Below are 72,089 nucleotides of genomic sequence, written 5' to 3'. Positions count from 1 at the left end.
GTGGGGTTTCAGGCAGCCATGCAGCGCACTAAACTCTGGCCCACCTAATGGTGACCAGCACTCTCCGGGGTGTGTTAAGGGGCCTTTAGACTGAACCAGGACAGGTTCTTAGTACACCCAAGCTAACCCACACCTCTCTCTCTTTCATCCTCCAGGTGCAGTACATCAGGAGCATGGAGCCTGGTGAACTAGCTGTATGCCTGGTGGCTAACAGAGAGTAAAGACGACGGAGGAGAGAGCGACTGAGGCTCCTGGCTGGGCAGACGGAGGAGCAGAATCCTCTGGAAGAAGGAGCAGTTGGTTCTCCCACACACGCCACCGAAGAGCCACAGCGAGACTTTGCTGGTCAGCACCTAGTGATTCAGCCCTGTCATTCCTGAAGATAACCGAGAACCAGTGTCGCTGAAGACTGCGCGTGTCTAGGGACCTGGGTCAGTCACATCTGCCACTTACTGCAGGATTTGGTGCCACAGGGACATGGAGGGCATCCACTGCTAGTGGCTGTGCAAGTGACCGCGGTGCTCAATTTCCACATCAGTGGCTGCTTTCAGGGCTCCACAGGTGACCTCTGTGGGATCTCACAAATCTCCAGCCACAAGCTTATCCAAGAGGTCATGGATGCTATCTTTGCAAGGGCACACAACGTTGTGCATTTCACTCGGAACCGGGACACAAGGGCCATTGGATTGGCCCTGATCTCAGGATTCCCACAGATGCAGGGTGCGATTGGCTGCACTCACATGGCACTCAGGTCTCCATTGCTACACTCGGTGGACTTCATCAACCACTCAACCACAAGGGCTTCCACTCGCTGAATGTGCAGCTGTAGTGTGGCCACCAGAAACACATCCTGTAGGTGTGCGCACGGTTTCCAGGGAGTGTGCACGACGCCTACATCCCAAGTCGCTCGCAGATCCCTGATGTCTTCCAGGGTCGACAGAAACTGCAGGGTTGGCTCCTCGGAGACAAGGGCCACCCACAGAGGCCATGGCTGATGACACCCATGCAGCAGCCTCAGTCTGCAGCGGAGCGACGCTATAATGAGGTTCATGCTGCAGCTCGCAACTTGGTGGAACAGACCATCGGGATGCTGAAGATGAGGCTCCAGTGCATGGACCGGTCAGGTGGAGCCTGCAATACAGTCCACAGAGGCTGTCACACATCGTCATTGTCTGCTGTGCCCTGGCACTGCAACAGGGAGAGGATCTGGAGGTCTCCTCCGATGAACATACAAACAAAGAGCAGAAGTTGGCCGTTCAGCCCCTCGAGTCTGCTCTGCCATTTAATAAAATCATGGCTGATCTGATAGTAACCTCAAATCTACATCTCACCTACCTCCGATAACCTATCATCCCCTTGCTTACCAAGAATCTATCCAGCTCTGCCTTAAAAATATTCAAAGACTCTGCTTCCACCACCTTTTCAGGGAGAGAGTCCCAAAGACTCACAACCCTCTGAGAGAAAAAAATTTCTCCACACCTGTGTTTTAAATGGGTGACCCCTTATTTTTAAACAGTCATAGAGTCATAGAATTATACAGCGCAGAAACGGCCCTTCAGCCCATCATGTCTGTGTCAGCCATCAAGCACTTACCTATTCTAATCCCATTTTCCAGCACTTGGCCCATAGGCCTAGTTCTAGATTCTTCCACAAGAGGAAACATCCTCTTCACCCTGTCAAGGTCCATCAGGATCTTATATGTTTCAATTGTTGCCCTTACTCTTCTAAACTCCAGTGGATACAAACCTAGTCTGTTCAACCTTTCCTCATAAGACAACCCACCCATTCCAGGTATTAGTCTGGTAAACCTTCTCTGAACTGCTTCCAATTTTTTTTACATCCTTTCTTAAATAAGGTGACCAATACCGTACACAGTACTCCAGATGTGGTCTCACTAGTGCCCCGTACAACTGAAGCATAACCTCCCCGCTTTTGTATTCAATTCCCCTCACAATAAATGATAACATTCTATTCGCTTTCCAAATTACTTTCTGTACTTACATACTAACCTTCTGTGATTCATGCACTGGGACCCCCAGATCCCTCTGCACTTCAGAGCTCTGCAATCTCTCACCCTTTAGATAATAAGTTTATTTTTTATTCTTCCTGCCAAAATGGACAATTTCACATTTTCCCACATTATACTCCATTTGCCCAGATCTTTGCCCACTCACTTAACCTATCTATATCCCTTTGTAGCCTCTTCATGTCCTCTTCACACTTACTTTCCTACTTATCTTTGTGACATAAGCAAATTTGGCAACCATCTCGTCCATCTCTTCATCCAAGTCATTGATATAAATTGTAAACAGTTAAGGTCCCAACACTGATCCCTGTGGCATGCCACCTGTTACGTCTTGCCAACCTGAAAAAGACTGATTTATGGGTATTGTCTATTTCCAGTCAGCCAGACAATCTTCTATATTCTCTCCAATATGTTACCCCCTATACCAAGAGCTTTTAATTTCCACAATAGCCTTTGATGTGGCACTTTATCAAATGCCTTCTGGAAATCTAAGTACAGCACATCCACTGGTTCCCCTTTATCCACAGTACATGTTACTTCCTCAAAGAACTTCAATAAGTTGGTTAAACTCAATTTCTCTTTCACAAAACCATGTTGACTCGGCCAGATGACCTTGAGCTTATCCAAGTGCCCTGCTATAACTCTTTAATAATAACTTCTAACAGTTTCCCTATGACAGATGTTAAGCTAACTGGCCTGTAGTTTCCTGCTTTCTGTCTCCCTCCCTTTTTGAATAATGGAGTTTCATTTGCTATCTTCCAATTTAATGGGACCTTCTCTGAATCTAGGGAGTTTTGGAAAATTAAAACCAATGCATCAACTATCTCTCTAGGTGCTTCTTTTAAGACCCTAGGATGAAGTCCATCAGGACCCAAGCTCTTGTCAGCTCACAGCTCCAACAATTTACTCAGTGTCACTTCTCTGGTGACTGTCATTTTCCTGACTTCATTCCCCACTTCCAATTCCTGGTTTATAGCTGGGTAACATCTGGGATGTTACTTGTATTCTCTATAGTGAATTCTGATGCAAAATATCTGTTCAATTCATCTGCCATTTCCTTGTTTTTCATTATCAATTCTCCAGACTCACTTTCTATAGGACCAATGCTCAATTCATTAACTCTTTTCTTTTTTAAGTATTTATAAAAACTCTTACTATCTGTTTTTATATTTCTGGCTAGCTTTCTCTCGTGCTCTAACTTATCCCTCTTTATTAGTCTTTTAGTCATTCTTTACTGTCCCTTATATTCTGTTCAATCTTCTAGCCTTCCACCTATCTTTGCGCAATTATCTGCTCTTTAAATTTGACACTATCTTTCACCTTTCTCGTTAACCACAGGTGGTGTGTCCTTCTGTGTCCATCCCTTGGACTTTTCTTACTTATTGGAACGTATCTACTCTATGCATTCTGAAATATCCCCTTAAATGTTAGCCACTGCACCTTTATTGAAGTAACCCTTAACCTTATTTGCCAATTCACTTTAGCCAGCTCAGCTTTTATTCTCTCATAGTTGCCCTTATTTAAGTTTAAAAACTTAGTCTCAGACCCACCACCCTCTCCCTCAAACTGAATGTAAAATTCAATCAAATTATGGTTGCTGCTACCTAGGGGTGCCTTCACTATGAGATCATTAATTACTCCCATCTCATTGCTCAATACCAGGTGTAGTATAGCCTGCTCTCTGGTTGGCTCCAGGACATGCTGTTCTAAGAAACTATCTCAAAAAATGTCCAATGTACTCCTCATCTAGTCCATCTTTGCCCATCTGACTTTTCCAGTCTACATGTAAATTAAAATCTCCCATGATTATCGCCGTGCCTTTCTGACAAGTTCCAATTATTTCTTCCTTTATGTTCCATTCTACCATCTGGTTACTGTTAGGGAGCCTGTACACAGCTCCCACAAGTAACTTCTTGACTTTACCCATTTCTCATCTCTACCTAAACTGTTTCCACATCCTAGTTTCCTGAGCTTAGGTCATCCCTCTCTATTGTGCTAATACCATCATTAGCTAACAGTGACACCCCTCCACCTTTTCCTAACTTCCCGACCTTCCTAAATATCCTATACCCTTCAATATTCAGGTCCCAGTCCATGTTCTCCTGCAGCCATGTCTCTACAATGGCTATCAGATTGTCATTATTTATTCCTCTGTGCGCTCTCAACTAATCTGTTTTGTTTCAAATGTTACATGCATTCAGTTACAGAGATTTTAGTTTTATCCTTGTATTCTTTTTATAACCTCTATAGTCATCTGTTGATTTACTGTTAGATTTTTACTCTCTATCCCTTCCTATCACAGCCTGTTTCTCATTTCCTATAATAATACCTTTGTCTTTTGTCTTGTCCCTGCTGGTCTTTGATTTACCACATCTTCCTCAATTGGATCCCTTGCCCCCACTATGTCATTTAAAACCCTCTTTACTTCTCTAGTTATGTGGCTCGCAAGAACACCGGTCCCGGCATGGTTCAGGTGTACACTTTGCCAACGGTACAGATCCCGCTTCCCCAGTACTGGTGTCAGTGCCCCGTGAACTGGAACCCACTTCTCCCACATTAGTCTTTGAACCACGCATTCATCTCCCTAATCTGATTTGTCCTATGCCAATTTGTATGTGGCAGGTAATAATCCAGAGATTATGGTCTTTGAGGTTCTGCTTCTTAATTTTGTGCCTAGGTCCTCATACTGACTATGCAGAACCTCCTTTGTTGCCCTGCCTATGTCATCGGTACCTACCTAGACCACGGTGACTGGGTCCTCCCCCTCCCACAACAAGATCCTTTCCAGCCCCGAGCACCCTGGCACCAGGCAGGCAACACAGCCGTTTGGACTCACGCTCTTTGCTGCCGAGAATGGTGTCAATCCCTCTGACTATACTCCCCCTACTATCACTATATTCCTTTTAGCTCCTCCCCCCACCCTTGAACGGCTTCCTGTACCACGGTGCCATGGTCAGTTTGCTCATCCAACCTGCATACCCACTCTCATCCAAACAAACTGAAGAAACCTCAAATCTGTTGGACAATTGCAGAGGCTCACACTCATGAGGGGACATAAGTTCGAGGTGAGGGGCAGGAGGTTTAGGGGGGATGTGAGGAAAAACTTTTTTACCCAGAGGGTGGTGAGGGTCTGGAATGCGCTGCCTGGGAGGGTGGTGGAGGCGGGTTGCCTCACATCCTTTAAAAAGTACCTGGATGAGCACTTGGCGCATCATAACATTCAAGGCTATGGGCCAAGTGCTGGTAAATGGGGTTAGGTAGGTAGGTCAGGTGTTTCTCATGTGTCGGTGCAGACTCGATGGGCCGAAGGGCCTCTTCTGCACTGTGTGATTTGGTGAATTAGGGATGGTAATAAATACTGGCCTCGCCAGTGACACCAGCATCCTGCGAAAGAATAAAAAGAAACAACAGGCCCCAATTATTGATGTTAAGTTTATCATAAAAATATTGAGAAGGATCAAGACTTCTATCATTCTATGCTGAATTACCACATTTTTTAAAAATATACTTTACTTTAAAACTTTACATTTTACTATTGATTCCATTCTGTGGAGATAGAGTAGGGCCAAGAACCCTAACATCTAGTCAGGTGTTTGACATGCTCCTGATACCTCAGTCACCCTATGGGCCACCATATCATGATCCTTCAAAATAAAGTTCATGATGTAAAAATTTGAGCATAATATATTCCTTCCTATCTTGGCTTCTGGACTTCCTCCTGTTACATACACACTCAGCAAAACGCATAAACACATGTACAAAAACATACGCACACATACACACATGTACACATACACACACCTCAAACATACACATACACGTATAAACACACATACACATAAAAACATGCATACGCACACACAGACACACCGCAAACACACACAAATGCACACACACATTCCTCTGCATCTCACTTTTGTTTGTCTGATAATCCCGCTAGACACCCAATTCCCCTCAAGCTGAAAAGAAATATTATCTTCAATTGAACTTAACTTTTCACCATCGCAGCAAAATGTCTGATGTTTTTGAGACAGTTAGAAAGAGATACGTGCAGTCCATCCTGATGTAAAAACAGCTGAATACAATGTGACACATCCATGTCTACTAGAAATTGCAATATGTTAGGGTTATTTTGGCAAAATAAAGACTAGTGCTTGAGCTAGCCTTTCCAATGTAAATAGTAATGAACAGTGTAATAGGATAAGGACATTATCAAATAGAAATATTTGATGAAACACACAGAAGCATAAACTAACTTACCTAAAATGTCGACTGGTCACACAGAAATAAAGAGGAGTTCGATAAAGAGGAAACGTATTATTGGTTTTAGCAGAATTTCAAGCAGATCTAATAAAAAGAGCTTTCAAATTAAGTATAAAAAATCCAACATGCTCTCTTAATGGCTCTGTGTGTAAATGGACCATACGATGCAGTTAAATCAAAGAAAGTTACAAAGTCCAAGATTCCATTACAGGTTGGCACCAGCTTAGCTTGTAGTATATATTATTATTATATATTATATATTATTATATAGACACCATTGGCTGTTATAAATGGATTCGTTATTTTTGAACTAAGGAAAGGGGAAATTAGTTACCATTGCTCTGCATGAGTGCTATCGAGTAATCATCACAGGGTCAGCCCTGATACCCTACAAAGGCAAATGACCTAGCAATCCTCACTTCCTTGACTCACATGTGAATAAATTGCCTGAATGAGCAATTGGAGGTCAACAGGCCTGTCGAACTGTAGCCTGTTATCAGTCACCACCTTCATGAGGCGATAAAATTGAAGAGAAAAGAATTTAACCCAATATGTGATCTACTGATAACGCAGCCAACTTCATCATAATTAACTAAACTTTTCAAGCTAGCTTGAAAGCAGGGTCGGGTAATTGCAATGTCTTTTTGGGATAAAATCCTAAACTTGTTGTTACCTCAGGGGCAAGCAACCACTGTCACTTTTCAATAATGGCCATCTTGTGTCAAAATACAATGTGCTGCGACAGTTACCGTGGGCTAAAACGGGGCACTCGCTAAACTGAGCAAGCTCGGCTTCCTCACATTTGGGTTGAACAAGTACAGAATGGAATTGTAGGACTGAATAACACAAGGTGAAGCCGGGCCTGTATGGCACCCACGCCAACCTATTATTAGGCACAATGGCATGGGGTCACCTTCCCAATGTCATCATGCCCGAACACGATAATCCGGTAGGTGGCAGACTTAGAAATAAGGAGCCTGTCCATCTTATTCGAATTCAGTTCAATTGCTTGGTTCTTAGCGGCTCTGTGCCTCAGGGAGATTTGAGACCGCGCACTCGTGCGCATGTGCAAAATTCGCACTGGGCCCGCTCGCCCTCCTTCCCCCACCCACACAGGCAGCGCTGCCACTCGGGTTTCACGCCGGGCGGGCCTTAACTGGCCCATCATATCGCCTACCAGCCCCAATCGCAGGCGGCAGTCGGCTTCCCAACAGCCCCCCGTTCGCCCCCACCAAGCCTGCCCGACATGGGTGAAATTCTGCCCAGAGAAACAATCTAAACCCCACTATTGACCCACTTTTACAATACTATTATGAAAATGATTATATTTTCATGACAGTGTACCATCTACAAGAGCTCACCAAGGCTCCCTAGGCAGCACCTTCCAGACACACGACCACCACCATCCACTCACCACCCTGACTTGGAAATATATCGCCGTCCCTTCACTGACGCTGGGTCAAAATCCTGGAACTCCTTTCATAACAGCACTGTGTGTGTACCTACACCACATGGACTGCAGCGGTTCAAGAAGGCAGCTCACCACCACCTTCTCAAGGGTAATTAGGGATGGGCAACAAATGCTGGGCCCAGCCAGTGACACCAACATCCCGTGAATGAATGTAGGGGCAGGTTAAAAGTCATCAATCAGGTCCTTAGTAATTAAAAACAGAAAATGCTGGAAAAACTCAGCAGGTCTGGCAGCATCTGTGGAGACAGAAATAGAGTTGACGCTAACCGGGTCCTTGGTTTGACCTCAGCTGCCCAGGCTGCTGTGGTCGCTGCCAGTATTTGCTGCTGAAAACTGTGTTTCCAGGGGATACATTTGCTGCTTTGAGGTGTCATTTCGCCTCCAGGGAGGGTCCATTTAGGTGAATTTACCTCAGCCTGATCGGCAGTGTAAACATGAGAACAGTGGTCTTTGTGGGAGACCCAACCTCCGGTGAAGAGGAGGAGGAGGAGGTTGAGAGGGGGAGGAAGGCGGCCAGATGGTGAGAATCAGGATGCACTCGTGGTGCATTTGGGTGGCAAATCTGCATCAGACCAAGTAGCTGATGGAGGCATAACGCTGCAGCGATGGAGGCACAGAAGGATTTATACTGCCAATTGAGTATAAAGGCAGAGGGAGAGTTACCTTCAAATGTTAGAGACACAGTGACCGTGGAGATTCAGCCTCTCTAGAGCCACAGTGACCTCTCTCTGTGAGATGCTGGTAGGGGAGATAGCTTCCCACTGTGTTGTCGGTCCCCCAATACCAGTGGCTGCAAAGGTGACTATTGCACTGAATTTCTTTGTCACTGGATCCTTCCAGGCACCAACCTCAGTGGTGTTACACAGCATTCTGCACACTCCTGCACTAAGGTCTTTACAGGTGCAATGCTCCAAAGGGCAGGTCAGAACATCACATTTTCAATGGACCACCACAGTCAACTTGAAGGAGCTAGAGGCTTGGTAGTGATCGCAGGTTTCCCCAGGGTACAGGGGACAATAGACTGCCCTCTGATCACCATAAAGGCTCCAGCAAGCCAGCCCTGTACAGGAAGAGAAATCAGTCTTTAAATGTCCAGTTGGTCTGTGACCACAATCGAAGAATTCACCAAGACTCCTTCGACAGCACCTTCCAAATCCATGACCACTACCATCTAGAAGAACAAGGGCAGCAGATAGATGTGGACACCACCACCTGGAAGTTCCCCTCCAAGTCACTCACCATCCTGACTTGGAAATATATCGGCCGTTCCTTCACTGTCGCTGGGTCAGGATCCTGGAACTCCCTTCCTAACAGCGCTGTGGGTGTACCTACACCACAGGGACTGCAGCGGTTCAAGAAGGCAGCTCACCACCACCTTCTCAAGGGCAATTAGGGCAATAAATGCTGGCCCAGCCAACAAAGTCCACATCCTGTGAATGAATTTTTTTTTAAATTATGCAAGAATGCCCAAAGTACCCGAGCAGCAGCCATGATTCGTATATTCTCTGGAACTCCGAGGTGCCAGGCATGTTTAATGGGCCTGATGCCCTGGATGGTAGGCTTCTGGGTGGCAAGATTTACTATTTGAAGACATGGCTCATGAGACCAGTGAGGGACCCTGGATCGGATACCGAGAGGAGCCACAATGACAGCCATGGAACCACCTGGGCCATCAGGCAATTGGGCTGCTAAAGACGCGTTTCCGATGCCTGGATAGATCAGGAGGGGCATTGCAGTCCGCACCATCCAGAGTGTTGCTGCTGGTCGTTGCGTGCTGTGCTCTCCATGACCTCGCCATTCAGACAGAGGATGCCCTGGGGGAAGAGGAGATGCAAGATAATGGGCTTTCCTCTGATGCTGAGGGTGAAGTGGAGGTGAGGGAACACCCCGATGGTGAGCTGCAAGGCTCTGCACATGAGTCTGTGATTGACTGTAACACAATGGAGGCCTCGATAAGTCAGAGCTTCCAGTAGGTCAGGAATTCTTGCCTCAGAGATGTGTGTATCCCCTGTGTCTCAACACCATTCCATCTAAACTCCAAGCTCACTGTGAAAGTCCTATCAGCACATTCACCATCTCGATTCCTTAGGAATTGTTGCACCTTATCCAACATTTACTACTGACAATTCAGGAATCTTTTCCCAATAAAATTCCTAGAGTTCTTACAGATAAACTGGACCTCTCTATGAGGGATAGTGAATTGAAGGCTTATTAACATCTTGCCTATGGCACATCTAAGATTACATCTACAAAAGGCACCCATGTGAGCCGCTTTGTGACTAGTGTGGAGTTTTCTTAATTCTTTTCCATGTGCTCCGGTACAGTGTTCCCCCCCTCTCACTTGCTGCTGCGCTGGGGAGAGGCTGTTGGTCTGCTTGTCCCCTTGTCCTGGATGATTTTGGTGGGAGCCCTCTGTGTGGCTGAGGCCTTGAGGGCCTCGCTACATTAGAAGGCTCCTGCTGAGTCACATCGCTCCGGCAATTGAGGAGGATGGTGCCAATTGTGGAGGGGCAGAGCAAAGGCTGCCCCATTAGAAGTGCCCTGAGAGGTGGCAGCTGCTGCTCATCCTCTTCCAGGAGGATCGAGAGGTTGCTCCTGACTTCACATGAACTTCCAGGAGCTGACTCAGCGTCCAGGCGCCCGGACCCCTGTTGCCTTGGCTCCGGAACCCCTGAGCTCAGAGGCAAGGTGACGGTGTGCAGGTCAGGGCATTTGGCCATAACTGTGTCAGCAACATGGTGGGTTTGCCCCTCCAGGGCAGTCGCCAGGGTGTCTATGGAGGAAGCTTGGCGTTCTGAAGAGCGGGTGATCACTGTGCACACAGCCTGGACAGACACCTCCACCATCTGGACCAAAGCGTGCAGCCCCTCTGGTGCATCCACCAAATCCCCATGACCTCGCGCTCCACATCCAGCAATTGTCGCTCCCTCATGTCTGGCGGGGTCAGCAGAAGAAAGGTCACCTGCTCAGGACAAACAGGAAAAAAGGGCGTTAACTGGCCTTTCAGAGGCATCATGGGGTCTGCAAGGTCACAATGTTCAGCACTATTAGCCCACATGTGGATAAGGCGATGTGACAACTTGCAACCACACGTGTAGCAAACTCACCGGGTTTCTGCCAGGAAGCTTCTCGGCCCTTGAGCACATAAACCATACACGTCTGATTCACGTAGGAAAGCCAGGCCCCAGTCACCCTCCTCCTGAACCCTCTCCCTCTCAGTATCCCAGATCTGGTTAAAGCCTCTTGCAATCTCACCAGCCCCAGGCCCTCCTCCTTGTTTTGTCTCTGCCAATGGAGCGGCTCCATTCCGTGAAGGACAGCAGCAGAAGCTCCTCCCCCCAGCAGCATGAGGATTACCAGTTCGGGCACTCCACCTCCAGTCCCGGGCATTGTGGACCCCATTCTCCTGAAAGGAGGTGTCACATCGCAATAATAATTACTCTCAGGTAACTTAATCTCAAGACCTGTCCAAGCTCAGAGAAGAATGCATACTCCGCACAATGGTTGGCTGCCAATACGCTGTGTACCTTCGTCAGGTCTAAGGCCTTCCCTCCAACCCAGAACCACAACGACACCTCCACAGATGCATCAGGGCCATGAACAGTGACAGTGGTGACTAATGCTGCCTTGGACCTCAGTGGGACTCACAAGGCTGCAGCATTTCAGAGTCTTCCTGCACCTTCCTTGCACATTAATACACAGAGTGAGGACCTACTCACCCTTGCAGATCTCAAGAGATCATTTAGCCTCTTCCTGCATTGACTCCAATTTTGAGGCACGATCCCCCCCCAAGGCTGCTGACCAATGTGGCCACCTCTGTCCAAGCAGATAGGGTCAAGGGAGATCTCCTCTTCCTGTCAGCTCACCTCAGGACCTCACGCCTGGTGGATACAGCCTAGAGGAGGCTGCGGAGGGAGTCATCATCAAAACATGGGGCAGTTTGGGGCCTTTCCCCTGCTTCTCCCCTTGCTCCCTTGTCTCGGCCACCTATCGAGGTTAACAATCTAGAACTAAGCAGCTGCTCAGTTTTCGGATTTTAACATCATGGACACGATCAGATTTCATGCCAGCTGTGTTCACTGGCAGCAACACTTAACTCAAAGCCTCTACAGAATGTAACCCACTTTTTGGAATAAAGCACTTACCTCAAACAATGCCTGATAATCTTTCAGAAAATAAACACGTCCTTTTGGCTTTGGACTTGACAAAATCACAGGGTCACCTGACACCAGGTGGCCTTTCAAATGAGTGGCTGTGACCTCCTCCCGGGTCACGACCAACGATTATGGCCACCAGGCATCCCGGCCTCCAGCTCGGTTTGGGTGAGCAAACGAGAATCCACCAACACATGGCCTTAAGCTCCACCCCGCAGTCATCCATTGGCTTATCACCATTTTATACAGCGTCCAGTGACGGCCAGGGCAGGAGACAGCAATCCACCCACCCACCAAAACCCAGAGTATTATTCAGCCCGTGACCTTGTGCAGTGGAGTGTGCTATTTTGATGCAGTGGTTGAGTTTTTGTTGAGACGATGCTCTGAAGACTTATTGCTGCCAATAAGATGAAACCCTTTCAAGGACTGGGGGAGGGACTAGGAACTGGAATCCTCTGATAACTAAAATATTTGTCATGTCTTTTGCAGATCTTAATAGGCATGAACCAGAGTAACAAATTTCAAAATTCAGGATGCAATTTTCAATTGGGCCACTTGAGAAAATGCTCATCCACAATTATACAAAATAACGATGTCCACCTTTGCAAAACCCCTAAAGGAAAGCAGCGAGGAAGTATTAATTTTGGTTACAGATGTACCATTTGTACGTTAGAATGTTAATCGCCCAGTTGATTTAGATCAGCACACAAGCTGTGGGTAAAATATACATGAGACAAAGATAGGAAGGAAAGTAAGATGTGAAGAGGACATAAGGAAGCTACAAAAAAATATAGACAGGTTAAGTGAGTGGGCAAAGAGATGGCAAATGGAGTAAAATGTGGGAAAATGTGAGGTTGCCCTTTTTGGCTGGAAAATAAAAATGAAGCATATTATCTAAACAGAGAGAGATTGCAGAGCTCTGAGGTGCAGAGGGATCTGGATGTCCAAGTGCACGAACAGCAAAAGGTTAGCATGCAGGTACTGCAATAATTAGGAAAGCTAATAGAATGTTGTTATCTTTATTGCAGTGGGAATTAAATACAAAAGTGGGAAGGTTATGCTTCAGTTATATAGGGCATTGATGAGACCACATCTGGAGTACCGTGTATAGTTTTGGTCTCCTTGTTCAAGGAAGGATGTCAATGCATCGGAAGCAGTTCAGCTAAGGTTTACTTGGTTAATACCAGGAGTGTTCGGGTTGTCTTGTGAGAAAAGGTTGGACAGGTTAGGCTTGTATCTGGTCAATGATAACCCCCAGGATGTTGGTAGTGGGGGATTCAGTGATGGTAATGCCATTGAATGTCAAGGGGTGATGGTTGGATTCACTCTTTTTGGAGATGGTCATTGCCTGGCACCTGTGTGGCGTGAATGTTACTTGCTACTTGTCAGCCCAAAACCTAGATATTGTCCAGGTCTTGCTGCATTTGGACATGGACTGTTTCAGTATCTGAGGAGTCGCGAATGGTGCTGAACATTGTGCAATCATCAGCGAACATCCCCACTTCTGACCTTATGATGGAAGGAAGGTCATTGATGAAACAGCTGAAGATGGTTGAGCTAAGGACACTACCCTGAGGAACTCCTGCAGTGATGTCCTGGAGCTGAGATGATTGACCTCCAACAACCGCCGGTGTTTAGAAGAGTAAGAGGGGACTTGATTGAAACACATAAGATCCTGAAGGGTCTTGACAGGGTGGATGTGGAGAGGATGTTTCCTCTTGTGGGAGAACCTAGAACTAGGGGTCACAATTTAAAAATAAGGGGTCATCAATTTAAGACAGAGATGAGGAAAAAGATTTTCTCTCAGTGGTTTGTGACTCTTCGGGATTCTTTTCCTCAAAATGTGGTTGAGTTTTTGAATATTTTTAAGGCAGAGGTAGATAGTTTCATGATAAACAATGGTGGTGAAAGGTTAGCGGGGGTAGGCAGGAATGTGAAGCTGAGGTTAAAATCAGATCAGCCCTGATCTTATTGAATGGCGGAGCAGGCTCGAGGGGCTGAGTGGCCTACTCCTGCTCCTATTTCATATGTTCACATGTTTGTATAACACAGGGACTGCACGGTGTAGCTAAAACCAAGAGTTGATCAGATTCTTCCTCCTCAGCAGGAACAAGAGAACAGGAACACACTGCAGGTGTGACACAACTCCGCAAACATAATGTTAATAAACCCACCAAACAGATATGGTGGCCTGGGTTCTACCCTCGGGATGTGCCCGAAGTCGACGTGGCACACTCCTGGCCAAGTTGGCACTGTTAACGCGATCTGACGCTGAGTGGCCAATGCAGGCCTGTCCAGGGTGAAACCTGACCACCAGGTGTGTTTTCCCTGTGTGGGGGTGGGAACGCGTCAGGTGCCGAGTCCAATGGGGGCTGGGCAGGGTGTTCAAAAACCGGAAGAGGCAGCTCCCTGAGGGCTGCCAGGAGTTGCGGAGGGGGAGGCCAAGGGAGCTGTCTGGAAGCTATCCAACAAATATCCTGGTGTAGTCACGGCCTCAGCGCCTGGTGGTCATGGAAGGTGGGAGGGCAAGTCGGATGGGCACTCTGCGCACAGCCCCCCCCCACATTTCTCAGATGAGTGCCTGGGCGTGCTGGTCGAGGAGGTCAGCGCCAGGCGGCATATCCTAATGCCCAGGGACGACAAGAGAAGGCCACCCCACCTGACCAGGAAGGCCTGGACGGAGGTCACCGCCCAGGTCAGTGGGACCGATGTGGTGTGCAGCACATAGCTTCAGTGCCGCAAAAGGTTCAATGATCTGCTGAGGTCAGTGAGGGTGAGGGCAGGGATGGCATGGACCTGCGCAGAGAACTTTAGTCGGTGCCCATTTATCGGAACGTTCAGGGATCTAAGAGGGTGTGCGTTAACTGGCACTGAAACCTGCCCTGCCAAGGCTGGGATATCAGCCTGAATGGCCCCAGTGCATTGCAGGGTGAGATGTGTCACAGCGACACAGCCCGTCTAATGCCCGGGTGGGAGTGCGGGTGGGAACCAGGAAAGGACCTTCAGGGAGAAGGAGCATTAATGAGGATATTTTGCCCTGTCAGAAGAAGAGCAGTCATTAAACAGCGGAGCGCCACACAGCAGGTGGAGGAGCCAACTTTGTACATCCTCGTGAAACACGAGAGTGATGTCCTGGAGCCGGAATGGCGCTGGCCAGCTCGCTCCCCGGGTCATGGTGAGGCAGGGTCTCGGGTGAGGGTCAGAGTGCAGGTGACGGATGGGCGTGCGGTGGGTACTGGAAACATAAGCGGCTCCTCTCATCGCAAACTGAACTGTCGTAGCCAGAGAGCCCAGTGAATCTCCAATGCAGTTTGCAGCATGCAGCAGCTCTCCGCTGTCTCTTCAGCCCACCCAGCATGCACAGTGACCTTGACGATTGAATGTGCTGATCTTTTGCCTTCCTCCCACAGATGCTCCATCCACAGGAGCCGCCGGCGACCCCGAAGACCCCCCCATCGAGCCCCGAGGAAGACATCACACCTGCACCAGCATCGCACCGTCTCTCTGAACCAGGCACCAGCGCAGATGCTCACACGTCACTGGGCATTAGTTATTCAGTTCCACGGGTAATGGGCAGCGGTGAGGGCACATCACACTCACATGAGGAGCTGGCAGAGGCAGAGAAATCCCAGGGAGCACAGCTGGACACCAGGACCATGCTACATCCGAGGCAGATGATGAGCCTCTGGAGTCGTCCATCAGGCGGCAGATGCTGAATGTCTAGAAGGATGCGCAGGGGGAACTGGCGGAGATCCATGAGGGTCTGCGTGCCATGGTCTCTGTCATGGAGGAGTCCATGCGGAGCATGAGTTCTGCGTTGATCCTTAACATTGAGCACACAGCCTCCTCCATAGAGAGAGTGGCAACTCTCATGGAGAGGCAGCTCCAGGAACAGACTCAGGGGTTCCTGGGTTTGCACTCAAACCTGCAAGCCCTCACACGGGCAGTGACCTCCAGACCTCCTGAGTGTGAGAGATGGATGAGGCACCTAGTCTCCCTCTTAGGTGCCCGTCCATCAATGGTGAGCAGGGAGGTGCAAACACACCTCACACTGGCAGACGGGCTGCCTGTCACCTGTATGGGCTTCTCTCAGGGCGCTCTGGATGAAGGCACCAGCTCCTCCACCCCTCTGCCAGTGGTCGCTGCATCTGATGATGCCACGGTGACTGAGGAGTGCCCAGCCGTGGGGCTGGATGCACCCTCCCGGGCAGAGCCTGCTCAGCCTCCAGCAGCCAGAGGATGTCTGCCAAGGTCATCAGGGCCACCAGGACTGGTTGTGCAGGGGGCAGCATGCGATGACTATGAGGGAGACACGCTCTGGAGGATACTGCAATGCTCCCCCTGACCAGTCCAGGCATCTAAGGCACATCTTCAGCAGCCCAATGGTCCTCTCCAGCACCACCCTTGTGGAAAAATGACTCCTGTTGTGTATCTCCCCTTAGCCTCAGTTCCTGGGTGACAGAGTGGGGTCATCAGCCACCTCTAGAAATAGCCCTCATCACCCAGGAGCCATCCATCCACTCGTGCAGGAGCCACTATTGATGTCACTGTGAGTGCCGCAAGATATAAGCATCGTGTGAACTCCCAGGGTAACCGGCAAAAACTTGGAGAATCTGTGTCCTGTGGTCACAGACGATCTGAACATCCACTGAGCGGAGCCTCTTTCTGTTTACAAAAGCTCCCGGCTCACCCGCCAGTGCCTTGATGGCCACATGAGTGGATCTATTACACCCTGGACGCAGGAGAAGCCAGCAATCGCTGCAAAGCCTTGGGCTCTCTCTGTCTCGTCTGCCCAGAAGTGGATGAATGTGTGGATGTGTCTAAGGATAACATCAGTCACTAGCTTGATGCATCTGTGTACAGCTGACTGAGAAATGTCGCACAGATTCCCCACTGAGCCCTGAGGAGAACCGGAGGCAGAGAGGGTCAGGACCACTGTGACCTTCAAAGCCACTGGCAAGGGGTATCCACCCACACAGCTGGAGGCGATTTCCAGACCTATCATGTGACATGTTGCTGCCACTGTGCCCCTGGAGAGGCGGAGCCTCCTGCAGCACTGGACCTCGAACATCTGGAGGTCGTTGGAGCGCTGCCTGAACACGCTAGACGCTGGGTAGTGGCATCTTCAGCCTGCCCTCCCGCCTTGGCCTCCTTGCTGGCCCTGCACCAACTGAGCCTGTGGCTCTCCTCTTTATGGTCCATCCCTGGGACGCTGCCTGTGCCCACCTGACCTCCCGCCCCTCTCTTCCTCTTCAGAATACACTATCCCCATTCGATGGGATGCAGAGGGGCAGTGCTGTGAAAACAGAAGAGCTCTGATCTGCAATACTCAGGGGAACCTTCCAGGGAAGATGAGGGTCTGAGATGCTGAAAGGCAGGCTGGACAGTCAAACAAGAAACTCTGGGACAGCTCTGTACTCACACAGCGAAGGACTGGCAACGACAGAGGAAGTGTTGCTGCTCCGGGGCCTTCGATCCCGCCCGTGGATGAGGAACTGATTGAAACGTGAATTCTGCCCACCTGTTTTGCCCGTGTGACGAGCTAAACATCACACGGGCAACGTCAAATTGTGGTCAACAGACTTTTTAATGACCTTAATTGGCCCTTTAATTGTCGGCGGGCGCTGTTCTGACTGCCCGGCGAGCCGCTGACCTCAATATAGCGCACGCATGCGATGACAGTGGGACACATGCCTGACGCCTTTTCGCACAATTTTACAAGCATTCAGGTCACGTTCCTGCCCAACCTCAGAACACAAGGTTCAGGCCGGTAAGTCTGATTCTTAGAATGCTGTTGGTCTAAACTCCCAGTGGCACAAGATGGTCAGGGGCTTATATAATGAAGCATTGATCATGTAGAAACCAGTTGTGCACCATTTACGTTCAGGCCACATCCCTTTTTTGTAAGGGATCGAAAATATGGATCATAAAGAGGGGAAGCGACCAGGAGGGAGAGACTAGGGGGCATAACCGGGCACAAGGGAATCAGAGTTAGAGATAACGAAGTGACTGAGCAGATCAACAGCTGCTTACAGTAGATATTCTACAGTAGCAAACAGGGAGCCAAGGGCTATTTGTCACAGTTGTAAGCAATGGGGTGGACCTTTGTCAGGAGGGGCACAGAAGAAGTGGGATTGGACAAGGTGATGCAGGTAGTGTGGGATAGAGGGACATGATCAAAAGTAGCCAGGCCCAACTGCGATGATGGGAATAGAAAGACCCTTTTTTATTATTCATTCACAGGATATGGGTGTTGTTGGCTGGGCCAGCATTTATTGCCCATCCCTAGTTGCCCTTGAGAAGGTGGTGGTGAGTTGCCTTCTTGAACTGCTGCAGTCCATGTGCTGTAGGTACACCCACAGTGCTGTTAGGGAGGGAGTTCCAGGATTTTGACCCAGCGACAGTGAAAGAAAGGCGATACAGGGCGGAATCATCCCAGATTTCCACTAAGCGGAGTAGCAGGTGAGTGAAATGACGATTTCACTCTGTATGGCAGATTTTCATGAAGTTACGTCCCAAACCCAATGTATTAGTTATGCATTCCCGGAGAACGCGCCTTTCCCGTGGTGAGCAGGCTCTCATTCACCCACCACGCCATCATCTCACCTCTTCATCACGCCAGGCGCCATATTTAAACTCCAGCCACACGCTCACATCTCAGAGCTTCCAGCCCATGACCACTGCAAAGAAGACATGGCCCTGAAAGGCAAAAAGACTGCAGCCCCCAGGTTCCATGACCATGGCACCACTCACCACCCACACATGCCAGGCATACTTATCATCTGGCCTGGCAGGCATCCTCCTTACACTCTCTCCATCGCTATCCATTCAGGACAAGCTGGCACACAACAGGAGGGAGAGGTCGCAGGCTGGAGGAGGAAAGCCTGAAATCAAGGTCCTCACGGACTTTGAAAACAGAGTCATGCAGCTGGACGGCGAGGATCTGGACCGGTCCTGTGCTGACGGTGAGGTCGTCGCTGCTCTACCAAGTGAGGATCCAGCATTGCAACATCCATCAGATAACCATGCTGTGAGTGATGTGTCCTCTTTCACAGGCCACTGCCGTGCACTAATTATCTCTCCTTGCTTTCACAGGCACATCTGGGGAACAGCCGACAGAGTCCACAACCCAGGACCTCTAATCAAGCCCTGAAGAAACCTTTGAAGAGGAATCTCGAGGCACCCTCCTCAAAGGCCCAAAGTTCCCACCATCCAATGGCGGGAAATGTGGTCCTCCATCAGCAGGCAGAGTGGGCGATCGCAAACGGATAGCATGATATTGTGAAACCAATTTCAGGCCTACTTGCCGTATTGTCCACTCACCAAACACACCTGATGCCAGTGAGCACAGAAAATCCTGGCCATATTCCCAAGTCCATAAGACCATGAGGCATAGGATCAGAAATTAGGCCATTCGGCCCATCAAGTCTGCTCCGCCATTCAATCATGGCTGATAGGTTTTTCAACCCCATTCTCCCGCCTTCTCCCTGTAACCTTTGATCCCCTTACCAATCAAGAACCTATCTATCTCCGTCTTAAATACACTCAATGACCTGGCCTCCACAGCCTTCTGTGGCAATGAATTCCATAGATTCACCACTCTCTGGCTAAAGAAGTTTCTCCTCATCTCTGTTCTAAAAGGTCTTCCCTTTACTCTGAGGCTGTGCCCTCGGGTCCTAGTCTCTCCTACTAATGGAAACATCTTCCCCACGTCCACTCTATCCAGGCCTTTCAGTATTCTGTAAGTTTCAATCACATACCCCCTCATCCTTCTAAACTCCATCGAGTATAGACCCAGAATCCTCAAACGTTCCTCATATATTAAGCCTTTCATTCCTGGGATCGTTCTCGTGAACCTCCTCTGGACCCTCTCCAGGGCCAGCACATCCTTCCTGAGATACGGGGACCAAAATTGCTCACAATATTCTAAATGTGGTTTGACCAGAGCCTTATAAAGCCTCAGCAGCACATCCCTGCTTTTATATTCTAGTCCTCTCGAAATAAATGCCAACATTGTATTTGCCTTCCTAACTACCGACTCAACCTGCAAGTTAACCTTAAGAGAATCCTGGACTAGGACTCTCAAGTCCCTTTGCACTCCAGATTTCTGAATTCTCTCCCCATTTAGAAAATAGTCTATGCCTCTATTCTTCTTACCAAAGTGCATGACCTCATACTTCCCCACATTGTATTCCATCCGCCACTTCTTTGCCCATTCTCCGAACCTGTCCAAATCCTTCTGCAGCCTCCCCACCTCCTCAATACTACCTGTCCCTCCACCTATCTTTGTATCATCTGCAAACTTAGCCAGGATGCCCTCAGTTCCTTCATCTAGATCATTAATATATAAAGTGAAAAGTTGTGGTCCCAACACTGACCCCTGCAGAACTCCACTAGTCACCGGCCGCCATCCTGAGAAGGACCCCCTTATCCCCACTCTCTGCCTCCTGCCAGACAGCCAATCTTCTATCCATGCTAGTACCTTGCCTCTAACACCATGGGCTCTTATCTTACTGAGCAGCTTCCTGTACGGCACCTTGTCAATGGCCTTCTGGAAGTCCAAGTAGATAACATCCATTGGCTCTCCTTTGTCTAACCTACTCATTACCTCCTCAAAGAATTCTAACAGATTTGTCTGGCATGACCTCCCCTTGATGAAACCATGCTGACTTTGCCCTATTTTACCATGCACTTCCAAGTATTCTGAAATCTCATCCTTAATAATGGACTCTAAAATCTTACCAACGACCGAGGTCAGGCTAATCGGCCTGTAATTTCCTGTCTTTTGCCTCACTCCCTTCTTAAACAGGGGGGGTTACATTAGCGATTTTCCAGTCCTCTGGGACCCTCCCTGACTCCAGTGATTCCTGAAAGATCGCCACTAACGCCTCCACTGTCTCTTCAGCTATCTCCTTCAGAACTCTGGCGTGTAATCCATCTGGTCCAGGTGATTTACCCACCTTCAGACCCTTCGGTTTTCCAAATACCTTCTCCTTGGTAATGGCCACCATACTCACCTCTGCCCGCCGACCCTCTTGAACTTTGGGGATGTTACTCGTGTCTTCCACCATGAAGACTGATGTAAATTATCTATTCAGTTCCTCTGCCATTTCTTTGTTCCCCACTACTACTTCTCCAGCGTCATTTTCCAGTGGCCCAATGTCCACTTTTGCCTCTCTCTTACCCTTTATATATCTAAAAAAACTCTTGCAATCTTCTTTTATATTACTGGCTAGTTTACCCTCATATTTAATCTTCTCCCTTCTTATTTCTTTTTTAGTTGTCCTCTGTTGGTCTTTGTAGGCTTCCCAATCCCCTGGTTTCTCACTGCTCTTCGCCGCATTGTATGTTTTCTCTTTAGCTTTTATGCTGTCTCTGACTTCCCTTGTCAGCCATGGTTGCCTCGTCCTCCCTTTAGTATGCTTCTTCTTCCTAGGGATGAATTTTTGCTGTGTCTCCCAAATTACTTCCAGAAACTCCTGCCATTGCTGTTCCACTGTCTTTCCTGCTAGGCTCATCTCCCAGTCAATTCTGGCCAGCTCCTCCCTCATGCCTCTGTAGTTGCCTTTATTCAACTGTAATACCATTACATCTGATTCCAGCTTTTTCCCCTCAAATTGCAGGGTAAATTCTATCATATTATGGTCACTTCCTCCTAAGGGTTCCTTCACCTTAAGCTCCCTTATCAAATCTGCCTCATTACACGTCACTAAATCTAGAATTGCCTGTTCCCTAGTGGCTCCACCACAAGCTGCTCCGAAAAGCCATCTCGTAGACATTCCACAAATTCCTTTTCTTGTGATCCACTACCAATCTGATTTTCCCAGTCTACCTGCATATTGAAATCCCCCATGATCACTGTAACCTTGCCTTTCTTACATGCCTTTTCTATCTCCTGGTGTATCTTGTGCCCCACATCCTGACTACTGTTCGGAGGCCTGTACATAACTCCCATTATGGTTTTTTTACCTTTGCGGTTCCTCAACTCTACCCGCACAGATTCTATATCATCTGACCCTACATCATTTCTTGCTATCGATTTAATTTCATTTCTTACTAACAAAGCAACCCCACCCCCTCTGCCAACCTGTCTATCTTTTCGATAGGATGTATATCCTTGGATATTTAGCTCCCAGTCCTGATCCCCTTGCAGCCATGTCTCCGTGATGCCCACCACATCATACCTGCCAATTTCAATCTGCGCCACCAGCACATTTAGTCGGGATGGTGAGTGGCTTAGAGGGGAACTTGCAGGTGGTGATGTGTCTGCTGCCCTTGTCCTTCTAGATGGTAGTGGTCATGGATATGTAAGGTGCCTTCTAAGGAGCCTTGGTGAGTTGCTGCAGTGCATCTTGTAGATGGTACACACTACTACTGTGCGTCAGTGGTGGAGGGAGTGAATGTTTGTGGATGCAGTGTCAATCAAGAGGGCGGCTTTGTCCTGTATTGTATCGAGCTTCTTGAGTGTTGTTGGAGCTGGACTCAACCAGGCAAGTGGGGAGTATTCCATCACACTCCTGAGTTGTGCCTTGTAGATGGTGGACAGGCTGTGGGGAGTCAGGAGATGAGTTACTCATCACAGAATTCCTTGCCTCTGACCTGCACCTGTAGCCACAGTATTTAAATGGCTGGTCCTGTTCGTTTCTGGTCAATGGTAACCCCCAGGATGTTGATAGTGGACATTCAGTGATGGTACTGCCGTTGAACATCAAGGGGCGATGGTTAGATTCTCTCTGGTGCAAATGTTACTTGCCACTTGTCAGCCCAAGCCTGGATATTGTCCAGGTCTTGCTGCATTTGGGCATGGACTGCTTCAGTATCTGAGGAGTTGTGAATGGTGCTGAACATTGTGCAATCATCAGTGAACATCCCCACTTCTGACCTTATGATGGAAGGAAGGTCATTGATGAAGCAGCTGAAGATGGTTGGGCCGAGGACACTACCCTGAGGAACTCCTGCAGTGATGTCCTGGAGTTGAGATGACCGACCTCCAACAATCATCTTCCTTTGTGCTAGGTATGACTCCAATCAGGTGAGAGTTTTCCCCCTGATTCCCATTGACTCCAGTTTTGCTAGGGGTCCTTGATACCACACCCAATCAAGTGTGGCCTTGATGTCAAGGGCACTCTCATAGGCTCACAGACATTTATCACACAGAAGGAGGCCATTTGGCCCATTGCGTCCACACCAGTCAACAAAGATCTGACTACACTAATCCCATTTTCCAGCGCTTGGCCCATAGCCCTAGAGGCTGTGGCAACGCCAGTGAATATCTAAATACTTCTTCAATGTTACAAGAGTTTCTGATTCAACCACCCTTTCAGGCAGTGAGTTCCAGACTCCCACCACCCTCTTAGCCTTCTACCTCTTACCTTAAATCTATGCCCCTGATTAATGACCTCTCCACTAATGGAAAAAGTGCCTTCCTATCCACCCTATCTATACCCCTCATAATCTTATACACCTCTATCAGGTCCCCTATTAACCTTCGCTGCTCCAAGGAAAACAACCCCAGCCTATCCAATCTTTCCTTATAGCTCAGACCCTCCAGCCCAGGCAACATCCTGGTAAATCTCCTCTGCACCCCTCCAGTGTAATCACATCCTTCCTATAATGTGATGACCAGAACTGCACACAGTACTCCAGTTGTGGCCTAACCAGCATTTTATACAGTTCCAGCATAACATCTCTGCTCTTGTATTCTATGCCTCAGCTAATAAAGGCAAATGTCTCATATTCCTTCTTAACCACCTTATCTACCTGTCCTGCTACCTTCCAGGATCTGTAGATATGTGCACCAAGGTCCTTCTGATCTTCAGTACTTTCCAGGGTCTTACCCTTCAGGGTGTAATCCTTGTTAGGCCTCCCCACCTCTCGGCTTTTCAGATGCAACAAAGTTGCTGTGGGTCTCGAGTCAAATGTAGGACAGACCAGGTAAGAATGGCGGATTTCCTTCCTGTTGTGAGTGGTGGCTGAGTTGGTATTATTGATAAAGTTGATCAGCAAACACTTCTTAGGTGGAAACTTTAAGTTTATTTACAAGGTACTCAGCAGCAACTACATGTGTGTTTTCTACTCAAACCCTATTTCTACACAACTAACTCTAACTACTGACTACTGAGATAGCCTGTGCTACTCTCCTATTGGGTACTAAAGATCATGTGATCTTCCTTTACAAGCACTATTCTTAAAGGTATACTACACACTAAGTAAAACCATAATTATCACACTTCCCAAAGGCATTAGCAAACAAGATGGGTTTTTAATGACAATCAAATCAGACTTTTAATTTCAGATTTTTATTAAATTCCAATTTCACCATCTGCCATGGTGGGATTTTAACTCAGATCCCTCCCCCCAAGCATTATTCTGGGTCTTTGTCTAGTGACAATACCAACTCCCAGTGAGCTGACAAGGTGGGAGGGGTGGCCATGGATATGGAATGGAGAATTTATATTGAGGGAAGGATGAACAAAAGAAGAACAGAAACTACTTTAATTGCTTCATAAATTTTGGGATCTGACTGGTGTGGGAGTTCAGGATAAATGCTTTCCACAAATCCTAAACTGTGGTAACAAAAAATAATTCCAAACTCAATGGTCCAAATTCATGCTGGCTGCTCCACCAAAAACCTCATTGTGTAATTAGACTATTGACATGAAATAAAGGCAATAGCTGTTTGCGCTGATGTTGAGCTACATGGCTCTATGTTACTGCTGGCAGACTGCAGTGTGAGAGGGGGGGACCTCTGAATGTTTTCAATATCCTAAAGTCACATCACTAACTATATGCATGTTGGAACTAACCACTGGATTTTTCACTAAATCAGCCAAGAATGCTTTATGTCCCCAGAGCTCAGTGCAATTGTTGGCTGGAATTCTTATCAGTAATACCTTTCACAGTAATTTGTATTATGCTGATACAAGTCATCTTTACAGAAAATGAATAGCATTTGTCAGAGATCCACAGCTACTTATCCAGAGTAACTGCCAAGCTTAGAGTGAGAATTAGCAAAACTAAGACAAAAGCCATGGCTCCGGTATTAATGCGGAGACCAGGAGGGAGTGGGAAGTCCAAACAACTCGACAAGGTTGGGGCCCTGGAGGGGCCTTTTGGTCTTAAACTGGTGATTATCTGGAGATTGGCTGTAAAGTGCTTTGAGGAGGTTGTGAAAGGCATTATATAAAAGCAAATCTTCCTTTTTCCTTTTTACACTTAATACCCCATCAACCAGGATTATTAGTCTGCAAATGGAGCTTTGAACCTTTAATCCCATTGTCTTGCTGATTATAACTACGTATCACCAAGTCCAAGACTCCAATTAGCACCAAGTCCCAGTTTTAACACAAGAGCCTAGATTTACTGATTGGCGTTATTGCAAAACTAGCACTGACCTATTTATTTTAAAGGGGTTGTTTTTTGAGGATGTGCCACTATAGAAACTTACTGTGTCACAGGCTGATGGCTGCTTATTTTAACTGGGTTTATGTCAGGCTTGTCCAACCAGCCTGATGCAGCCCCTGAAACAATTCCATGTTGCCCCCAGAGCCAGCTTTCAAAATGCCGGTCAAACAGCTAAGTTGGAGTGGGAGATTCTGCAAAAAGCTGGTCCTCCAATCATAGGTCAGTCCTCTCCTGCATTTGCTCACTGGTGAGCCTATCAACTGCAAATGTGGGAGAGAAACAATCTCTGATTGGAGGAGCAGCAAACACCAGTGGCAGTGAGTTGCTGGAATGAGGGAAGGCAGGGGAACATGAGGGCTGGGGCCCAGCGACCAGGGAACCAGAGTGCCAGGCCCCCAGGGAGCACAAGCTGGCTGCGAGGCCTCTGGGTGAGATGCTATGGAGTCCCAGAGCAAAGGAGCTGGGCGGGGAAGAGGCTGACTGGCATGTGTGGGAAATTGTGTTTGTGTGTGTATGTGTAAGAGCGAGAGATTGAATGTGTGAGTGAGAGTAAGTGAAAGATTATGTGTGTGTGTGTGTGTGTGTGTGTGTGTGTGAGCGAGGGAGTGTATGCGTGTGTGGGAGTGAGAGAGAGGGAGTGTGTCTGTGGGAGTGTGAGTGAGTGAGATTGTGTATGTATATGTTGTGGGGGGGGTGGGGGGGGGAGTGTTGCAGGGAGCAGTGAGAGAGTGAGTGTGTGCCTGCCTTACTCCCAGTCTCAGGTTTCTCACTCACTCTCACCACCACACACCAACACACATGCGTACACTCACACACAGTGGGTGAGAGTGAGTGAGTGAGTGAGTGAATACCCTGAGACTGGGAGTGAGCCTGCACACGCGGTCTGACTCTCTCACATTCTGGTCATTTTTGTTAATTACTCCTTTTTTTAACATAACCATTTATTGCTATGGCATTGCTTTATTTCTGTTCAGCAATTGTTTCTTTTCTTCATTTTTAAAAAAAATTCTGCTTAAAGTTGTCAAACTTAATCTTTCTGAAATTTCCTCATCAACCCCTTGAGTGAGAAAAAAATGGAAATATGCCCTGACCCCACCCGACCCCACCCGACCCCACCCACACCCCCCAACTGAAAAGATTGGACAAGCCTGTTTTACATCAATGTTTAAATAAAACCAACTGGGGAATTTATAACTCAATGTCAGCATTGTCCACCCTGTAATAACTGAAAACACATCATAAACATTCCACCCAACAGACTAATGTTCCATCTATACCTGTAGCACCAGCCAGCAAACCAGTAACGTATCTCTAACATCTCATTCAACAGCAAATGCAGGTGCTGGAGATATTCCCTGCCCACCGTTGACCATCAGCTTGGAAGTATTTACAATGACATTCACATCTTTTCTTTCTGTTCGTGTTCAGCTTCCATAGACCAGCAGGTGCTTCCTCTGAGTTGAATGTTGACCAAACCCATGAAGCAGCTGGGATAGCACCAAAGACTGAACAATGAAGACTTTTGTTATTGGTCTATGAGTATTACAAATCAAGAAAATGTTTTTTGCTCTGACTGATGGAAAGTATCACACTAACAAAACATTTGCTCAGGTTAAAGCCATTAATTCATGTTTATAACATTAGAGTAAGGAAAAGTCAGCAGATTCGATATAATATAAAACTTTATCTAACATTGTATTGTTTATCATAGACACAACAGTAAAAGTTCAAAAGTCTCAATTGTTCTCACTAATTCCAAAAGGAAGAAATTTCATTTGTATAGTGTCTTCGGATGTCACAAAGTACTTTACAATTAAAAATGAGCTTTTGGCTGTTGTTCTGTACATAAGTGCCACTCTGCAACACCCACAAAACAGCAATGGGACTCCTGACCAGTTAATCCTTTTTTTAATGTTGTTTGAGGGACAAAGGTTGGTCAAGACACCAGGTCACCGCTCCCTCCTCTTCTTCAAAAGGTATCATGGGATCTGTCACATCCACCTGAGCAGGCAGGAAAGATTTTAGTTTAATTTTCGACAACACCTCCAACAATGTAGTATTATCTCAGTAGAACAGCAAAGGGTCAGTTTATTTTATGCCTAAGTCTCTGGAGTGAGGCTTGAACTCCCAACCTTTTGATTCAGAAGCAAAAGTGATACCACTGAACCTAAGATGATAGCTACACTGTTTGCTTGTAATCTCCTTCACAGGAGAGATTAACTCTACAGAGCCATCATATCCCTTCAGCTCTAATTCAAGTTACAGTTGGAGAAATGTAGAATGTGGTTTTCCAAACCTGATATATTTCCTCCTTTTTGTGGCAAGCTAAAGAAAGATTTAAAGAAAGGAATTTCAGAACTAATCAAAACTGCCAATCAAAGAGACAATGGCAACCTTTCAAACAATTCACACACATTTTGGACATAGCAAAAACTGTCATATTGAATGAGAGTCTTCCTCGCAGGACCCCCTGATGGGAGTGAGTACAAAGACCAAAAATAATTGCAAACACAACAGCCTACAGGGTATATTCAATAATTCTGCATTTCCAGTGGGAAACCATCAAAAAGGAGCATGGATTAGGGATAGAGTGACAACACTGTAGGACTGATCCTCTGACCAACATTCCCATTGACTTTGCTAGTCCCCTGGGTGTATGTATCATTAAATTTGCATCTGTAAATATAGGAACATAATGGGCAGGTAATCGATATTAATTATTTCTGTCTTGCGGAAAGAAATTAAGCCCCAATATTAATGGGGAGCTGGGGAGGGTGTAGGGGATACACCATAATATCACCTGATTCCGACCCTGTCTCAGCTTATCAGCTGCTGAAACCCTCATCCATACCGTTTTATCTCTGGACTTGACTAATCTAGACAGCCTCCCATCTTGCACCCTTCATAAACCTGAGCTCATCCAAAACTCTGCTGCCTAATTATGCTAACTCACACCATATCCTGTTCAGCCATCACCCCTCAATTTTAAAATCCTCATTCTCATTTTCAAATCCCTCCATGGCCTCATCCCTTCCTACCTCTATAACTTCCTCCAGCCCTCCAAGCCACCAAGGTCAAATGGTCCTCCTGTTCTGGCCTCTTGCACTCCTGGGAAGTACTTTGGGGCATTTTACATGAAAGACACTGTAGAAATGGAAGTTTTTGTTGATAGCAGGTGATGAACCTGGCAAGGCCAGGGCTCAGGAGATTGCAGAGCTCTGAGATGCAGAGGGATCTGGGTGTCCTAATGCATGAATCACAAAAGACTAATATGCAGGTACAGCAAGAAATTAGGAAAAATAATAGAATGTCATCATTAATTGCAAGGGGAATTGAACACAAAAGTAGGGAGGTTGTGCATCAGTTGTACAGCACATTCGTGAGGCCAAATCTGGAGTTCTGTGTACAGTATTGGTCACCTTACTTAGGATATAAATGCATTCAAAGCAGTTCAGAGAAGGTTGACTAAACTAATACCTGGATTGGGTGTGTTCTCTTATGGATAAACATTGGACAGGTTAGACTTGTATCCGCTGGAGTTTAGAAGAGTAAGAGCCGATTTGATTGAAATATATAAGATCCTGAGGGGTCTTGGCAGGGTGGATGTGGAGGGGATGTTTCCTCTTGTGGTAGAATCTAGAACTAGGGGTCACTGTTTAAAACAAGGGGTCGCCCATTGAAGACAGAGATGAGATGAATTCTTTTCTTTCAGAGGGTAGAGAGTCTTTGGAACTCTCTTCCTCAAAAGGCAGTGGAAGTAGAGTCTTTGAATATTTTCAAAGCAGAGCCATATAGATTCCTGATAAACAAGGGGGTGAGGGGTTATCGGGGATATGCGGGAGGTTACAGTCAGATCAGCCATGATCTTATTGAATGACAGAACAGGCTCGAAGCAAGTGGCCTACACATGCTCCTCACTCATGTTAAAATCAGCCCTTTTCTAACGCTTATTAGGCAACCAACATAAAAAGAGATGATTCATCCACTTTCAAAGTGGGTTTATGTACTAACTGTAGCTTTAAGGGATGTAGTGACTGTCGCTTTAAGACTTATTGTACTATGTAGTATCAGTGTGAATGAATCAGCCCAAAGCTCAGGGAACCTTAGGGGTGGAGGTTGTGTTTAGTTGTAACTGCTGCTGAAGCCCTGTAAATAAAGTTCATTCTTTCATGAGAAACCTGTCTGGAAAGTCAAGTCCATGACAACCAGTGATGAGGGTAGGTCGCTTCCAGCACTGCTCCACGCCCAGTGAATGTGAGTACCTTGTTTTAAACAGAAGAAAGGGAAAATACACTCACCAGTGATGCTGCTTTTTGGCAGCAGTGACCCCTTAGACTCATCCACAGAGGGTTGGAGTCAATATATAAAACGCCTTGGTTCCTTTTTCGAAGCAAATGAAATAACAGTGGAGGAAAAAGGGAAAGCAATTCTCCTAACACCTGTGGGAGTAAAATTTATAATTTAATCCATAGTTTGACGGCCCCGAACACTTCAGATTCGAAGACCTTCAGCGAAACCCTCCGTAATCAGGCAAAGGTTCAAATTTAATTCGAGAGTTAAGAGCCTGGGGGAGACCATAGCAACATACGGAGCAAAGGTGAAACCATAGAGAATTTAAAAATTATACAGGAGACAGCTCAGCAGCAAATCTGAAAATGAATTGTTTTTGATGTGGAAGTAACTACATCCCTGAAACTTGCTGTTTTAAAGAGGTGGAATTCCATTAGTGTCATAAAACAGGGCACATACTGAAGCAATGTAAAGCAAGACTGATACAGATTCCCAGGGAGCAAACTAAACTGATCAAAGTTCATAATGTGGAAGAACCAGAAACCACTAATTCCAATGTTTATTCTCTATCTAATGTGAAAGTAGGGAAAGAAGAGCCAATCACTGTTACTCTGCAGGCCAATAGAAAACCTTTGATTATGGAAATGGATACTGCTGCATCAACCACTGTAGTGGGGGAGCACACATTAAATATTAAACAAGGGTACTCAACAATTGAATATGGAGCAGACTACTGCCAAATTGAAAATGTTTACTGGCGAAGCCATAAATGTGAGAGGTATTCCCACTGTATCTGTTTATTACAAGCACCAGCCAGCACAGCTCCCTGTGATTGTAGTGGAAGGGGAAGGACCAAGTCTTCTAGGTCATGACTGGCTAAAAGAAATTAAACTAAATTTGCCTGACATTTTCCAGCTGAGAGCTGGCGGATGGCCAGACCTGCTAAAGAACTATGATCGGGTCTTCTGGGATGAACTGGGGAAAATCAAGGGCCTGCAGGCTAAGATCTATGTTGACTCTGATGCAACTCTTCATGTTCTTAAAGCCAGGCCTGAGAGAGAAGGTTGACACTGAATTAAACTGTTTAGAGAAGCCGGGTATTATTCAGACGGTTCAATTTTTGGAATTGGCAGCACCCAACGTCCCTGTCTTGAAACTGGATCAGACCATCCTTATCTGTGAGGATTATAAGTTAACAGGAAGCAAGGCTGCCAAGTTGGACAAGTATCCTATCCGCAGGATCTAGGATCTGTATGCCAAATTAGCAGGAGGGAGAAGTAACACTAAATTAGATGTGAATCATGCATTTCAGTGGTTAGAAATGGATGATACATCCAGAGGATTTGTAGCCACAAACACACACAAAGAGCAGTATCAATACACACACCTGCCTTTCAGTATTTCTTCAGCCTGCGCAATTTTCCAGAGGACAATGGAGAGCTTGCTGCATGGACTACCTCAAGTCGTGGTCTACCTACACGGCATCCTAATAATTGGGTTAACAGAAGCGGAACACTTGGCTAACTTGGAAGAAGTGTTAAAACGATTTTTGGAAGCAGGGGTGCACTTGAAAAAGGAAAAGTGGAGTCGTTTACTTGGGCCAATAGCTGGATGCACAAGGGTTACACCCGGTAGAAGGAAAAGTTAAAGCTATTAAGTATGTTCACTCGCCTCCAAAGGTCTCAGACCTCAGGTAATTCTTAGGTATGATGAATTATTATGGTTGATTCCTACCCAATTTATCAACGGTCCTAGCCCCTCTACACTCATTATTCAAAAAAAACCAACGTTGGCCTTGGAAGTCACCTTAAGCAGAAGCCTTCATGAAAGCTAAACAGCTCTTGCACTCTTTGAACTTGTTAGTACACAACGACCCAACAAAAGAATTGGTGCTAACTTGCGATGCCTCCCCCTATGGAGTGGGAATGGTACTATCTCACAAGATGGACAACAGTTCAGAGAGGCCAATAGGCTATGTATCCAGAGCCCTCTCTACAGCCAGGAAGATTTATTCACAAATCGAGAAAGAAGGATCATCATTATTTTTGCAGTTAACAAATTCTATCTCTGTGTACACGGCTGACACAATACTACAGCATCTGATCACAAACCGATCTTGGGTCTGTTTAGCAAAGAGAGAGTTATCCCTCCCATAGCTTCTGCAAGAATTCAAAGATGGGCTTTGATTTTTGTCAGTGTATGAATATGCACAGACACGGATGCGTATAGCCAATGCAGATGACCTAGGTCGCCTTCCTTTGCAGGAGAGCGTTGAACATGCTCCAACTCCCCAAGAGATCACGAAAGCAATGAATTTCCTGGATTCTTCACCAGTCTGCACAAGACAAATAAGAAACGTGATGAACCATGATCAAATCTTGTCTAAAGTATGAGACCAAGTAGTGAAAGGATGGTCCCAAGAACAAGTCCCCGAAGAATTGAAGCCATTCTTCACCCAAAGGAATGAATTGAGTAGTCAGGATGGTATCCTAAAGTGGAGTACATGAGCGAACCACTCTTAACTGAGTTGCATAGTGCACATCCTGCAATTTCCAAAAGGAAAATGCTTGCAAGCAGCCATTTCCGGTGGCCAGGTGTAGGCAGTGATATAGAAAAAAATGTTTCAACACTGTCTCCAGTGCCAGCAACTACAGAAGTTGCCTGTTGCAGCCTCACTGCACCCATGGGAATGGCCTGGTCGACCCTGGGTGTGACTGCATATAGATTATGAAGGCCCATTTCTAGGCACCATGTTTCCACCAATAATTGATGCACATTCCAAATGGTTAGACGCTTACAAAGTTAAATTGCCAATGTCAGGAGTGACTATAGAAAGGTTATGCCAAAGTTTTTCTATATATGGATTGCCAGAAGTCATTGTCTCAGACAATGACATTATGTTTACTGGTGCTGAATTTCAAAGATTTGTGAGCCTAAAGGGTATCAAACACATAAAGACAGCACCATATCATCCATCATCTAACGGATTGGCTGAGAGAGCAGTACAAACTTTTATAGTTATCGGGAGGATCATTGGAGACTGAACTTTCATGTTTCCTGTTTCTCTATAGAATGAACCCCGCACTACAGTTTCAATGCCTTCAGAATTACTAATGAAGCGTCGCCTTCGTATGAGATTAAGCCTGGTACTTCCAAATTTGGAGGGGAAGATAGAGAACAGTCAAGGGAATCAAAAAGTGATTTGCATAGTCGAGAGCGAGAATTTACTGTTGAATATTTGTATGAAGTTTCGTTGGTGGATCGAGTTGATTGAGTTGGTTACCTGGTGTAATAGTTTCAGTGACCAGACCATTGTCATACCATGTTCAAGTGGAGGGCCAGATCATCTGAAGATTCAAGGATTATTTGAGAAGAAGGGAGATACCCCAACAAACCAATGTTCCATCTATAACCATTGTAGAACCTATGATCCCCATTGTGATTGATCAAATAAGAATAGACATACCAGTTGTCTCTGTCAGAGTGGATAACACTGAGCTGCCTGGGCCTAAGGAGGTATCTGATGTTGCTGCTGTCCCAGGTAATGAAGACTCAGTGAGGGATTCTAAAGTCTTGAAGCTACGATGTTCCTCCCGGATCAGGAAACCACCTGAGAGACTGAACTTATCATTTCGTGACCCATGTGTATATTTGTAATGTCACGAATGTAGTTATTCCTGTAAATGCAAAGTGTGAAAAAAATTTAAAGGGGGAGGAATGTAGTGACTGTAGCTTTAAGGAATGTAGTGACTGCAGCTTTAAGGAATGTAGTGACTGAGGCTTTAAGACTTATTGTACACTGTAGTATCACACAACAGTGTGAACAAATCAGCCTGAAATGTGGAGAACTTTAGGGGTGGTGTTTGAGTTTAGTTGTGGATCTTAATGGAAGTGTGTAACTGCTGCTGAGGCCCTGTAAATAAAGTTCACTGTTTCTGATGAGAAACCTGTCTAGAAAATCAAGTCCATAACAGTTTACTAGACTGGACATTTTGCACATCCTGCCCATATACTGAATCAAAGACTGCCACAGAAAACTTCTTACTGGGGAGGGCTCAGCACACACAGCAGATATGCAGGCTTCCCAAGCTCTCCTCCATCTCCTCTCATCACATCCCACCCAGTTGTCTTCATGTAGGCCAAGCCTGCTCACAACAAGAGTAAAAGATCCCAGACTGGAGGAAAGAGGGAGGTATCCAAATTTGAGGATGGTGCTACCGAATTGGCAGGCGAGGACTGAGATCACTGTGTGGGGAAGGCAAGATCATCCTCCCCCAGGAAGCCAGTACAGATGAGCCCTCTATGAATTCATCACATCGTAACATTCACAGTGAGTGACCTGCAATGTTGTATTCAGTCAGTTCATGAACTAAATCTATCCGCTCTCTCTTACAGACACCAGCAGGTCCAGACAGACCAGCACAAGCAACATACGCCCCAGACCCCAACCCCAAGCCACCTCAGAGGAGGAAGCTGAGGAGCCATTTGAAAAAGACCCAATTGTTCGTTCACCTGCACCCCTCACCAGCTCAGAGACATGCACCTCGGTGGGCCGCAGATCTATATTAGGCTCGGGGTCACATCCTGGGGAACGCCTCACAGACACGTCCCCACATCAGCCAGAGGCAGTGACAGCCCAGGTCTCTGGCATTCAGGGGACTGCTGGAGATCAGGCACCCGCTCAGCACAAGTCAGATGATGAGACTCTGGAAGTGGCCCTTCCACACGTGCTGGAGATGCAATGACAGGCGGCAGAACATCAGGCAGAGTTGCGAGTGGTAACTAACAGACCAGAGCGATGGAGGGAGGAGCCTGTCCACATTCTGTCTGGTGTCGTGGCTCCGGTGTGTGAGCGTCTTGTGGTCTCCATGGGGAGGGTGGCGAATCCAGCAGATGTGGCAGCACAGTGGTATACAGTCAGGAGGGAGTTGTCCTGGGAGTCCTCAAAATCAACTCTGGATCACATGAAGTCTCTTGGCATCAGGTCAAACATGGGCAAGGAAACCTCCTGCTGCTGATTACCATGTAGCGCCCTCCCTCAGCTGATGAATCAGTGCCCCTCCATGTTGAACACGACTTGGAGGAAGCACTGAGGGTGGCAAGGGTGCAGAATGTACTCTGGGTGGGGGACTTCAATGTTCATCACCAAGAGTGGCTCGGTAGCACCAATATTGAGCGAGCTGGCCAAGTCCTAAAGGACATCGCTGCTAGACTGGGTCTGCTGCAGGTGGTGAGGGTACCAACAAGAGGGAAAAACATACTTGACCTCATCCTCACCAACCTGCCTGCTGCAGATACATCTGTCCATGACAGTATCAGTAGGAGTGACCACACAGTCATTGTGGAGACAAAGTCCCACCTTCACATTGAGAATACCCTCCATTGTGTTGTGTGGCATTACCATGGTGCTGAATGGGAAAGATTTCGAACAGATCTAGCAACTCAAAACTGGGCAACTATGAGGCACTGTGGGCCATCAGCAGCAGCAGAATTGTACTCAAACACAATCTGTAACCCCTGGCATATCCCCCACTCTACCATTACCATCAAGCCAGGGGATCAACCCTGGTTCAATGAAGAGTGCAGGAGGGCATGTCAGGAGCAGCACCAGGCACACCTAAAAATGAGGTGTCAACCTCGTGATGTTACAACACAGGACTACTTGCATACCAAACAGCATAGGCAGCAAGTGATAGACAGGGCTAACCACAACCAACAGATCAGATCTAAACTCTGCAGTCCTGCCACATCCAGTCGTGAATGGTGGTGGACAATTGAACAACTCACTGGAGGAGGAGGATCCACAAATATCCCCATCCTTAATGATGGAGAAGCCCAGCACATCAGTGCAAAAGATAAGGCTGAAGCATTTGCAACAATCTTCAGCCAGAAGTGTCGAGCAGATGATCCATCTCGGCCTCCTCCAGAGGTCCCCAGCGTCACAGATGCCAGTCTTCAGCCATTTCGATTCACTCCAAGTGATATCAAGAAATGGCTGAAGGCACTGGATACTGCAAAGGCTATGGGCCCTGACAACATTCTGGCAATAGTACTGAAGACTTGTGCTCCAGAACTTGCCGCGCCCCTAGCCAAGCTGTTCCAGTACAGCTACAACACTGGCACACACCCAGCTATGTGGAAAATTGCCCAGGTATGTTCTGTACACAAAAAGCAGGACAAATCCAACCTGGCCAATTACTGCCCTCGATCATCAGTAAAGTAATGGAAGGGCTCATCAACAGTGCTATCAAGCAGCACTTGCTCAGCAATAACCTGCTCACTGACGCCCAGTTTGGGTTCAGCCAGGTCCACTCAGCTCCTGACCTCATTACAGCCTTGGTTCAAACATGGTCAAAAGAGCTGAACTCCCAAGGCGAGGTGAGAGTGACTGCCCTTGACATCAAGGCAGCATTTGACCGAGTGTGGCATCAAGGAGCCCCAGCAAAACTGGAGTCAATGGGATTCAGGGGGAAAACTCTCCACTGGTTGGAGTCATACCTAGAACAAAGGAAAACGGTTGAGGTACACACTAATATATGAACATATGAACAAGGAGCAGGAGGAGACAATTCAGCCCCTAAAGGCTGCTCTGCCCTTTAATAAAATCATGGCTGATCTGATAATAACCTGAAACCTGCTTCTCACCTACCACCGATAACCTATCATCCCCTCGCTCACCAAGAATCTATCCAGCTCTGCCTCCAAAATATTCAAAGTCTCTGCTTCCATCACCTTTTCAGGAAGAGAGTTCCAAAGACTCACAACGCTCTGAGAGAAAAAAATTCATCTCATCTCCATTTTAAATGTGTGACCCCTTATTTTTAAATTGTGACCCCTAGTTCTAGATTCTCCCACAAGAGGAAACATCCTCTCCACATCCATCCTGTCAAGATCCATCAGGATCTTATATGTTTCAATCAAGTCACCTCTTACTCTTCTAAACACCGGCGGTTGTTGGAGGTCAATCATCTCAGCTCCAGGACGTCACTGCAGGAGTTCCTCAGGGTAGTGTCCTCGGCCCAACCATCTTCAGCTGTTTCATTAATGACCTTCCTTCCATCATAAGGTCAGAAGCGGGGATGTTCGCTGATGATTGCACAATGTTCAGCACCATTCACAACTCCTCAGATACTGAAGCAGTCCATGTCCAAATGCAGCAAGTCCTGGACAATATCCAGGTTTTGGTCTGACAAGTGGCAAGTAACATTCACGCCACACAAGTGTCAAGCAATGACCATCACCAACAAGAGAGAATCTAACCATCGCCCCTTGACATTCAATGGCATTACCATCACTGAATCCCCCACTATCAACATCCTGGGGATTGCCATTGACCAGAAACTGAACTGGACTAGCCATATAAACACTGTGGCCACAGAAGCAGGTCAGAGGCTGGGAATTCTGTGACTAGTAACTCACCTCCTGACTCCCCAAAGTCTGTCCAACATCTACAAGACACAAGTCAGGGGTGCGATGGAATCTTCCCCACTTGCCTGGATGAGTGCAGCTCCCCAACACTGAAGAAGCTCAACACCTACCAGGACAAAGCAGCTCCGCTTGATTGGCACCACATCCACAAACATTCACTCCCTCCACCACCAACACATAGTAACAGGAGTATGTACCATCTACAAGATGCACTGCAGGAATTCACCAAGGCTCCTTAGACAGCACCTTCCAGACCCACAACCATCTAGAAGGACAAGGGCAGCAGATAGATGGGAATACCACCAGCTGGAAGTTCCCCTCCCAGTCACTCACCATCCTGACTTGGAAATATATCGCCGTTCCTTCACTGTCGCTGGGTCAAAATCCTGGAACTCCCTCCCTAACAGCACTGTGGGTGTACCCACACCACATGGACTGCAGCGGTTCAACAAGGTAGCTCACCACCACCTTCTCAAGGGCAATTAGGGATGGGCAATAAATGCTGGTCTAGGTAGTGACACCCACATCCCATGAAGGAATAAAAGAAATCCACCCCCTTCTGTGTCTGCATTCTGGTCTTCCATGTTGGGCTCAACCTTCCCCACCCTCAGTCTCCACTCTACCTCCCATCGTCCATCCAGCCCCCAGAACCCCACCATTACCCCCTGTGTCTCCTCCCTCCTTCACCCCCCGCCTTGCCAACCCCACCATAGCTCATTGTCCCACGTGTCTCCATCTTCCTTCCACCGCCACTGGTTGCCGTTTCTGGTCTCTGTCTCGTATGCAGTCCTGCCTGAGCTCCGCAAAAGACATCTTCCTGGAGTACAGAGGAAGCCCATAAGCAAAGCAATCCTACACCCACCACCCCCACGCCCCCACCCCAGCCACCAGTGTAACATCTCACTGGCATTGGTGAGAACCCGGAGTGACGCTGCTGTAGGTAGGCTTTGAGTGTTGCACTCACCTCAAAGCCGGGATTGAAGTGAGGGCCGACAGCTGCACTCCATTAATTTCCAAACATGATTCTGACCGGCCTAATTTCCTGCTGATGTGGCGCTAGTTTGGGAGGAGGAACATGATACCGGCGAGCGGCGTTTTACTGAGCGTTCACGACATGGGTCACGCATGCACATGGTGTTTGTGACATGGGTCAGCGGGAAATCTGACCTGCCATTAACCCACCATGAAAGCGGGGAGGGCAAAATTCCAAACCGAATTCCTGCCGGCGGGAATCCCATTTTTGGCCTTTCTCCAAATTTTCCACACCAACCCCACCACCCCACCCCCCCCAACCCCCCCCACCGCCCCCACCGCCCCCCCCCAGCCGGCACGAAACCTGCCCCTGTCAGGACCAGAAAATTCCGTCCAATAATCGGCGACAAAACGAAAAGCAGAGCATATTCGTGATGGACAAACGGGGCAGAATTCTACACTGGCTGGGCGGGCGGGCGGACAGCTGACCCGGGCGGTCATGAAATGGCCCGAGATGATCTCGGGTGAGCGTCCCGAGGTCGTCCCCCGTGACCACACGATATTCCGGTCAGCGGGCACCACGAAAGTCGGAAGCCAACAATTAAGAGGCCAATTCAGCCCATTAACGGAGCAAGTGACTCCGGTTTCTCATGCTCCATTCCACCTTACAGGTCGGCAGATCGGGCAAGTCAGCGGCCTTGACATTTATTATCAAGCCTCATCCAAGGGCAGGACGAGGCTTCCGTTGTGAAATAAAATACAAATAACAATCTGTGGGCAGCATTTCTATCATCTCTATTTTCAGGTGCCTGATTCCGAGGCTTTTACATATTTTTTTCTGGCCCTTTTAAAACTTTATTTGATGGTTTTGGGGCCTGCAGCTCCCCGAGGCAGCTCTCTGCCTTCAGGGGGCTTTCTCTCAGCGCTCGCCCACACCCGCGGTGAGGTCACTGTCCACCCTCCTCCCGCCCCCACCCACCACCCCGGCAGCGCTGAGCGTCTCAGTGCAGGCTTCACACTGGTTGGCGCCCGCCCGCCCAGCTAAAAATTCAGGCCATGGTGTCTGACAAATTATCCTGAGCCCTTTGATGCAGCAACAGAAAGGGTTAATGACAGCAGGGAGCTTGATGGTGCGTACATGGACCTTCAAAAGGTGTTTGATAAAGCACCACATCATAAAATTGTGAGCAAAATTAAAATCCATTGGGGTTAAAGGGATGGCGACAGGTTGGATATAAAATTTTCTAAAGGGCAGAAAGCAGAGAGTGGTGAGACTAAGTGGTGTCCCCCAGGGGTCAGTATTGAGACAGCTAGTTTTCATCAATATTAATAACCTGGACGTGGATATTGAGGCTGTAACTTCAAAGTTTGCGGATGACTCAAAACTCAGAAATGTGGAGGATAATGACAGGCTTCAAGAGGATCATAGACAGACTTGAGTGGACACACCACACAGCGGCAAAACTTACACATGACAGAGAATTGTGAAGTGATTCATTTTAGTGGGAAGGATAAGAAGAGGCAAAATAAACGAAACGGTACAAATTTAAATGGTGTACCAGCACAGAGAGAGCTGGGGCTATATATACACACGTCTCTGAAGATGATGGGATAGGATCAGAAAGCTGTTCAAAAAGCAAATGGGAATCTTGTCTTTATTGATAGAGGCACAGAACACAAAGCATGGAGATTATGTATTATAGACTTGATTTTCCAGACAGGCTTCCTTAAAGCTACAGTCACTACATCCCTTAAAGCTACAGTCACTACATCCCTTAAAGCTACAGTCACTACATTCCTTAAAGCTACAGTCACTACATCCCTTAAAGCTACAGTCACTACAATCCTTAAAGCTACAGTCACTACAACCCTTAAAGCTACAGTCACTACATTCCTTAAAGCTACAGTCACTACATTCCTTAAAGCTACAGTCACTACATCCCTTAAAGCTACAGTCACTACAATCCTTAAAGCTACAGTCACTACAACCCTTAAAGCTACAGTCACTACATTCCTTAAAGCTACAGTCACTACATTCCTTAAAGCTACAGTCACTACATTCCTTAAAGCTACAGTCACTACATCCCTTAAAGCTACAGTCACTACATCCCTTAAAGCTACAGTCACTACATTGCTTAAAACTAGTCACTACATCCCTTAAAGCTACAGTCACTACATTCCTTAAAGCTACAGTCACTACATTCCTTAAAGCTACAGTCACTACATCCCTTAAAGCTACAGTCACTACATTCCTTAAAGCTACAGTCACTACATTCCTCCCCCTTTAAATTTCTTTTTACAATTTGTATTTACAAGAACAACGACATTCATGACATTACAAATATAAACACGGGTTATGAAATTATAAGTTCAGTCTCTCGGGTGGTTTCCTGATTCAGGTGGAGCATCGCGGCTCCACAACTTTAGAGTCTCTTATTGAATCTTTATTTTCTGGAAAGGCAGCAACATCAGCTACATCTTTAGGCGCCGGCAATTCAGTGTTATCCACTCCGACAGAGACATCTGGGGGTGTCCACCCTTGGCTGATCAATCACAACGGGGACCACAGGTGCTACGATGGTTACAGGCGGAAGATCAGTTTGTTGGGGTATCTCCCTTCTTCTCAAATGATCCACGTGTTTTCAGGTGATCTGGCCCTCCACTTATACACGGTACAACAACGATGCGGTCACAAAAACTATTATACCAGGTAACAAACTCGATCTACCACCGAAGTTTTGAATAAATACTGTTTCACCGACAGTAAATCCTCGCTCTCAACTATGCAAATCATGAGTCACTTTTTGATTCCCTTGACTGTTCTCTACCTTCCCTTCCAAATTGGGAAGTACCGGGCTTAATCCCATACAAAGGCGACACTTCATAAGTAATTCTGAAAGTACTGAACCTGAAGTTGTGTGGGGGGTCATTCTATAGTGAAGCAGGAAACATGAAACTTTAGTCTCCAATGAACCTCCTGATAATGTTTTCATCCCAACTTTATAAGTTTTTATTGCTCTCCCAGGCAATCCATTAGACGATGGATGATACGGTGCTGTCTTTATGTGTTTGATACCATTTAGGCTCCCGAATCATTAAAATTCAGTATTAGCAAATGCAGTGCCATTGTCTTTTCTGAACCATCTTCCATCTTGTGTCCACCACAGGCTAGGCTAGAGAATAGATCAACAGAGAAGCAGTGGGAGACATATAAGGGGATATTTCAGAGTATTCAAAATAAGTACATTCCTCTATAAAGAAAAATTCTAAGGGAAGGGCCCACCATCCATGGTTAACTAAAGAAGTTAAGGAAAGCACCAACCTTAAGGAAAAAGCATACAACTCCGCAAAGATGAGTGGCAGAACAGATAACTGGACAGAATATAAAGAACAGCAGAAAATGACTAAATGAATAATCAGGAGAAAGAAATTAGAGTATGAGAGAAAGCTAGCTATAAATGAAAGAACGAAAATCAAGAATTTCTACAGGTATTTAGAAAGGAAAAGTGCAAGTAAAGTAAGTGTTGATCCTCTAGAGAGGGACAATGGAGAGTTAATAGTAGCTAATAAGGAAATGGCGGATGAAATGAACAAATATTTTGCTTCTGTGTTCACTTTGGGGGATACAAAAAACACTCCAGTAATAGCTACAAATCAGGAGGTGGAGGGGAGAAAGGAACTTGGTGAAACTGAAATCACTAGGGAAATAGTACTGAGCAAACTGATGGAGCTGCGGGCTGACAAGTCTCCGGGTCCCAATGGCCTACATCCTAGAGTCTTAAAAGAGGTGACTAATGAGGTAGCTGGGACACTGGTGTCAATTTCCCAAAATTCGTTAGATTCTGGAAAGGTTCCATCAAATTGGAAAGTAGCAAATATAATTCCTCTATTCAAGAAGGGAGGGAGATAGAAAACAGGAAACTACAGGCCAAAGATAAAAACAAAAAAACTGCGGATGCTGGAAATCCAAAACAAAAACAGAATTACCTGGAAAAACTCAGCAGGTCTGGCAGAATCGGCGGAGAAGAAAAGAGTTGACGTTTCGAGTCCTCATGACCCTTCGACAGAACTTGAGTTTGAGTCCAAGAAAGAGTTGAAATATAAGCTGGTTTAAGGTGTGTGTGTGGGGTCGGAGAGATAGAGAGACAGAGAGGTGGGGGGGGGCGGTGTGGTTGTAGGAACAAACAAGCAGTGATAGAAGCAGATCATCAAAAGATGTCAACGACAATAGTACAATAGAACACATAGGTGTTAAAGTTAAAGAGTTGGTGATATTATCTAAACGAATGTGCTAATTAAGAATGGATGGTAGGGCACTCAAGGTATAGCTCTAGTGGGTTTTTTTTTATAATGGAAATAGATGGGAAAAGGAAAATCTTTATAATTTATTGGAAAAAAAAAGGAAGGGGGAAACAGAAAGGGGGTGGGGATTGGGGAGGGAGCTCACGACCTAAAGTTGTTGAATTCAATATTCAGTCCGGAAGGCTGTAAAGTCCCTAGTCGGAAGATGAGGTGTTGTTCCTCCAGTTTGCGTTGGGCTTCACTGGACTAGGGACTTTACAGCCTTCCGGACTGAATAGTGAATTCAACAACTTTAGGTTGTGAGCTCCCTCCCCCATCCCCACCCCCTTTCTGTTTCCCCCTTCCTTTTTTTTTTCCAATAAGTTATAAAGATTTTCCTTTTCCCATCTATTTCCATTATAAAAAAAACCCCACTAGAGCTATACCTTGAGTGCCCTACCATCCATTCTTAATTAGCACATTCATTTAGATAATATCACCAACTCTTTAACTTTAACACCTATGTGTTCTATTGTACTATTGTCGTTGACATCTTTTGGTGATCTGCTTCTATCACTGCTTGTTTGTCCCTACAACCACACCATCCCCCCCTCCACCTCTCTGTCTCTCTATCTCTCCGCCCCCCACACACACACATTAAACCAGCTTATATTTCAACTCTTTCTTGGACTCGAACTCAAGTTCTGTCGAAGGGTCATGAGGACTCGAAACATCAACTCTTTTCTTCTCCGCCGATGCTGCCAAACTACAGGCCAATTAGCTTGACGTCTGTCATGGGCAGTTATTAGAATCGATCATTAAGGAGGTTATAGCTGGGCACTTAGAAGAGCTTAAGGCAATAGGGAAGAGTTAGCATAGTTTTGTGAAAGGAAAATTATGTTTAACTAATTTATTGGAGGTTTTTGAAGGAGTAACATGCACAGTAGATAAAGGGGAGCCTGTAGACATGCTGTACTTAGATTTCCAGAAGGCATTTGATAAGGTGCCACATCAAAGATTATTACGGAAAATAAATGCGCATAGTGTAGTGGGTAACATATTAACATGGATAGAAGATTAGCTGACTGGCAGAAAGCAGAGAGTAGGTATAAATGGGTCTTTTTCTGATTGACAGGATGTGACGAGTGGAGTCCCGCAGGGGTATGAACTGGGGCCTCAACTTTTTACGATTTACATCAATGACTTAGATGAGGGGAGGGAAGACATGGTAGCTAAATTTTCAGATGACACCATGATAGGTAGGAAAGTATGTTGTGAAGAGAACATGAGGAGGTTGCAGATGGATATAGGTAGGTTGAGTGAGTGGGCAAAGGTCTGGCAAATGGAGTTTAATGTGGGAAAATGTGAAGTTGTTCACTTTGGCAGGAAGAACAAAAAAGCAGAGTATTACTTAAATGGCGAATGGCTGCATAATTCTGAGGTGCAGAGGGATCCAGGTGTTCCAGTACTTGAGTACAAAAAGTTAGTATGCAGGTACAGCAGTAATTTAGAAGGTTAATGGAATGTTATCCTTTATTACGAGAGGGGTTGAACATAAAAGTAAGGATGTTATGCTGTAGTTATACAGGGCATTGGTGAGACCACATCTCGAATACTGTGTGAAGCTTTGGTCTCCTTATTTAAGGAAGGATGTAAATGTATTGGAGGCGGTTCAGAGGAGGTTTACTAGATTGATACCTGGAATGAGTGGGTTGTCTTATGAGGAAAGGTTGGACAGACTGGGCTTGTTTCCACTGGAGTTTAGAAGAGTGAGGGGTGATTTGATTGAAGTCTACAAGATCCTGAACGGCCTTGACAAGGTGGACATGGAAGGGATGTTTTCTCTTGTGGGTGAGTCCAGAACTAGGGGGCACTGTTTTAAAATTAGGAGTCACCCTTTTAGGACAGAGATGAGGAGAAATTTTTTCTGAGGGTTGTGCGACTTTGGAACTCTCGGCCTCAGAAGGTGGTGGGGGTGGGGTCACTGAATATTTTTAAGGCAGAGGTAGATGGATTCTTGTTAGGCAAGGGAATCAAAGGTTATTGGGGTTAGATGGGAATGTGGAAGTTGAAACACAAGATGATCAGCCATGATCTCATTGAAAGGCGGAGCAGGCTCGATGGGCCGAATGGTCTATTCCTGTTCCTATTTCTTATGCTTCGTCCTTCATTTTGACTTCCTCCTGTAACCTTGAACATTGCTGTATCTTCTCTGACAACTGGTTCTTCAGTTTGTTCAGTGATGTTAAATTCATTCTGCTTCTCTTCATAGTTTTCCAGAGGTACAAACTTTGACCTGAGAGATCCATGCAGTGTGTGAAGGTCTTTCAACAGGTTTTCCTTTTCTTTGTGAAGCTCACTTGCTTCATCTTGAATTCTGTAATTCAGCAGAGTCTCCTTGGGTTTCTTCTGCTGCTCCTCCATGTCGCTGTTTAAGACACTGTTCATTTCCTCAGGTTACTGAATGGCTGCACACTCCTTGTGCATCCTGTTAAAGTCCTTTGACTCTCCAGACTCTTTCTGAAGTACCTTGCCTTGTTCCTTATCCAACTCAGGAACTCTTCCTGCTTCCTTTTGAAATCTCACTGGCCAATCAAGGTTAATTTCCCCCAACCAATCACAACCCAGAAGGCTTGGTCCTTCTCCTTCCACTACAATCACAGGGAGCTGTGCTGGCTGGTGCTTGTAATAAACAGATACAGTGGGAATACCTCTCACTTTTATGGCTTCACCAGTAAACATTTTCAATTTGGCTGTAGTCTGCTCCATATTCAATTGTTGAGTACCCTTGTTTAATATTTAATGTGTGCTCCCCCACTACAGTGGTTGATGCAGCAGTATCCATTTCCATTATCAAAGGTTTTCTATTGGCCTGCAGAGTAACAGTGATCGGCTCTACTTTCCCTGCTTTCACATTAAATAGAGAATAAACATCGGAATTAGTGGTTTCTGGTTCTTCCACATTATGAACTTTGATCAGTTTAGTTTGCTGCCTGGGAGTCTGTATCAGTCTTGCTTTACATTGCTTCAGTATGTGCCCTGTTTTATGACATTAATGGAATTCCACCTCTTTAAAACAGCAAGTTTCAGGGATGTAGTTACTTCCACATCGAAAACAATTCATTTTCAGATTTGCTGCTGAGCTGTCTCCTGTATAATTTTTAAATTCTCGTGTAGCAGGGATTGTCTCCTGCTTTGACTCCACGGCCAGGATTTTTCCGCCGGCGATTTGGGGGTGGGACCCACTCGCCGAAGTGGGATGATGTTGAGAGGAACCCCCACCTCACCGCGCCCCATTTAAATATTCAGGAAGATGGGGGCACAGCGAGATCAGCTGTCCGCCCGCCGAACTGTCAATGGCCAATTGAGGCCATTGACTGGCTCATTAAGATAATTAAAGACCTGCCCGTCCAACCTTAAGGCTGGTGGGCAGGACAGGAGCCCCAGCGGCTTCTGATAATACATCAAACCTCATCCACTGGCGGGATGAGGATTCATGTCCATTTGTAAAAAGTTTAATAAAGTTTTAGTCATATTTATTAACATGTCCCATCTCGTGTGACATTGTCACTTGAGGTGGACATGTTAATAATTTTTTAATGTTTCTATTTTTAAAGTTTTCTGGACTGTCACTGATCTCCCTGAGACAGCGCTTTGACTCAGGGAGCAGTGCACTCACTTTGACAGCTGGGGATTCCCTCCCCCCCCCGAACAGGAAGTACATAGCGTTTCCCGTCGGGCAGGCCACTGGGTGGGGCCTTAATTGGCCCGCCCACTCAAAATGGCAGTGGACCCAGTTTCGGTGGCGGGGGTTGGCTATCTGCTTGACGCCGAGCTGGTGGGGCCCACACACCCATCGAGGGCTAAATTCTGCCCCATGGTTTTCACGCCACGCCCAGCTGTCTGTTCCTGCCCCAACTGGAAAACTGCGCCATTTTGTCCCCCCTGTAAGGCCTGCGAATCCCACTTGGCGCTTTCCATCGCATGCGCTATTTCCAATGCTCTTTTAAAATCGATATTTACTTCAGCTAATAATCGTCATTAATGGCATCATCGTGCACACCACAGACCACACGATCCATTAACATATCGTTTAGAGTCTCCCCGGAGTCACAATTTTCGGTTAGTTGCTTCACCTTTGCTCCATATGTTGCTATAGTCTCCCCCAGGCTCTTACTCTCAAATTAAATTTGAACCTTTGCCTAATTACGGAGGGTTTCGCTTAAGGTCTTCGAATCTGAAGTGTTCGGGGCCGTCAAACTATGGATTAAATTATAAGTTTTACTCCCACAGATGTTAGGAGAATTGCTTTCCCTTTTTCCTCCACCGTTATTTCATTTGCTTCGAAAAAGGAACCGAGGCGTTTTATATATTGACTCCAACCCTCTGTGGATGAGTCTAAGGGGTCGCTGCTGCCAAAAAGCAGCATCACTGGTGAGTGTATTTTCCCTTTCTTCTGTTTAAAACAAGATACTCACATTCACTGGGCGTGAAGCAGTGCTGGAAGCGACCTATCCTCATCGCTGGTTGTCATGGACTTGATTTTCCAGACAGGTTTCTCATGAAAGAATGAACTTTATTTACAGGGCTTCAGCAGCAGTTACACACTTCCATCAAGATCCACAACTAGTCAAAAACTCCTCCCCTATGTTTCGCACACTTAGGGCTGATTCATTCACACTGTCACATGACACTACATAGTACAATAAGTCATAAAGCTACAGTTAAAGCAATCCTTAAAGCTACAATTACTAAAGTATGTTAAACCTTTATAAATTACTGGTTTGGCCACAGCTGGTGTCTTGTGTTCAATTCTGGACACCATATTTCAGGATGGATGTCAAAGCCTTTGAAGAGATTTATTTGGGCACCAGCGGTGTTACATGGAGAGACTGGAGAAGCTGGGGTTGCCTGCATTGGAGCCAAGAGCTTAAGCGGAGAGCTGATTGAGGTTTTCAAAATTATTAAAGGTTTCAGTAACGAAGGAGAAGCTGTTTCCAGTGGCAGGAGGATGTTTCACCAAAGGACACAGATTATAAATGGTAGACGAAAGAACCAGAGGCGACATGAGGAAATGTTCCGAGAGCAGCGAGTTGTTGTGATTGGGAATATGCTGTTTGACAGCGTGGTAGAGGCAGAATCAACTGTAACTTTAAAAAGAAATAGAATAAACATGAGGGGAAAAATGACATAGGACAGAATTTTCGGGTTGGCAGTGGGGGCGAGGCCCACTCACCGACACGTAAAATGATGCACGGTGACATCGGGCATGTGTCCCGGCTTCACTGAGCCTCATTTAGATTTCGAGTGTGGCTGGCCGGCCGAACTGTCAAAGGCCTATTAAGGCCCGTTAAGAACGAATTCAAATAGTTAAATGAGCTGCCCTTAAGGCTGTCGGCGGGGGGGGGCAGGCGAAGAGCCCTGGCGGCCTTCACATTTTTCATGGAACCTCATCCACGGGCGGGATGAGGCTTCATGAAGCTTTTATGAATTAAATAAAGTTTATCATTAATGTTCCTTGAAATGTCCCAGCTCATGTGACACTGTCACATGAGGGGGCAGGTCTTAAAATATTTTCTTTCCTTTATTTAGCTTTTAAAAACTTTAACGAGTCTCCCTCAAGCACCTCTGTGCCTCAGGGAGATGTCTGCACTCTTTCGCACGCATGTTCATTGGCCCACCCACGTTAAATGGCACCGCAGACCCGATCGGGTTCATACCCACTCCTGCCCGACTCCACAACCCCACCCCAACGGAGGGAAAACTCTGCCCATGGTTATGGGGCAAGAGCAGGGCTAATTAGATAGCTATTTCTGGCTTGGAAACAGTGCCCTATTTAGTGGTCTCACATATGGTGAAACGGGTTTATCTGAGTAGATTAATTCTCTCACTAAATACCATTTTTCAAAAGAAATTGGATCCCTGCCACCAATGATGCGTTAAGTTACTAGAACTGTTTAATAGGCAGAATATTGTGCCTCAAGCACCAGGGCCTGAGTTTTCACCCCTGGGTCACGAGCACAGAGTCAGGACATGTCCCAGCTCGGCAATCCCGGCCTGGGAGAAAGTGGCCTGGCTAATGAAAGACAGACATGGCTGGAGGTAGCTGCTGTTTTATATGGACCACAAAACACGCATGCACAAATCCTGACCCAGCCCCATTCCTGTCCCTGCGAGAATGGTAAACCCTTCATTCAGTGGCAGGACTTCTGGAGAAAAACAAAAAAACTGCGGATGCTGGAAATACAAAACAAAAACAGAATTACCTGGAGAAACTCAGCAGGTCTGGCAGCATCGGCAGAGAAGAAAAGAGTTGACGTTTCCAGTCCTCATGACCCTTCAACAGGACTTCTGGATATTGGCCTTTTCCCAGTGGTGGAGAGGCTCCCCATTGTTGCAAAAAAAAAACCCAGACCTAGTTTGCTTTCTGCAAAGTGACGCACAGTCACTTGACTGGAAGCGTGGAGTTCAGAGTAAATTGGGCATTATCCAGAGACAAGCCTTTGGTAAATATTGATAATCCCACTACCAGCCCATGCTTCCAATTCTCCACATTTAAACCAGTTAATGAATGCCTTTACATAAACAGTCTCAGTTAGATGAATCGAATGCATGTGCTGCAGTTAGTTGAAAGCTTTGCTCATCCCACTCCATCAACCTGATAGCTGTGACCATTAATCCATAATAACAATAATAATAATAATATCCATAATAATTATGCTTCACTAATCATACTAAGAATAGACATATAACAAAATGATGGTTGCTTATAATTGCTTCCCCCTTTTAAGATTTTACAGGAGCAGAATAATGTTTCTCTTAATCCTGTCTTTATATCCAACAGCATAAAATCAGCATAGAGCATTCTTCTTATAAATGCCTGGAGTGTAAACAATTCCATAGTAACAGACTGGATAAAAGCAAAATCCTGTAGATGCTGGAAATCTGTTATAAGAACAGAAAGTGCTGAAAATACTCAGCAGGTCTGGGAGCACCTGTGGAGAGAGAGTCAGAGTTAACATTTTGAATGTGGATTCGCATGTTCTACGCTCCAGACTTGAGGTCATCCAAAGCTTTGTTTCTCATATCCTAACTCTCACCAAGTCCCATCCACCCATCACTCCTGTGTTCACAGATCTACACTGGGTCCCTTTTAAGCAATGTCTTGATTTTTAAATTCTCATTCTTGTCTCCAATCCCTCGATGGCCTTGCCCTTCCTGAACTCTCTCCTCCAGCCCTATAAAACCCCAGGATCTCTGTGCTCCTTGAACCCTGGCCTCATGAGGATCCTTGATTTTAATCACTCCACAATTGTTGGCTATGTCTCCAGCTTCCAAGCCCCTATAAGCTCTAGAATTCTCTCCCTAAATCTCTCTGCCTCTCTACCTCTCTTCCCTCTTTTAAGACACTCCTTAAAACCTATCTTTATGACCAAGGTGTTGCTCATCTGCTCTAATATCATCACATGTGGCTCAGTATTAAATTTTGTTCTATAAACTCTTGTGAAGTGTCTTGGGACATTTTATTCCATTGAGGGTAATATATAAATACAAGTTGTAGTTAAAGGATTTGAATCTTGAATAAAACTTGCCCTTTTTGACTGGGATATTAATTTAGTTTTGGAAGGTGATGACTCAGAACTTTGTTCTGGGTTTTCGCTTCCCAAGTGCTGATCTAGAAGTGAATGGTTAATGAGTTTAAATACAGGATTCAAATATTTGCATCTGTTACAACATAAAGTGGTACTTTAACGCTTTGAACACAACATTTTGGAAGTATTGTCATGCCAATGGAACACGTAATGAGGATTATAAGATTCTATATTCTTTGCTACACTAAAAAAGATCAGCTGGATTCTATTACAAAAGATATGCAGTCAGCTGTTTACTTCAATTAGAATGATAAATTGCCGCTTCTCTTCATTCTCTTAGGAAAGATTTGTATCACTTGTCACTGCATTCCCCATTGACCGCTGTCTCATTTTAAAATATTGCAATCTGTTAAAACAGCTCTAGACAATTAAGTATGCTGCATCCAATTTGCATTTTGCAATATTGTGCTGACTTTTTAAAATATTTATTTGACTCATTTTTCCCTCTTGGTCAGCTGACAGAAGTATATGCTCGTGCAGGTAGTTTGAAATTGGAGGCAGTACAAGAATGTCACTGGTAACCAAGCTTGCCATAACATTCTGTATATAGTAGTGAAGAGATATTAAAGTCCATAATGTTATTGGAAATTATTTTTAAATTGGAATTGTAGTAGGATCTGTGTAGATGTGTGTGTCTGTGTGTGGCTTAATTGGATTAAAGCCAGCTAGTCTGGGTGCTTTGATGTATAGTAGTTTTGAGATGTTAATTAGATAAACATAAGGAGGAGAAGGTAATGCGTAAATTTGCATATGTTGAATAAACCATTCAAAAGAATGGGTGAAATCTTGCACCTGGCCAGGAGACGCCAAGCAACGTGTTTGTATTACTAATAAAATTGGTGGAATGAAAGGATTATTGTTAGGAGAGGTAAAATTAAAAAACCTAGTAATACAATGGATAATTCAAAGGGGAAGCCAGGTATAAACAGAAATGAGTTTGTATGTGTCAGTCAGGGGCATTTAAGCCTGTGAGCCAACAACTGTGTCTGCGAAGGAATCAAATTGCAAGGAACCTCATTTTGAATTTGTACGGTCAAATGTGCTTTGCTTGGTGTCTGTTTAAAGTCTACGGGTTATTGTTACCTTGGTGAAGATTTACCTGGGAGTGGTTAATTTGGCAATCTGTTTAAAAGTTATTATATTAATAATTTGTAGATGTGTATGTCTTTAATTTGTTGTTTAATTAACAAATGTTTAATTTAGTTTTATATTTAAAAAATCTCGAGGCTCGATGGTCTTATTCCTGAATTCAGAGCTGCATCTCAAACATACCAATTGAAAATATAGGTTATGACAGTTGTTCAAATTTCCCTCTGGGATTTTAGCAACTCAGCCTTTACCAACTGCTGTGTCATAAAAACTATAATAGAAATGGAACGCATGAACATTTCAGCATTGTCTGCAAACTCCAACTCACTGGTCCGGAAATTCCAGGGCTCCTCCTCCTCCACTGGATGCACAGAGGGACTGATTAAGAAGAACATTGACCTAGTCCCAAATATTAGGGACAAGATCAGTTTAATATCTGGGGCAGATGTCTCATATCAGTACAGAGAGACTGCTTCTCATTCATAGCCCCTGATAAGTGTAATTTCCAAATGCAGCCTGAATGGGGCAAAAACCTAGGGGTTCTAGATTCCACCCGAAATTTCTGTCCTGCCCCACCATAGGACTTATGGCCCCAGTGATATTACCTGGTTATTTGCCTAAGATTTAGACAACTTGGGTTGAATATGGTTTAAATTTAGCATTGCTATGTCTCGATGTCACCGTGCGTCATTTAGATTTTCAGTTCTGTCAAAGGCCTGTTAAGGCCATTTAAATAGTAATCAATTCAATTAGCTGAGCTACCCGTCCAACCTTAAGGTTAGCGGGGGGCAGGTGAAGAGCCCAGACGGCCTTTGCATTTTTTATGAAACCTCATCCACGGGCGGGATGAGGTTTCATGAAGTGTTTTAAAAGACAATAAAAATTTTAAAAATAATTCTTTCACATGTCCCAGCCCAGACAGTGTCACATGAGGGGACATGTTTTAAAAGCTTTTCTTTCCCTTTATTTAAATTTACACATGTCAAACCGATCTCCGACACACAGAGGCACCTTAGGGAGACCTCTGCGCTGTTTCGCCCGCATGCACGAAAGAGTACAGGGAACGACTCAGGGAGTCCCCCCCACCCGCACAGTGAGCGCGCAGCACTTCCAGGTGTGTGTCATGCTTGGCCCACCCACGTAAAATGGGGGCACCTCCCCGACCGGGGGTGCCGATTGGGTTCGCGCTCACCCCCACCCCCACCCGCACCACCACCCACCCCCCCACCCCTCCGCACAACCCCCCCTCCAACAGGGGGGAGAGTTCAGTCCTTGATTATCTCCCACCCTTACCCACACCCACCACCCCTGTCCCATTCATTTTAGAAACTGCTCCTGAGCTCAAGTAGGTTCTCAAGAGGGACTGATCAGTAAGTTATTATCTGCTTTACATACTTTCTGTTGGTTTAAGTCATGGCAGAGAGAAATTCAGCTGAAAGTGACCCAATTTCTGTGCCAAGAATTTTTTTTATACATTTTTAATTGAATGTTATAAACTTGAAAAATAAGACTATTAATTCACAGCGAGACAAGAGCATATCCTTAATAAATTTAAAAAAGGAAAGTGCTAAATATTCAGCAGGTTTTTTAAATTTATTTTATGTGATGTGGGCTTCGCTGGCTGGGCCTAGTTGCCCTTGAGAAGGTAGTGGTCAGCTGCCTTCTTGAGCCGCTGCAATCCCTGTGGTGTAGGTACACCCACAGTGCTGTTAGGAAGGGAGTTCCAAGAGTTTGACCCAGTGACAGTTTTGAAACGTTAAGTAGGTAATGTGGGGAACTCCAGGTGATGGTGTATAAAGGAGCAAAAGCTGTGTCTAAGGGAAGACATTCTAAGACTTAACACAAGTGTGCAAAGCCTCCAGCATCTAAGTCTCAAGCTGCTGTCTACAAGGAACTGAAGCTGAGAAAAATTCACTTTGAATTCAGCTGTTCAGGGTATTGTGTTTACTTTGCCTGGGTCTTTTAAAATCTATGTGTCTCACTGTTGCCTTAATGGGGGTGGAACTGGGGTTTAGATTAAATAGACAATTTAGAAGTTATCATAATAGTAATTTGTAAATCTAGGTGTGTGCTCAAAATCATTTGTTCTATTAATAAAGGTTTAATTTCATTTTGTAAGAAACCTATAAGACTTGGTGGCCTTTTTACTGAATTCAAAGCCCACATCTCAAAATAAGTACAAATTGCAAATAGTTATAGCAGCTGCTTCAAGTTCCCCTCTGGGCATTTACCATCCACCTGGCATAATAGAGCTCCTTAACAAGCTGAGGAGGGCGAGACTGCAATTTTCACATGTGAATTTAGCAAATCCAAGTAATCTGGTGCACATTAATTCACAGCTGAGGTGAGTCACTATCCTTGACATCAAGGTGCATTTGACCAAGTGTGGCATCAAGGAGTCCTAGCAAAACTGGACTCAGTAGGAATAAAGGGAAAACTCTCCGCTGTTTGATGTCATACCTAGCACAAAGGAAGATGGTTGTGGTTATTGGAGGTCAATCATCTCAGCTCCAGGACATCACTGCAGGAGTTCTTCAGGGTAGTGTCCTCGGCCCAACCATCTTCAGCTGCTTCATCAATGACCTTCCTTCCATCACAAGGTCAGAAGAGGGGATGTTCGCTGATGATTGCACAATGTTCAGCACCGATCGCGACTCCTCAGATACTGAAGCAGTCCATGTCCAAATGCAGCAAGACCTGGACAATATCCAGGTTTGGGCTGACAAGTGGCAGGTAACATTCACACCACACAAATGCCAGGCAATGACCATCTCCAACAAGAGAGAATCTAACCATCGCCCTTGACATTCAATGGCATTACCATCACTGAATTCCCCACTATCAACATCTTGTTAGAAGCTATTATTAAAGAAGCTATAACAGGGCACTTGGATAAGTTCAGGGTGATCAGGCAGAGTCAACATGGTTTTGTGAAAGGGAAAACATGCTTAACCAACTTATTGAAGTTCTTTGAAGAAGTAACATGTGCTGGGGATAAAGGGGAAGTGGTGGATGTGCTGTACTTAGATTTCCAGAAGGCATTTGATCAAAGGTTATTGCAAAAAATAAAAGCTCATGGCCTTGGGGGTAACATATTGGCATGGATAGAAGATTGGCTGGCTAACAGCAAACGGAGAGTTGGCATAAATAGGTCTTCTTCAGGTTGGCAAGATGTAACGAGTGGTGTGCCACAGGGATCAGTGCTGGGACCTCAACAGTTTACAATTTATATAAGTGACTTGAATGAAGGGATGGATGGAATGGTTACCAAATTTGCTGACGTCACATCGATAAGCAGGAAAGTAAGTTGTGAAGAGGACATGAAGAGGCTACAAAGGGATATAGATAGGTTAAATGAGTGGACAAAGATCTGGCAAATGGAGTATAATGTGGGAAAATGTGAAATTGTCCATTTTGGCAGGAAGAATAAAAGAGAAGCTTATTATCTAAAGGGTGAGAGATTGCAGAGCTCTGAGATGCAGAGGGATCTGGGTGTCTTAGTGCAAGTAATTAGGAAAGCTAATAGAATGTTATCCTTTCTTGTGAGGGGAATTGAATACCAAAGTAGAAAGGTTATGCGTCAATTTTACAGAGCACTAGTGAGACCACATCTTGAGTACTGTGTACAGTGTTGGTCACCTTATTTAAGCAAGGATGAAAATGCGTTGGAAGCAGTTCAGAGAAGATTTCCAAGACTAATACCCAGAATGGGTGGGTTGTCTTATGAGGAAAGGTTGGACAGACTAGGCTGGTATCCACCGGATTTAGAAGAGTAAGTGGCAACTTAATTGAAACATATAAAATCCTGATGGACCTTGACAGGGTGGATGTGGAGAGGATGTTTCCTCTTGGGGGAGAATCTAGAACTAGGGGTCACTGTTTAAAAATAAGGGGTCATCCATTTAAAACAGAGCTGAGGTGAATTTTTTTCTCTCAGATGGTCGTGGGTCTTTGGAACTCTCTTCCTGAAAAGGAAATTGAAGCAGAGTCTTCAAATATTTTTTAGGGTAGATGTGGATAGATTCTTGGTAAGTAAGCGGGTGATATGTTATCGAGGATAGGTGGGATGCAGACCTGAGGTTACTATCAGATAAATCATGATCTTATTAAGTGGCAGAGCAGGCTCGAGGGGCTGAGTGGCCTACACCTGCTCCTTGTTCATATGTTCGTATGGGAGTTACCACTGACCAGAAACTGAAATGGATTAACCATATAAATACAGTGGCTACAAGAGCAGGTCAGAGGCTAGGAATCCTGAGACAAGTGACTCACCTCCTGACTCCCCAAAGCCTGTCCACCATCTACAAGGCACAAGTCAGGAGTGTGATGGAATACTCTCCACTTGCCTGGATGAGTGCAGCTCCAACAACACTCAAGAAGCTTGACAACATCCAGGACAAAGCAACCCATTTGATTGGCACCACATCCACAAACATTCACTCCCTCCACCACCGACGCACAGTAGCAGCAGTGTGTACCATCCACAAGATGCACTTCAGGAATTCACCAAGGCCCCTTAGGCAGCACCTTCCAAATCCACAACCACTACCATCTAGAGGGACAAGAACAGCAGACACATGGGAACGCCGCCACCTGGAAGTTCCCCTCCAAGCCACTCACCATCCTGACCTATAAATATATCGCTGTTCCTTCACTGTCGCTGGGTCAAAATCCTGGAACGCCCTCCCTAACAGCACGGTGGCTGTACCTACACCACGTGGACTGCAGCAGTTCAAGAAGGCAGCTCACCACCACCTTCTCAAGGCCAATTAGGGATGGGCAATAAATGATGGCCTAGCCAGTGATGACCACATCCATGAACGAATAAAGAAAAGGTTGTTGTGTTCAAACCAGGAAAAATGATCACCTTTTGTGCTGAGACCTTGGGGATCTTGCGCCGGATTGTGCAAGTTACCTCTCATTTAGCCCTGTGGACAATTTTGTGTGCAGTTATGCTGCTGGCCCTCCAAAGATGTGCCAGCTCTCTTCTGCAAACCAGCAGCAGGCACCATCTGATTTTGCTGCCTCATGCTCTGCAGACAGCTCCCATCTGCTGGAGATGCCTGACACCACTAACTGGGTGCGAGTACCCCTCCAGCTCAGTTAGGGCGTTTACATTTCAGAACAAAGGTCTGGACCCGGAAATTTTCCGGGCACCAGATTCCCAATCCTGCTTTGAAAATCCAGGCCGACATTTCAGATTGATGGTCTTTCGTCACATCAGCATTTTCTGTTTTTAGTTCAGATTCCCAACATCCCATAATATTTTGCTTTCGTACTTGATGGCCGGGATCTTCCGTGAAGCAGCAATCGTTATCAGATTGCCACTCCGCTCAAAACCTTCTACACCTCGACAAAGCTCCACATCCTTTCCCATGTCTCCCCAGCTCAGCTTCTCCAAGAATGCAATGTCCGTCGGAGATCGGAGAACTCCATCACAGCACTGCGGCATCGGTTTTTTTTGGGGGGGTTGGGGGGGCGGGGAGGGGGGGGTGGAGAATAGGGGGAATGCCCCCTTCTTACAGCACTAGCTCCCAAATGGTGAATTTAAGTGTTCAATGGGAATGTTAGTGAATGGGTGAATGGATGAGTGGATGCACGAGTAAGTGGGTGGGGTGAGTAAGTGTGTAGGGTGGCAGGTGGGTGAGGTGGAAGGTGGGTGAGGTAGGTAGGTGGGTCAGGGGTAGTTGGGTTGGTTGGGTGGGGTGGTGCGGTCGTGTGTTCTGGGGATTTATCAGGTTGAGTCGGGAAATAGTTCGGGGGGGGTGTTAAGGGGGTATTCAGGCTTGGTCGGCGGTTCAGAGGGGTAATCAAAGGTTTGGGGGGATGTTGGGGACTCAGCACAGGTGACTGGGGGTCAGTTTTGTAGTTACCCAGGAGTTAGGCCAGGGGGAGAATAATCGGCTCGGCGAGCGGGGGTGGGACCCACTCACCGAGGCGTAAAATGGCGTGGGGTGACATCAGGCGTGCATCCCGACATCATCGTGCATCATTTAGATTTTCAGTTTGGCGGCCTGTTAAGGCCATTAATTAACTAATTAATCCTTTTGAGGAAGCTGCTTGTCCAACCTTAAGGCTGTCGGTGGTGGAGGGGAGGTGGAGGGAGCAGGCGAAGAGTCCAAGCGGCCTTCACATTTTTCATGGAACCTCATCCACGGGCGGGATGGGGCTTCATGAAGGGTTTATAAATTAAATACATTTTTCCATTAAAGTTCATTGACATGTCCCAGCTCGTGTGACACGGTCTTAAATTGTTTTTCTTTATTAAAATTTTTAAAACTTATCCCTCTGAGACAGCTACGTGCCTCAGGGAGGTTTCTGCGCTCTTTTGCGCGCATGCCCATTCCTGACTCAGTGAACCCCGCCCACACAGGGAGCACTCAGCGCATCCGGGTGTGCGTCACGCTGAGCGGGCCTTAATTGGCCCACCCACGTAAAATGGCGACGAGGACCCGATTGGGTTCTCACCCACCCCCGCACAGCCCCCACCCCCGACCGACCAGGAGAAAACAGGTCTATTTTTCCATCTAACATTCCCTAGGTAACTACCCAGGTAAGGAAATTGGAACTGTCTGAAATCTCTGACTCTAATTCGGAGTCGGAGACATTCGCAGAGGGTCCTGGGGAGCAGGAGAATCACCCATCGGAAGTTCAAACCTCCCGGGCAATTCCCAAGGAGGTCCGTGCATCAGGATTCTGAGGTGCATCTTCACTCATATGTCCAGTCTCTAACAGTCCAGAAAGCAGAAGGCTTGGGCCATTGAAAAATAACCTTCCTTGAGAAAAGAACGTTTGATGCCATGTCCTTTAACCATGCACTCTTCCCTTTTCCACTTAAAGCATTTTAGTTACCTTAAATATAATTTTCCATCCGTAACAGCTGTGTGGAAATTTAAAATCTTGCATTTAATGGGGAAGACGTGCAAGCAAAAATGCCATCATCACAGGGCAAGATAAGCAGGACCCGTTAAAATTGCATTGCTGTAATACTGTTACATTGCTACACCTCATATTTTGATCTTAGTGCTAAATTGATTTCCCATTCCCACCCTGTCCCTCAGCACCACCCTCCCAAAAAAAATGAATGGCAACTAAAGGAACATAACTGGTGGAAACAAGGAAAAGTCAATATGAGAATTCAATCAATTATTAATTTTTTTCCTATCCCAAGCCCAAAGCACAATACTCCGTTCAATTGAGCTATTTTTCATTTAAATGGCTCCACTGACTCCATATTGATCTCGTTGGTAGCAGTTCACACCCCAAGCTGATGCATTTAAATGCAAGAATTTATTCTTTAATTTAAGTTTAGCTTGTGGTTTCTTTAGCGTAGAGTCTCTTTTGCAGCTGTCCTTTTTCACACAATATTGTGATCATTTAGACCATTTCGATCCGGTCTCCCTCCTTCAAAAGGGAATTGGTTCAGCTTGTTTACCTTATTTTTGTAGGTGCCTCTGCATTTATATATCTTCATAAGGAACATGACCATGGCTGGGCTACTTCGTATGTGGTCTTTAAGGGCAGGATTTTACATCTCGCGGGCAGACACACACCCGACCCAATCGGGCATAAAATAGTTTGCAATGGACGGACACCACGGGCAGGATGAGGTTTCCACAATTAAACTAAAAAAATAAATATAAATTATTGGGCAGAATTTTTGTTCTGTTGATGTTATTGTCGGTGAGTTCCACATTGGGACGTTTTTCTTTCAGATTCTGGAAATATTTATTTTTGATTTTACAATTCTTTGGCTCCCTGCCTCCAGGGATCTTTCAGTTTGCCCTCCCCCCCCCATGCACGTGTAGACCTTGGCACTCGTGCTCCTCTCGCCCTCACCCTGGCAGAGCTGAGCCTTTCATGCTGATTGGCCGTTACCTAGCCAGCCAGTGTGAAATTGTGTTCGGGGCGGGGGGGGGTGCCAATCGTGGACAGCGAACCATTTCCCAGCTGCTCCCGGGCCCGCCTGCCTGACAGCCCCAAAACCCTGCCCTAGGAATCAAAACTCACAGCCTTGGAATTAGATTCCCTCAATCCCTTGGTACACAGTAACATTTCATCTTTTTGTTACAACCGCTGCTGTATCCTGAGTACAGAAATAGGAAGATAAGACAAATGAATGCGTGGCTGGAAAGATGATGCAGGAAGGAGGGCTTTAGATTCCTGGGACACTAGAACTGGGACTGGCTCTGGCGGAGATGACACCTGTACAAGCCGGACGGTTGCATCTGAACAGAGCTGGGACTGAGTTCCCTGCGGGTCATTTTGCTAGTGCTGTTAGGAGGGTTTAAACTAACTCAGCGGGGGTGTGGGAACCAGGAGAGAATATTAGAAAGTAATACCAGGGTTCACAGAATGTTGGGGGAGGAAGATAGCACTAAAACAGAGAATAGTAAGTTAATAGATGGAATCGGAGTAAAGGAACAAGTAATGAAGTCTAAATCAGGGTTACACTGCATGTATGTGAATGCACAGAGTATAGTTAATAAAATTGGGGAGTTACAGGCACACATTGTCCTGTGGAATTATGATGTTGTGGCGATAACGGAGACCTGGTTTAAGGAAGGGCAGATCTGGGTGTTAAATGTTCCAAAGTGTTCAGAAAAGATAGACAAGGGAAAACAGGAGGAGGGGTGGCGTTTTTGGTTAAGGAGAGTATTGCAGTAATGGAGAAAGAGGATGTGTCAGAGGATTCAAGGACAGAATGGATTTGGTTGAGCTAAGGAATAAGAAGGGTTAACATTGTTCAGTGTAATATATAGACCACCAGCTAGTGGGAAGGATATAGAGGAACAAATCTGCAAGGAAATTACAGAGAAGTGTAAACATCATAGAGTAGTTAAAATGGAGGACTTTTATTACCCCTATATAGACTGCGGAATTGGTAGTGTGAGGGGCAGTGAGGGGCAGGCGTTCCTAGATTATGTTCAGGAAAGTTTCCTACAGCAGTCTGTGTCCAGTCCAACAAGAAAGGAGGCAGTGCTAGACCTAGCCCTTGGGAATGAGGTAGGCCAAGTAGATCAAGTGAAAGTTGGGGAACATGTAGGGGACAGTAATCATTGTATCATAAGGTTTAGGATGATGGTGGAAAATGACATTGGTCAATCCCGAGTAAGAATAATCAACAGGCGGACAGCGGACTTCAATGGAGCAAGAACGGAGCTGGACCGGATAGACTGGAACCAAAGGTTGGTGAGAAAAACAGTAGCTGAACAATGGAAAAACTCAGCAGGTCTGACAGCATCTGCGGAGAGGAACACAGTTAACGTTTCGAGTCCATATGACTCTTCAACAGAACTAAGGAAAAATAGAAAACAGGTGAAATATAAGCTGGTTTAAGGAGGGCGGGGAACACAAGAGAGCTGGATAGAGGGCCAGTGATAGGTGGAGATAACCAAAAGATGTCAGAGACAAAAGGACAAAGAGGTGTTGAAGGTGGTGATATTATCTAAGGAACGTGCTAATAGATGACCATGGCCTGCAATTGAGAACGAAGCTGGATACAGAAGGTTCAGGAAGGATGTGAAAAGGCAAATACAAGAAGCAAAGAGGGATTATGATGAAAGACTGGCAGCTGACATAAAAGGAAATCCCAAAGTATTCTATAAGCACATCAATTATAAAAGGGTGGTAAAAGGAGAAATAGGACTGATTAGGGATCAAAAAGGGGATTTACACTTAGATACAAGAGACATGGCTGAGGTGTTAAATGAATACTTTGCATCTGTCTTTACCTAAGAGGTAGATGCTGCCCAGGCCATGGTGACAGGGGAGGAAACTCCATCACACTAAGAGTTTAAAATTGATAAGGAGGAGGTGTTGGATTAGCTGTCGGTACTTAGAGTTGATAAGAGACTGGGACCGGGTGAGATTCATCCAAGAATATTGAAGGAAGTGAGAGTGGAAATTGCAGAGGCACTGGCAATAATCTTTCAATGTTCCCTGGATTCGGGGGAGGTGCCGGGGGACTGGAGAATTGAAAACATTACGCCCTTGTTCAAAAAAGGTTGTAAAGATCTGCCCTGCATTTACAGGCCAGTCAGTTTAACTTCGGTATTGGGGAAACTTCCAGAAATAATTATTTGGAACAGAATTAATAGTCGCATGGAAAAATGTGGGTTAATTCAGAAGAGTCAGCATGGATTTGTGAAAGGAAAATCATAGCTAACTAACTTGCTGGAGTTTTCTGAAGAGGCAACAGAGATGGGTGATGAGGAAAAGGCTGTTGATGTGGTGTACATTTTTAATTCATTCACAGGATGTGGGTGTCACTGGCTAGTTGCCCTTGAGAAGGTGGGGGTGAGCTGCCTTCTTGAACTGCTGCAGTCCCTGTGGTGTAGGTACACCCACAGCGCTGTTAGGGAGGGAGTTCCAGGATTTTGACCCAGCGACAGTGAAGGAATGGCCAATATATTTCCAAGTCAGGATGGTGAGTGACTTGGAGGGGAACATCTAGGTGGTGGTGTTCCCATGTGTCTGCTGCCCTTGTCTTTCTAGATGGTAGTGGTCATGTGTTTGGAAGGTGATGTCTAAGGGGCTTTGGTGAGTTCCTGAAGTGCATCTTGTAGATGGTACACACTGCTGCTACTGTATGTTGGTGGTGGAGGGAGTGAATGTTTGTGGATGTGGAGCCAATCAAGCGGCTGCTTTGTCCTGGACGGTGTCAAGCTTCTCGAGTGTTGTGGGAGCTGCACTCATCCAGGCAAGTGGGGAGTATTTCATCACACTCCTGACTTGTGTCTTGTAGATGGTGGACAGGCTTTGGGGAGTCAGGAGGTGAATTATTTGTTGCACGATTCCTAACCTCTGAAACAAAAACAAAAAAACACTGGAAAAACTCAGCAGGTCTGACAGCATCTGTGGAGAGAGAAAGACAGAGTTAACATTTCAAGTCTGTATGGATTCGAAACATTAACTCTGTCTTTCTCTCCGCAGATGCTGTCAGACCTGCTGAGTTTTTCCAGCATTTTTTCTATTTGTTTCAGATTGCCAGCATCCGCAGTATTTTACCTTTTTCCTAGCCTCTGACCTGCTCTTATAACCACAGTATTTATATGGCTAGTCCAGTTTCTGGTCAGTGAAAACCCTGATAAAAGGGGATCCAGTGATGGTAATGCCATTGAATATCAAGGGGTGATGGTTGGATTCACTCTATGGACTTATATGGACTTCCAAAAGGCGTTTGATACAGTGCCACACAACAGACCTGTGAGGAAAGTTATAGGTCATGGGATAAAAGGGGCGGTAGAAATGTGGATACAAAATTGGCTGAGGAATAGGAAGCAGGGAGTAATGGTTAATGGGTACTTTTTGGGCTGAAAGAAGGTTTGTATTGGAGTTCCCCAGGGGTCAGTTTTGTGATCCTTGCTCTTCCTGATATATATAAATGATCTAGATCTTGGAGTGCGGGGGACAATTTCAAAGTTTGCTGATGACACGAAACTTGGGAGAATTGTAAACTGTGAGGAGGACAGTGTGGAACTTCAAAAGGACATTGGTGGAGTGGGCAGATAGGTGGCAGATGAAGTTCAATGTGGAGAAGTGTGGGGTGGTACACTTTGATACAAAGAACACGAGAGACAGTATAAGATAAAGGATACTATTGTGAGGGGTGTGCAGGAGCAGAAAGAATGTACATAAGTCATTAAAGGTGGCAGGACAGGTAGAGAGAGCTGTTTGTAAAGCATACAGTATTCTAGGCTTCATTATTAAGGGCACAAAGTATAAGATCAGGGAGATTATGATGAACTTATTATAAGACACTGGTTAAACCTCAGCTGGAGTATTGTGTACAGTTCTGGATGCCACACTATCAGAAGGATGTGAACGCATTGGAGAGAGTGCAGAAGAGGTTTACAAGAATGGTTCCAGGGATGAGTTAAGAAGGCATATGGGATACTTGCCTTTATTAGCTGAGGCATAGAATATAAGAGCAGGGAGGTTATGCTGGGACTATATAAAATGCTGGTTAGGCCACAGCTAGAGTATTGTGTGCAGTTCTGGAATCCGCATTATAGGAAGGATGTGGTTGCACTAGAGAGAGTGTGGAGGAGATTTGCCAGGATGTTGCCTGGGCTGGAGAGTTTTAGTTATGAGGAGAGATTGGATAGACTGGGGTTATTTTCCCTGGAGCAGAGGAGATTGAGGGGGGACATGATTGAGGTGTATAAAATTATGAGGGGCATAGATAGGGTAGACAGGAAGGAACTTTTCCCCTTGGTGGAGGGATCAATAACCAGGAGGCATAGATTTAAGGTAAGGGGCAGGAGGTTTAGAGGGGATGTGAGGAAGAATTTTTTCACCCAGAGGGTGGTGGGAATCTGGAACTCACTGCCTGAAAGGGTGGTAGAGGCAAAAACCCTCATAATATTTAAGAAGTATTTGGATGTGCACTTGTGATGCCATGGCATACAAGACTATGGGGCTAGTGCTGGAAAATGGGATTAGAATAGTTAGGTACTTGTTTGACCAGCCTAGACTTGATGGGCCGAAGGGCCTTTTTCTGTGCTGTAGACCTCTGTGACTCTGTGACTTTATGATAAGACACTTCAGTTATGAGGAAAGATTGTTTTCCTTGGAGAGGAGAAGGCTAAGAGGAGAATTGAAAGAAGTTTTCAAAATCATGAAGGGTCTGGAAAGAGTAGATAGGGAGAAACTGTTCCCGCTCATAAACGAGAACTAGAGGGCACAGTTTTAAAGTGTTTTGCAAAAGAAGCAAATGCGAGGTGAGAAAAAACTTTTTCACAATGAGTAGTCAGGGTTTGGAATGCACTGCCTGGAAGTGTGGTGGAGGCAGGTTCAATTGAGGCATTCAAGAGGGCATTGGATGATTATTTAAATAGAAACAATGTGCAGGGTTATGGGGAAAAGGCAGGAGATTGGCATTAAGTTAAAATGCTCAGAGAGCCGGTGCAGACACGATGGGTCAAATGGCCTCCTTCTACACCTTAACAATTCTGTGATCCTAGAGTGTTGTGGTGAGTAATTCGTTAGCTATTGCACCCAAATCTTTTATGATCAGCTTTATTTAAATACTTTTGGATTTGAATTCATGATTTATGTTAAAATACCAATATGTTAGGGTCAGGGTTAGAGTGAGGGTTACATTTTTCAACATGAAGCTTTGTTGCATGGAAAGAAAATGGTTTCAGAGATTATTAACCTGCTTAGCAATCACCAAGACAACACATTGAGCGACAGGATGTTCTATTTGAGAAGATTATTAAAACTCATCTTGTCCTACCACCTTTAAAGGGGAAGCAATGGAGTAGTGGTATTGTTTCTGGACTAATAACCCAGAGACCCAGGGTAATGCTCTGGGGACCTGGGTTTGAGTCCCAACATTGCAGGTGCTGGAATTTGAACTCAATAAAAGTCTGGAATTAGAAGTCTAATGATGACCATGGAACCATTGTTGATTGTTGTAAAAACCCACCTGGTTCACTTTGGGGAAGGAAATCTGTTGTCCTTACCTGGTCTGGCCTACACGTAACTCCAGACCTACAGCAATGTGTTGACTCTTAAATGCCCTCTGAAATGGTCCAGCAAGCCACTCAGTTGTATCAAACCACTACAAACTCTCAAAAAAAGAATGAAACTGGACAGACCACCCGGTAGCGACCTAGGCTCCAGAACCTCCAGAACAATAGCAAACTCAGCCCTGTCAACCTTGCAAAGCCCTCCTTAATAACAAAGTGCCAAATTTGGGAGAGTTGTCTCACAGACGAGTCAAGCAACAGCCTGACATAGTCATCCTCACAGAATCATACCTTACAGGTCATGTCCCAGACACCACCATCACTGTATGTCCTGTCCCACCAGCAGGACAGGCCCAGCAGAGGTGGGGGCACAGTGGTATACAGTCAGGAGGGAGTTTCCCTGGGAGTCCTCAACATCAACTCCAGATGATTTCTCATGGCATCAGGTCAAACATGGGCAAGGAAACCTCCTGCTGCTGATTACCAGGTACCACCCTCTGTCAGCTGATGAATCAGTGCACCTCCATATTGAAAACCACTTGGAGGAAACACTGAGGGTGGCAAGGGTGCAGAATGTACTCTGGGTGGGGGACTTCAATGTCCATCTCTAAAAGTGGCTCAGTAGCACCGATACTGACCAAGTTGGCCAACTCCTAAAGGACATAGCTGCTAGACTGGGTCTGTGGCAGATGGTGCGGGAACCAACGAGAGGGAAAAACATACTTGACCTCATCCTCACCAACCTGTCCATGATGGTATCGGTAGGAGTGACCTCCACACAGTCGTTGAGAAGATGAAGTCCCATCTTCAGATTGAGGATACCCTCCATCATGTTGTGTGGCACTACAACCTTGCTAAATGGGATAGATTTTGAACAGATCTAGCAACTCAAGACTGGGTATCCATGAGGTGCTGTGGGCCATCGACAGCAACAGAATTGTATTTGAATAAAATCTGTAACCTCATAGTCCGGCATATCCCTCACTCTAACATTACCATTGAGCCAGGGGATCAACCCTGGTTCAATGAAGAGTGCAGGAGGGTATGCCAGGAGCAGCACCAGGCATACTTGAAAATGAGGTGTCAACCTGGTGAAGCTATAACACAGGACTACTTGCGTGCCAAACAGCATAAGCAGCAAGTGATAGACAGAGCTAAGCGATCCCACAACCAACGGATCAGATGTAAGTTCTGCAGTCCTGCCACATCCAGTTGTGAATGATGATGGACAATTAAACAACTCACTGGAGGAGGAGGGTCCACAAATATCCCCATCCTCAATGATGGAGGAGCCCAGGACATCAGTGCAAAAGATAAGGCTGAAGCATTCGCAACAATCTTCAGCCAGAAGTGCCAAGTGGATGATCCATCTCAGCCTCCTCCAGAGGCCCCCAGCATCACAGATGCCAGTCTTTAGCCAATTCGATTCACTCCACATGACATCAAGAAATGTCTGAAGGCACTGGATAGTGCAGACTATGGGCCCTGACAATATTCTGGCAATAGTACTAAAGACTTGTGCTCCAGAACTTGCTGCGCCCCTAGCCAAGCTGTTCCAGTACAGCTACAACACTGGCATCTACCCGGCTATATGGAAAATTGCCCAGGTATGTCCTGTACACAAAAAGCAGGACAAATCCAACCCGGCCAATTACTGCCTCATCAGTCTACTCTTGATCATCAATAAAGTAATGGAAGGGTTCATCAACAGTGCTATCAAGCGGCACTTGCTTAGCAATAACCTGCTCACTGACGCTCAGTTTGGGTTCCGCCAGGGCCACTCAGCTCCTGATCTCATTACGGCCTTGGTTCAAACATGGACAAAAGAGCTGAAGTCAAGAGGTGAGATGAGAGTGACTGGTCTTGACATCAAGGCTGCACTTGACCGAGTGTGGCATCAAGAAGCCCTAGCAAAAGTGGAATCAATGGGAATCAGGGGGACAACCCTCCCCTAGTTGGAGTCATACCTAGCACAAAGGAAGATGGTTGTGGTCATTGGAGGTCAGTCATCTCAGCTCCAGGACGTCACTGCAGGAGTTCCTCAGGGTAGTGTCCTCGGCCCAACCATCTTCAGCTGCTTCATCAATGACCTTCCTTCCATCATAAGGTCAGCAGTGGGGATGTTCACTGATGATTGCACAATGTTCAGCACCATTCACAACTCCTCAGATATTGAAGCAGTCCATGTCCAAATGCAGCAAGACCTGGATAATATCCAGGCTTGGGCTGACAAGTGGCAAGTAACATTCGCACCACACAAGTATCAGGCAATGACCATCTCCAACACAAGAGAATCCAACCATCGTGCCTTGACATTCAATGGCATTACCATCACTGAATCCCCCACTTTCAACATCCTGGGGGTTGCCATTGAGCATTAACCCAACTGGAATAGCTATATAAATACTGTGGCTACAAGAGCAGGTCAGAGGCTAGGAACCGTGCGATGAAAAACCCACCTTCTGACTCCCCAAAGACTGTCCACCATCTACAAGGCACAAGTCAGGAGTGTGATGGAATACTCCCCACTTACCTGGGTGAGTGCAGCTCCCACAACACTCAAGAAGCTCGACACCATCCAGGACAAAGCAGCCCACTTGATTGGCACCTGATACACAAACATTCACTCCCTCCACCACCGATGCACAGTAGCAGCAGTGTGTGTACCATCTACAAGGTGCACTGCAGGAATTCACCAAGGCTCCTTAGACAGCACCTTCCATAGCCTCAACCACTACCATCTAGAAGGACAAGGGCAGCAGATAGATGGGAACACCACCACCTGGAAGTTCCCCTCCAAGTCACTCACCATCCTGACTTGGAAATATATCGCCATTCCTTCACTGTCACTGGGTCAAATCTTGGAACTCCCTCCCTAACAGCACTGTGGGTGTACCTACACCACATGGACTGCAGCGGTTCAAGAAGGCAGCTCACCGCCATCTTCTCAAGGGGCAACTAGGGATGGGCAATAAGTGCTGGACCAGCCAGTGACACCCACATCCCATGAATGAAGTAAAAAAACCAGCTTGAATCTTGCATTTCAAATCTTCCAATTCAGCTTTTATATGAAAAATTTCGGATCTTACTTCAGTTTTTTTCTTTTCCTGCCTGCAGCTGAGCTTTGTCCTCGTCACTCACTGCCAACGGCTTGCTCTGCACTGCTACCTGGTGTTACAGTTCGGCTACTGTGTCGGGATTTCCATAAAGATCTGTTCTTGTGTCCTCTGGAAAATTCTTTACCACGCTGCTGCCCTCAAGTGGTTTGTTCAGGAAGTTTTTTTTACCTTTCGTAGCTTTACTGTGGGTTTTTTATCCCTTTTTTTTAAGCTCTGTGTACTCCACAGCTTGAAGGTTTAAATATTTGTCAAAAGCATTTAATATTTAATTGAAGCTCAATGCAATGCATTAGGATTACTACTTCTTCAAACCAGTACAAAAAGGTATTAATCTGGATTTTTTTTCTCACTGTCTACTTAGACCTGATGTACTCCAGTAGTTTAGAAATTCTCTTCTCAAGGATGCCAAACTTCCCATTAGGTTTGACGTTTAGTTAAGTCCAAATTGTTGTGGATGAATGGAATTCTGATCCATGGTCAAATGTTTAAAAGCGTAGGTTCTGCTTTAAGAGCTTTCTGAATTTGAAGATGGCGTCGCCGTTCACCTGGAGACAAAGAGATTTCCCACAGCAGCCGGTTTTGGAGGATTCCGCTTAATAGCCATCGTGCTCAGCTTGAAAACTTCCTCAGCAATGGCTGACTGGAACGGCTACCTGCAGATTCCTCTTGCTCAGCGTTTATGTTTAAAGTCACAAGTTCATTGAATCCTGGCTTTTACTTGCTTTTAGCTGGGTTTAAAAAGTCACAATTCTAGCAGAGCATTCAATTAACTATTTCTAACTCTTTTTCAGAGCAAGCTCAATCACCACCTGCTAAGGCGTCGACTCGAGCATCGATTATTTTTAGTGACGGCTTTTTTTAAAACTGCACTTCTCACTCTGAAATCTTTAAAGATTTCTCAGGACTTGCTGCAGCCTGGTCTAGATCTGTTGACTCTGCACTCTGGGATTTAAAGCAGGACTTCCAAAGGAGATTCAGTGAGGTCTTCAGCTGCAGTAAGGAATTTGACATTTCTGCCTCCAGCTTCCAGGCCTTTCTTTCGAGTTTTAGCCTGGTGATTTTTCTTCTGCATCTCTGCCTCTGGATCCTCCTTTCAGGCCAAGCTGCTTTGTTTATTTTTTTTCTCAGCCTTCTTGCATTTTATGGAAAGTCTCGTGTTTGTCCACAAGCTGCTGCCATATTGCAAGGTGTTGGTTACAAACTAGGGTAGCCCTAAACAAGTCTTTGTAGTCATAAATAAGTTAATCGTAAGTCTTTATTGACTGTTAGAACTATTCACAAATATACAATAAAGAGTATAAGCCAGGAGTTGTCCCCATGCTTGCTGGTACACACTGCTCTGTCCAACACTAGACTGACTCTGAGTGTGAGTCATGTGCTCTCTTACATCACTGCGTGGGTAGTACTGTACTCTGTCCCACATTAACTCTATATGTACCAGACCCTGACGCTACAGTTCTTATTTCAGATTTTTAGCATTCTTTTTCTTTTTATCTGACTTTGGATTTCACTCCCACCTAGGATTGTGGGACTCAGCAGAGAGATGGAATCAGTTAAATTATTTTTAAAAATGCTTTTTTATCAATAAGGCAACTTGTGGTTTGACAGTACAGAACTTGAATATGCTGAAAAAAGAGACATGCCTAAGATTTTCATCTTGTCCTCATCAGGACACTCACAAGAACACCAGTATAAGGGAAAACAACTACTTATACTGGATGTGAAGAGACTGCCGACCAGTTGGCAGGTGGCATTGCCATGGAGAATGCACCAGTGATCATGACTGATAGTCAACTGCCAAGCATTGTTTGAAATTTAAACCAGGCAGCTTGACTCTGACTGGTCAAGGCATGGCCCCGAGGGGCAAAATAAGTGACAGCCATTCGCTGACTCATTCCTCAGGGAACGACTAATCAGGGTCAAGCTGCCTGCTTTAACTTTCAAACAACGTTTGGCAGTTAATTGTCAGTCACCATCACTGGCACATTCTCCATGGCAATGCCACTTGCCAATCAATCAGCACTCTCTTTACATGCAGTATAAATTGTTGTTTTCCCCTTATTTTGGTATACTTGTGAGTGTCCTGATGAGTGCAAGATGAAAAGCTTTGAGGTATCTCTTTTTTAAACAATCATAAGGTAAGTTAGAAAGAAGAAAATTTAAAATCGAAATGGGAGAGGCACAGAATTGAGAAGAATCATAAGGAGGGAGAAAGAATGGGGAAAGTAAATCAGGCAGTGAGTCTGATGTGAAATGTTTACTATTCTGTTTGAATTAAATTGATGATTAAAATGCTTATTTTCTATTCTGTCTAATATGTAATAGTAAAGCAACACCTGATATTTGATAAGTTTTATTACTGTAATATTAGTGCTTGCTTCAGTTCTACTGTGAGCTGAAATGTTGTCAATAATTACCAATTGAGAGAGCCTGGAATCTCTCAGTACCGCAATCTAAGACTTTCTCCCTTCTTCTGAGCATCTTGTTCAACATCAACCGCCAATGTAGATGTCCTACTTTTAATACCATCATTAATAATCAGTGAACAGCAGGACTCACGCCAGCTGCCTGATTCGAACTTCAGCTGCTGAGTGTTATTCTTGGTTGTTATCAGGCCAATTCGCCTTGGCCAATTTTACAACTTCTCCCTTAATGACATTAATTTTGACTTTAGGTACAAGTCTGTTCCAGGGTAGCTCAAAGGCTGGATTTTCCAAATTCTGCATCATGATCAGCAGGCACTGTAGAATTGTTTGTCTTTTTAATTAGTTAAAACTCTTCAGCGCCAGATCACCGTTGTCACATTCACAATATTCATTCCCACTACATAAAGCTAAAAAACTCTAGGCCGGGATTTTCCGGTCCTGTCGTGGTGGGACCTGCCGTCGGAGATTCGGCAGCCAAGCCAAAAGTCTATTGACTTTCGACGAGAGTGGACAGTCCGGGCGACAAGCAGGGCTGGAAAACCCCATGCCCCCAGACTCAAAGGCTTTTATAAGATCGTAGCAGTTAATTGCCCGATATTAAAGGCAATCTCCAATTACTTTAAATCATCCAAAAGTTTATTCTGCCTTTCAGAAACACAAATGATTACTTTAATTTGGATCAAATGGACAGGAAAGTAAAGAACACAATCAGATCAGCCACGATCCTGTGAAATGGCGGAGCAGACTCGAAGGGCTGAATGGCCTACTCCTGCTCCTGATTTTTATGTTCACATGTTCTTATGTAAATGTATTTCTGTGTATTGATTTTAGTATTGCGTCAATCATTGATGCCTGGTGATGGGTTTACAGCATCCAGGAGCATGCTTTTGATTTGCTTTCAACTGGAACAATGTTGTTAGCTGCTTCCAGTGTATGTATTTAATGAGCTGCAAAAAATTTCGGCCACAGCTTTCTCAGCTTCTATTCTCATCTTTCATTCTCTTGGAGACCTTCCATCTGGCATTGTTACACTGTGAATGTTAAAGTACTCAACGCAGGAACATAATAAGCAGCACGGAGCCTTAAGAAAGTACTTGGGGGCCAACTGCAGAACTCACGTGGTAACTACCTCCTAATCTGGGGGTTATGGACGGACAATCCATGTATAAATGATAAATTGCTAGACCTGAAGGGTACAGGGTGATAAATTCAGGGACTAAATGTTGGAAGTAGGACTGGAGAAGACTATGGAGGCCAAGGTATCAAAGTAATAAAGGTTTTTTCATCAGCTTGATCCAGTTGTGTTTGGCACAAACTCATGCACAGACTGCCAGACTGCAATCAAAATTCAGCAGCACTGTGGTAAATAATTTAAACTGCTCTTTCCTAAAAATTCTTATTTTAATTAAATAATTCATTCTGACTTTATTATCACTCAAAAATAATTAATATTTAACACCTGCTATATATCTTTCAGGACGAATCTGATTGACAGCCCCTCGGTCCAGGCCCACATTTCACTTTCCTGAGTCTCAATATACAAAGTTGTTGTGCACAAAAATATATGGGGTGGAGGAAGGTGGTGAAATTTGTCATGAGTAGCAGAAAATGTGTGATAGTTTGGTAAAGAAAATTGTGCAGGGTGTAAATCGGCTGCCAATTTGCTATTGTCCATTTTGCGTTATCATCAAGACCAATTTCACTCTGTAGTATGCCACTTTAGTTGAAAGGTAGATGTTGACTCTGTGTGGTCATATAAAATGGGTGATAAAGAATTGACAGCTCATTTTTCATCTCCCCTGATTTGATTTCTGATGCATTATCACCGCTGTTCCCCATGTTGTCTTACAGTGCCATCACTGTAGTATCACAACCATGAGATCTTGAGACTTAAGTGTTTAAACAAGAACCCTTTATCGTTAATCTTTAACTATTTAAAAATCCTAGCTAATGTCATGTCTGGCGCTGCTGTCTCCATGCAGGCTGCTTCCAGAGTGACCTTTCTAGACTGTTCACACAGTCTATTACCATGGGAC

Source organism: Carcharodon carcharias, chromosome 15 (genome assembly GCF_017639515.1).
Source record: "Carcharodon carcharias isolate sCarCar2 chromosome 15, sCarCar2.pri, whole genome shotgun sequence".
Classification (NCBI taxonomy): Eukaryota; Metazoa; Chordata; class Chondrichthyes; order Lamniformes; family Lamnidae; genus Carcharodon; species Carcharodon carcharias.
The sequence above is the reverse complement of the archived record's forward strand: the minus strand, read 5'-3'. Positions refer to the sequence as shown.